The 66,333-nt window shown below is 41.0% G+C and overlaps 1 protein-coding gene across 1 annotated transcript; it reads left to right on the top strand.

The window, feature by feature from the left end:
- The first annotated feature begins 8,376 nt into the window (after positions 1–8,376).
- On the top strand, positions 8,377–63,850 carry EPHX1 (epoxide hydrolase 1). Its single transcript, XM_020982159.2, is given in 10 exon segments — positions 8,377–8,655; positions 47,579–47,754; positions 51,354–51,534; positions 52,503–52,658; positions 52,661–52,729; positions 54,192–54,321; positions 55,147–55,358; positions 56,312–56,420; positions 62,450–62,575; positions 62,959–63,850. Coding segments are annotated over 9 exon segments (1,359 nt in total). The 5' UTR covers positions 8,377–8,655; positions 47,579–47,580; the 3' UTR covers positions 63,161–63,850.
- The last annotated feature ends 2,483 nt before the right edge of the window (positions 63,851–66,333 follow it).

Below are 66,333 nucleotides of genomic sequence, written 5' to 3'. Positions count from 1 at the left end.
TCAACTTAAAACTATCCTGAAACTAATTGAAAGTAAATGAAATATAACAGAGAAAAACTAATTGCACAACAGCAGCAGTAGGAGGAGGGGCTACTACGCTTTCTCCATTCGTCAAAATGAAGGAAGAAAATAGAGTCCTTTGAAATTGTCTGGTGCTCTTCCTGAAGGTCCCCTAGCCATGACCGATATTTTAAACTGTTCTTACTTTAAAAAAAAATCAACTCCTCAAAGCCCACTAGTTTTTTATGAAGGGTAAGGAAGAAAGACACACAGGCCTCAGTCTTGTATTAAAATTACTGGTTGGTAAATGGGGGTCATTGGGAGTTCACATTTTGTGGAACAGAAGCCAAAGAACAGCATTTTGCCACGCAAGCTAATGCTTTGATAAAGCCAACATTGAAACCATTATTTGGTGATGTAATTTTTAGTAGAGATTTGTAGTTATCTTTGTCATTTCATGTAATTGATTTAATTGCGCACACAGCAGGTCAAGGGTACTAGGATAAACATGTTGGGCTTTAGGATAAACATGAAGATAAACTTTCTAAAAAATAGAAATTCAAAAAAACGTTAAGTTTGGATCAGCAAATCTGAATTTTGGAACAGCCAATATCATTAAATTAGCATAAACATCAGTTCAACAAACATTACAGGCAAAGCTATGGTGCTGTGGATACAAAAGCAAAAACAGTCTTACACAAAGGGGTTGGTGATGGGATACTGCTAGGGGCAGATATATCATGTACATAATCATAATTCAGGGTAATGTGAAGAGGGAAAGCACTCATTGGGGTGGGGGAGTGGGGATCAAGGAAGACTGTGCAAGGAGATGGTTCTTGATCTGAGCCTTGAGGAAAGGCATAGACCCTGAAAATACTAGGGAGTGCATTGCAGGCACAGAATAGTTTGTGCATAGATTGACAAGCGTTTGTTAAGTGTCTGCTGTGTATCAGGCAATGTACTAAGTGCTTGGAGATACAAAGAAGACAGTCCTTGCTCTCAAGAAGTTGCAAACAACTATGTACAAACAAGATTTGTAAGGATAAATTGGAGATAAACTCAGACTAATATTGAGGATTGGGAAAGGCTTCTTGCAAATGAGGGTTTAGCTGAGACTTGAAAGAAGGCAGGAGGTGGTGATGAGAAAGAAGAGCACTCTGGTATAGGAGAGAGCCAGGGAAAATTCATGGAGTTAGGAGATGGACAGTGAGAGAAACTTAAAGGAGACCATAAATATGTGGATAAGAGTAAGGTATAAGAAGACTGGAAGGTAGGAAGGGGCCAGGTTTTGAGGATAAGATCAATTTGCCAACTACATGGGAAAGACTTGAGGCAGAGCTATTGTAATAGGTCAGGTGGGAGCTGATAGGGTCCTGCACCAAAGTAGTAACAGTGTCATAGGAGTCATGAGAGAGGTGAAGGTAGGATTGACAAGACTTTGCAATGTTTGGACATAGGAAGTGACACCTAGGTCCACAGGAGAAATAGGGAAGTTAGGAAAAGATTAGGGTTTTGGGAGGAAGGAGAGTTTAGTTTTGTTCATGAATCTAAGATTTCTTTTGTGACATCCAGTTCAAAATGTCTAATAAGCAGTTGGAAATGTGAGACTGGAGGTTAGAGCTAGCTAAAATGGGTCTGAGAATCATCTGCATGGCGATGATAGTTGAATCCTAGAAGCTGATAAGAACAGGTGAAATAAGAGTTAAGAAAAGAGGACCAGGGCAGAGCCTTGGGGGATACCCAGAATTAGTCATCGTGGTCTAGATGAATAGCAAAGGAGACTGAGCAGTGATTGTACAAGTAGGAGGAAATCAGGAAAAAGCAATGCCATAAAAGCCTAGAGAGGAGAGTATTCACAAGTGTTTTTGCTGAGATTAAAAAAGAAGATTGAGTAAAGGACAGTAGATTTGGCAATTAAGAGATTGTTGGTAACTTTACTGAAGACATTTTCAATTAAATGATGAGGTTGGAAGCCAGACTTCGAGGAGTTAAGAATGTGAAGGGAAAGGAAGTGGTGGCACTGATTGTAGTAGGCATCCTTCTCAAGTAGATTAGCCATGAAAGGAAATACATTAGGATGATCACCAGTGGAAGTGGATTGACCAAGTGATTTTTTTTTTAGGATGGGGAAGAGTCAGACATATTTATAGCAGCAGGTAAGCATCCAGTAAATGGAAAGAGATGGAAGGTTAAAGGGGAATCTGGAGAAGACTGGATGGAATAGGATCAAGGGAACATAAAAAGGTTTGCTTTGGCAAGAAGAGCCACCCCTTCCTGTGAGACAAATGAAAAAGGAGACAGTAGAGGGAGTGGGAAGAGAAACCACATAGTGGTCAGAGATAGCTTGTTGGGGAATGCAGTAGTAGAAGTAACCTAGAGTTGAGTATTGGAGAGGTATGAATACAAAAAAGTGGAGGGCAACCTGTAGTTGAACTGGTCAACTATATGGTCAAGATTGCCAAGGGGACTATAAGCCTAAAGCAGGAGTGATGGACTAGGGGAACTAGGGAAGTATGGAAGGCCTGGAGATCACCATAAGAAAAATGGTGAAAAATTGTAAAGGCAGGAGGAGAGATGCAAGATTAGAATCAGAAAGGAATTTTAGAGTCTAAGATGATGAAAATGGAACGGTCTTGGATGAGTAAGTCTAAGGCAGGTTGTAGAACTTGAGTTGATGAACAACTGAGGCCACAGTGTTAAAGGACCACTCATTTAAATATGAAGTCCCCAGATTCTGGATTCAGTGGTTCAGGTGGGGAGGAAAACTACTTGACAAATGGAGGGAGACTAATCAGGGCCAGTAGATAATAACATATTTGCAGTTGAATCTGATTTTTCTTTTAACAAAAGAGGACAAATATAGATAGTCCTATACAGACCTTGCATATTCCCACCAACTCATAACTATTTTTTGATCAGTTCCTTATTTCCTACTGTTGATGAATAAGTATAGAGTATATTAATTATATATTAAGTATGTTAATATATACTTAATATATTAAGTATATTAATTAAAACTGTAAGTATACTGAAATGTAAGTATTTAATACTGAATTTTATCTCATTTTTATCTGAAGAACTATACTGTTCTTTGGAAACGTGTTACGGGAGGGCTTGCTTAATTTGGTCTTGTATAGTGCCTAACAATAATATACTCATAAGAACATTTAGAAATACTCTTTGAGATTATAGTTTTAAACCAGGATTCATCTTTAGTAATTTGGTTTTGGAGGGGCCTTAGTAATCCCTTCATGGAAACTAGGAACCAAGAAAATTTGAACACTTACCCTTTGTTCCTCATCTGTAAACTGAGGGGGTGGAACTAGAAGGCCTCTAAGGGCCCCATCAGCTCTGAATCTGTTATCCAATGATCCAAAACTTAACTAGAAAGCCATGGACTATATCACAGTTTCCTTGATTTTGATAGCATCTCTGTTGATGATTCTCAGCCCGTGCTTAGATTGAGAAGCTAGCCCAGTATTGAATAAATATATTCCCATTGCTAAATGAACTGTTCCTAGCTTTCACCCAGTAGGAGTTATTGCTAATAGATGTAGAAAACAATTCTCAAAGAAGGGTTCTGACTTTACTGTTTAGGAGATTTGGGGAAGTCTTACAAAGGATAGGGAATTTAGAGCTTGAATAGAAAGGGGAGTGGGGAGGATAAAATTCCTTCCTAGTCAATAACCACCAAGGCAATGTCTCCAGTAACCAATAGAGGTCTCTAAAGTTCTTTAATTGCACTGGAATCATGACTATAACTTTTGGGCTTGGTAGGGACCCTACAGATAGTTTAGTCCAACTTCTTTCTTTTATAGCTTAGGAAAATGAGGCCCAGAGAGTTGTCTTTACCTCAGATCAGATAGCTGCTAGGTTGTAAAATGGACCCAAACCCAGGCCTTTTAGTTCCAAATATGTTGTACTTCCCAGTATGCCACACACTCTCAGTTTTCCGTAGACACTGCATTTTAATTAGCTTGATTGAAGGTGATAAATAGCCTCTATCAGCTGTGTCAAGGCTGTCCAGCACTATTGAATGGCCAGATTAAAATGCAATTGGGAAATATTTACCATAATAGATGAAAATATGATAAAGATAAATAACATTTTAAAACTAAGTCAATAATACAGGAATCCTCATGTATGGATTAGTGATTTCCAATTCTGTTTGAGTTTGACATCACTACTCCACGTGACTATTCCCATTCTTTTGTAATTGCTCTGCAGAATCATAGTAGTGGCTTATAGAATTTAGATCTGGAAGGAACCTGAGATTATTAAGTAACTCTCATTATGAAAGTTTAGTGTTCCAGCAAAACCCTTAAGTTCTCACCAGACTAAATGCTGGTCATTAAATCCAATGAGAAACTACAGTGTCTTCCAGCTCAAAACTATCAAAAGAGTCAGCGAGAAGCCAATAAGAACTTCCCCCTAAGGCTCCATGCCTAGAGAGGCAGCAAGATCAGAGAGATCCCTTGAGAAAACCCCAGGATAGGGACCTTGTAGACCTTGGGAATTTTAAATGGGTAGCAACCAATGTAGTGCCATAGCACTAAGACTTAGATGACCTACTCTCAAGGACTCTGAGGTCCCTAATACTGTCCTGAGACAAGGGCCCTGAAGATCCCACACCCAGGACCTCATAGATCCAGGCAGGGGACCTAACCTCAGGAAGTGGAAATCAGTGAAGGAATCTAGGGCAAGACCAAACAGGGTTTGCCATCACACCTGAAAGTGTATCGGGGACTTCCTGGTTCTAGTACAAGGCCCCATTTCAATAACTAACACTGGAAAGATAAAGAAATCAAAGAAGACACCTACCAGAATAAAAAGTGGTTGCATCATCTAGATGATCCTCCAAAAGAAAGAGTAACATAACAACTCTCAGGAAAAAGTGGACTTTTTGTTTTTAGGCATTTGGGGTTAAGTGGCTTGCCCAGGGTCACACAGCTAGTAAGTGTCAAATGTTTGGTCTGAGGTTAGATTTGAACTTGGGTCCTCCTGACTTCAGGACCAGTGCTCTATCCACTGTAACACCTAGCTGCCCCCAAAAGTGGACTTCTTAAGGACAACATGAATACCTACAAGAGATTAAATGAGATTTTAAAAGATGAAATAAAAGCCCTGAAGGAAAGAATTGGAAGAACAAATAGTTTAGAAGAGAAAGTGGTAAACTTTACCCAAAAACTAAGACTCTCTGAAAATTATAATAGACCAAACAAATCAATGATTCCATGAGACCATAAGAAATAATAGAACAAAACCAAATGATTGAAAGAGAAGGGAATGTAAGATGTCTGATACCAAAAAGAGTTGGCCTGGAAAACTGGTCAGAGATTCTTTAAGAGCCAGTAGATATCCTGGAAACCATGATTTTTAAAAAAAATCCTGGACACTATCCTTCAAGAAGTCATAAATGAAAACTGCCCAGATCAATTAGAACCAGAAGGCAAAGTAAAGATAGAAAGAATCCACTGATAATCTGCTAACGTAATCCCCAGAAGGAAAAGTACTAGGAATGTTATTGCCAAAATCCAGAATTCTGAGGTCGGAGTACCAAAAGCATCAAGAAAGAAGCAATTCATCTGCCAAGGCCCTGCAGTCAGGATCACATAAGAAAAGGTCTTGGAATATAGTATTTCAAAAGGCAAAGGTGATAGGCTTACAGCCAAGAACAGTTTACCCCACCAAACTGAGTATAATTCTACACGGAAAAAAAGCAAAGAATGGAGGACTTTCAGGCATCTGATGAAAAGAGCTTGAGTAAGAGCATTAGTCCAGAGAAACCTAGAAAAATATATTGATTAGATCAATTGGAAGGAGCCATATGATGATGTAGTACTAATAGTCTGATGAGGAAGAAGAAACAAGTGATGCTTTAGAACCCTACTGTCTTCAAAGGATGTGGAGGGAGTTAAATAGGAAAAAGAGGTCCTGGGGTTAGTATGATTCTGTTCTGAGGAGAAAGAGAAGGGAGAGTAAGAGAAAGAATACTAGTATAGAAAGGAGGAAGAAAGGGTTAGATTTTGCTAATTCCCATAAATGGGATGGGTGAAGAGTTTGCAAACATAGAAGAAGGGTAGGGGGAAAATGGGCATCAGATGAACCTTATAAAGTAGGGTTGAACACAGAATTTGGTGTAAAACTGTATCAAGCTCAAGGAAATAAGTGCAGATGACAGACGGGGGGGGGGGATGGGATTAAGAGACGATAATACCAGGGAGGGAATTGTTGAAGCAAAACACATCTTCTGATCCATAATGGAATATTAAAAGTGGGAGGAGGGGTTGGGAGGAAAAAACAAACCGAATATAGGTTGGTGTCTTAGACAAGTGGGAATGAGTGAACAAATTGTTATATATGCATGTAATGAAATATTATTGCACCATAAGAAATGATGAAGAAATTTCAAAGCATCCTGGGCGGACTGAAGTGAACAGATATAGAACAAATTTTATAAGAACAGAAATATTGTAAAGAAAAATAATTGTGAAAGAGAACTGATCAATGCAATAACTAACCATATCCCTAGAGGACCTCTGATGAAGTGTTACCCACCTTCTGACAGAGATGGTGGATACAAAATGCTGAAAGAGACACACATTTTTTGACATGGCCATCGTATGTCTTTTTGTTTGTCTATTTATTACAAGGATTTTTCTCTCTCTTAATTTTCAAATGGGAAGGTTTGGACAGGGAAAGGAAGAGCTAGCAATGGTGATGCCCCCAAATCCACTACTATAACTTTTTTTTTTATAATACATAGAAAAGAATAGAAAGAAGTTTAGGAGGAAGTACACATTAGCTGGACAATTTTGAAAGTAGCATGTAAAATTTATATATCTATATATGTATATATTTTAAATTGAGTGTTATAGAATGCAGATTTAGTTTCATAGAGAATCCTTTTTATATTGTGCTATGTATATAGAAATGTTCCTTTTAAGTGTTTAAATTCAGATAAATTTTTTTTAAAGGTTTAACAACTTGTCCATGATTACAAATAATAAGAAACAAAATCAGGAATCAAATCCAGTGCACTGTCCACTCTACCACATTCCATGTTGTTAAAGGAAGCTAATTAAAGTGAAAAGGAGTGGGGAAGACCCTGAGTGTCAAGGTATTCAAACAATATTTTGAATAGGTTGAAAGTAACTTACTGGTCTTGTTTCTATGGACATTCAAAGAATTCTTGAAATTCTACTGCTGACCATATTCCCCAAGCAATTTGTCCTTTTTCAATATTGCTCTGTAATTCTGGTTTGGGACATCTTCCTCTTTCTTTCTTGTTCTGTCATGAAACTGATACTTTCTATTTACCACTTATAGTAATGATATGCAAAAATACAAATCCCACTGTAACTGTTGGCCTGTGATTTGTTAATATCATAGGCCACTTCAACCTGATTTGGTTCCTATGGATTCCCAGATTTTCAAACAACACATTTAACAAATTGGACATTGTTGCTATGAGTCTTTTTTTTTTCCTTCTCTCTAGGTAGCATAGGATAATTAATACAATGTGCTATAAGGAACAGAATGCTGGATTTGGGATAAGGAAGACCTGGGTTTAAATCCCACTGAGAAGTTACAGATGCTAGTGTTCTCACAGTGAAGAGATAATAGGATTATTAAAAATAGCCACGATAGATAATTATTCCTGGTCAATTTAATTCTTTAAGGTTAGGCAAGTCTTTATAGGAAGTGTTTAATGTGCATGGAGGTGCATCCTGGCTGGAGCAGAAGGTTCATATTGCAGATAAGTGGAAACAGGCAAAGTAATTTGGACTTTGTCTAGTGTGTCCTGGGAAGGCCTATTATTGGGAAAGAAAATGATGCAGTGTTGGCCAGACTTATCACCTGACCTGTCCATTCACAACTAACCATTTTGCCAACACTCCACAAAAATACCCATCCTGGCCATTTATGTTACAAACCTGTGGGACAAAGATTGGCCTTGTTTGAGGCTCTGCGTTCAGTTATCCCTCTTCTCAGACCTCTGCTGATGTTCATTTGTTAAGTGGTTGGAGTGGTGGAAGAAGACAGGGGCAGAGGGACATCGAGGGAGAGGGTGAAAATGAGAAGCAGAAACATCGTATTTTGAAGGGACTAGCTCTGCAGTAGGGTGGAGATGGAAATAATAGTCCTTGGTGTTAGCGGGCAGGAAGAGCTAGTTAGGGGCTGGGGAAGCTGCACTGTGGCTGCATTAGATGTTGTTTACATGATTTCCAGGCCCCTCTCCACCTCCTGACTTTACTTGAGGTGGCCCGGCAAGGGTCCCCAGCTCACGCCCCAGACCAGAAGGCTCAAGGCTATCGGGGGAGGGCTCAGCGTAGGGCGTGGCCAGGCTAGACTTCCCCGAAGCCCCGAGCCTTCTTGTGGAGGACCGCCGAGGCGCACGGTGCGTGCTGCGGCCAGATCTACGCGGAGGGGGAGGTGCTGGAGTGAGGCCGCTTGAGTTTGCTGGGCCCTCCAGTCCTCCAAGGATATTGGAATCTCCCGAGCCCCGACATCTGACCCCGAGCCGCTGTGTCTGGCGCTGCTGCGTCCTGCCTGGTAGCTTGCAGCCGCAGCCGCAGTTGCATCGCTGCCGTCACCCTCCCGGGTTCCAGCGGCCTCTGCCAACCTGCGGCCTAGCGCAGTACCTGGACAACCGTAAGCACTTAAGTCACGCATGATCTCATGCCCCCAGGGTTCAAGAGTCCACCCCCGCCCCCCCCCCCGGTCTCCTTCCTCCCTTCGGGGGAGAGACACCAGGGTCAAGGCAGGAATGTAACCCGAGGACGAGCGTCTGGGTCAGCAGGGCTAGAGATCCTAAGGGACCCTGGCGCGGATCTATCTCCTTCCAGACCTCGGTCAGCGGGCCCTCTTAGTGCCAGGTTGGGGGTGCAAATGTGGTGCTGCGTCCTGGCTTGAAACAAGCCCAGAGGTTGTGTGCCTTAAGGGCTGGAGGGCTGGGGATAGGGGCGCGGGGAGAGACGCTGCAGTGGGGTTTTGATGGCCCGTAGAGCTACCTAGGGTCACCTACAGTAATACTCCACTTTGAGGGGCCTTGTTTCACCCTAATAAAATGCAATTGTTACTAAATAATTATCAAAAAACCTTTTCTTAAGATTGCTACCCATCTCCTAACGGAGAGATGATGCACTCAATATGTGGAATGAGACACATTTTTGGACTTGGCCAGTGTAGAAATTTGTTTTGCTTTACTGTGCATATTTATTACAAGGGTTTTTTCCCAGTTGCAGGGATGGGAGGGAGAGAAGATAAATACTTATTAACTGAAAAAAATTATATGTATATAGGTAATATATGTATAATTTATTTTTAAAGGACTTACGTAATTTGGTTCTCCTCAGTGGGCAATATTCTAGCCCTTATTTCCCCATCCTAGACTTCCCCAAGTCTCCCACACTTGACTAGTCTCCAGGGCTATTCACATTATAGCTTGTTAGAGGAAAATCAACCCCTGATTTTGCAGAAGAAGAAGCTGAGGCCCAGAGAAGGTAGTGACTTGCCATAAGTCACACAGCAAGCTAGGAAAATATTTTCCTTAAGAGAAGCCCAGGAAATTTGCCTGAAGAACATGTAAAAGTAGCTTGAGTTAAAATTCTGGGTCCCAAGTAAAAAGTAATTCAGTGTCCAAACTATTGACTCTAGAAACCACCCCACTTCATGCAACCCTTGAAGAAGTATTCTAAACAGCATTTGGCATATGCCTCAATAAATCTTCCTTGAGAACGTTTTCCCAGATTTCAAAGATGTTTGGCAGCATCCCTAAAACTGGAGGGCACCTCACCTTATAGTTAGAGCCCCAGATATTCATGTTAGTTTCAGGCCATGGGGCAATTGTCTTTGAGCTTAGCATAATTTATCACAAACCTGTTTCTGTTAATTAGTAATATGCCTTCAGACTGATAATTTGATTCAGGTTTGATGTTGTGTTCTTAAGTGAAACTTTGATCCCTGGAGTGTTTGCATATTTTAGGCTTTGGAAATAGAATGGCCTTGACCCCACTCACTGGAAGCCAGAAAAGCTGTATAAACAGTTTTAAGCAGAATTTTCTTTTGTCAAACAAATTTATGCAACCGATACCAGGGGTGGAGAACCTTTGGCCTCCAAGCCACAAGTGGCCTCTAGGTCCTCAAGTGTGGCCCTTTGACTGAATCCAAACTTCCCGGAACAAATCCCCTTAATAAAAGGATTTGTTCTGTAAAACTCGGACTCAGTCAAAAGACCACACCCAAAGGCCACATATGGCCTCTAGGCCATAGGTTCCCCACCCTTGCAAAATAGACCATAACTGATGCTAATATTTGTCCCTTACTTTTCCTTGGAGAAGTTCTGGTAGCTTTTCAGCCTCTTCTCTCCAAAGGAAGTTAGCCTCTGGAATTTCATCTGCCCCCTGGCATGAGCCTCCTATAATACAAACTGGAGAAGTGAACCAGCCCAAGAACAGGTGAAAAGAGCCCTAGGTCTTAGGGGGCACTGATAGAAACTTCTGAAAGGAAATTCCCAGCAAACTCATCATTGTGATGGAGTAGAAGGACCACTGGACCAGGAGTCATAGGATCACCGAACTCAGAGCAGGGAAGGGCCTTAGAGACCATCTTGCCTTCTTATGAGAAAGTTATGGTTTAGAGAGTTATACACAGCTGGCAAGTAATAGCAGGCATTTCAGCATAGGCCCTCTGAATCGAAAGTCAATATTCTTTTCACTCCACTTTTCACTCCTCTTTGAAGGCATAATTTTTATGGGTTTATTTTGTATGCTACCACTTTACTGAAATCTTTTATTGCTGTCAATAATTTTTTTCTTAAACTCTCTTGGATTTTCTAGGTACAAGACATTCCCTAACTCTCCAGCCATGAAGATCCTGGGCCTGGGTTTTATTTTTCACTTTGCTAGTAACTGTACGTATCAGGCTTTTATTTCTCTCTAAGCTTTAATTTCCTTAAGGTACTGCTATTCCTGAGGCTTTTGGGGTCAGAATCCTTGGATGTCTCCACTGGGGTCCAGAAGGAGGTAGTAGTTGAGATTGGGGTTTGATTCACCTGGCAGAGGGCACCTTCTGTCTCTCCTTTAGGCTGTCTTACGTCCCCTATGTATACCAGCAGTAATAACAATGTGCATTCCTTTTGCTTCTTTGAAGGGAAAATGGGTTATCTTTTCCCTCCCAGACATATCACACAGTTCTTCTGCCCTTTTTATCCCCCCAAACTATTTTTTTAAATTTCTTTTTTTTATTATGAACTTAATCAACAATCCAAATATTTTAGTATGCCAAGAACAAAAGTAGGCTCTCATATGAACCATTGAACTTCTTTTATGTAGTTTATTTTTTAAAATTATATGCTAAATTCAACAAAGTAGTAACAAAATTGCCTTGTTTCTCTTCTCTTTTGAACTTTTTATTTTCTTTTGTATAATTTTAATATTTCCTTGGTGGATTGATTTTTTTCCATTTGCATCACTACCCCCCAACTCTTCCCCTAATACTATAAAAGCCTTTCCTTGTAATAAATAAGCGTAGTCAAACAAAACAAACCAATACGTCTGAACACATATGCCTCTTTTGGCACCTCTAGTACATCATCTGTTTGCCAAGACACATGAAGCCACTTTCATCATCAGTGTTCCCAAAGTTAGGACCCTTCAAGTTCTTACCTGTATTCCAGACTTGTACAGACGTGGGCACCCAAAGAAACAAGTAATCCTAAACATACAACCCATATGCCAACAGCCACACCTGCCCTCAGCCCCGGAGGAGGAGGAGGCAGAGACTGTTTTCCAGCCTGATCTTTTGTCTCTTTGAGTCTTACAGTTGGGTCAGGGAAGGTTCTTGGATGAGGAGGGGATCATAAGATCATAAGACTGAGGGCCAAAAGGAATCTTAGAGGTCAGAACTATGGGGCCTCTGAGGGTCCTTTCCAGCTCTACACCTGTGATTTTTTGATCTGTAATCTAGTCTGACCCCTTTCTTTTACTGATGTGAAAACTAAGGCCTAAAAATTTACTTAGAGCCAATCTTCAAATTCCAGTCATCTAAGTATACTTCCATGTAGTAGTCCATGGTACTTCTGAGTGACTACTAGGCATGCAGTAGGGCTCACCACATGCATAGGTAGACTACATACTTGCCTTAAGGAGTGGGAGTATAAGAAGAACCCTCTGCCTCCCCGAATAATTCTTTGCTCATTTTTAAAAATGATGCTTGAAGTGCCATCATTAGAGATTAATTTGTTTGGCTTTTGCTTTCCTTCCTACTTAACATGAATATATTCTTGGGGTAAATAATATAATAAGCCTCATCAATGATTTATGCTTTAATATGCATGGATTTATCTCATTGTTGCCTAAAATTGAATTTTGGTAATGAATCATAGAGTGCTAAGCCTCTAAACAGGATGGAAAGAGAGGAAAATGGTACAGGCAGGGGGAGGCTGGGAACATTGAAGACATATGAGGCAGCTGACAATTTGTTAGGGTCAGCTTTGGAATGCAGAATCTAGAAAAGGGCTAAAGTCCCCATGCTAAACTCATTTCCCCAATATCACTGTTGCTGTGTACAGTGTTCTCCTGGTTCTGCTTACTTCACTTTGCACTTGTAAGTCTTTCTAGGTTTTTCTGAAAGCATCTTGCTTGTCATTTCTTATAGCGCAACAGTACTCCATCACAATCATATACCATAACTTATTTAACCATTCTCCAAATGATAGGCATCCCCTTAATTTCCAATTCTTTGCCACCACAAAGAGAGCTGCTATAAATATTTTTGTACAAATAGGTCCTTTTTCTTTTTTTTCTTTTCCTCTTTCTTTGATCTTTTTGGAGTATATGCCCATATATGCCTAGTAGTGAAATCTCTGAGTCCAAAGGTACGCACAGTTTAGTAACTTTTGGGGCATTGTTCCAAATTGCTTTCCAGAATGGCTCTTCCAATTCACAGCTCCACCAACAACAGTGCATTAGTGTGCCTGTTTTTCTACAATCCCTCCAACATTTGTCATTTTCCCTTTTTATCATTGTTGCCAATCCAAAGGCTGTAAGGTGGAAACTCAGAATGGCTTTAATTTGCAATTTCTGTAATTACTAGTGATTTGGAGCATTTTTCTCGTGGTTATTGATAGATTGTATTTCTTCTTTTGAAAATTACCTTTTCATATTCTTTGACCACATAAGCTATTAGAAAATGGCTCTTATTATAAATTTTAATCAGATGGAAATGAGACCTGTACCAAAGAAACTTAGTGCAAAGGGTTTTTTTGCCTCTAATTACCACGTCCCTTTTAATTTTAACTGTATTACTTTTGTCTGTGCAAAAAACTTTAAAATTTTATGTAATCAAAGTGGTCCATTTTATCTTTATGATCTGCTCTATTTTGTTTGCTCATGAATTCTTCCTCTGTAGATTGGTGGACTTTAGTAAGTCTTACGTGGAGGTAGGGATTTTGTGAGGTATTAAAGGAAAGCATTCTTGGAATGTGCAAAGTCATGGAAACAGGAGACAAAAGGTCTTGTATAGGGCACATCAAATAGGCCAGTTTGTCTGGAACATAGAGTACATGTGGGAGAGTCGTGTGAAATCACTCTGAAAAGTTAAAGTACAAGCCATATCATGAAGGGTTTTAAATGCCAAACATTGGAGTTTGTGTTTTATTCTTGAATCGCTAAGGAACTGCTAAAGCTTCTCAACCAGGGAATGACAGGCTCAGCCCTTGGCTTTTATGAAGATCAGTTCGACAGCTTTGTGAAGGATAGATTAGAGAAAGTAGAGACTGGTGGGCAGGGGACTATTTGGGCTATTGAAGTAGTAGAGGTGAGAGGTGATAAGTCTCTAAACTAGGGGGTTAGTCCGTGTTAGTGGAAGGAGAATGGTAGGAGGGAGGAAGAGATATTAATTAAGAACCCCATATGTGCCAGGCACTGTGCTTTACAAATGTTATCTCGTTTGATTAGTGGAGAGAATAGGATAGAGGCGAGAGATGTGTTGAAAATAAAATTGACAAGAGAAGACCAGTACAGTATAGTGTGAAAAGACCAGAGTCAGATAAATTGTCTAAACTTAGGCTCTTAGGTCTGTCTATATTTTTGGGGCAGCTAGGTGATGCAGTGGTTAGAGTGCTGGGTCTAGAGTTAGGAAGACCTGAATTCAAATCCACTTTCAGATACTTACTAGTTGAGTGACCTTGGTTGGGCAGGTCACTTAACCTCTGTTTGCCTTAACCTCTGTAAAGTGGAAATAATAACTGCGTCTGCCTCTCAGGGTTGTTATGGGGATCAAATAAGATCTGTAATCTCATTTGTAATCTATCTCATCTGTAAAGAATGTAACACAGTACCTGGCCCATAGGAGGAATGTAATATACACTTTTTCCCTTCCTTTTGTAGTGTTTTATACTTGCTTTGTCCTTGATCCTGTTGCAAAGGTGTCCAACTTTTCTCTGTGACATATAATGTTTGCTTTTGATTGTAGATAAATACTATTTATTGTATTAAGGAAAAATCCATTTATTCTGATGCTTTCCAGCATCTTTAGCAGAGCCTGATGTTGGAGTTTGTCCAGTAGGCATTGGATCACCTTTGTCACTGTGCACAAGTCATTTCATCTTCCTGGGCCTCAGTTTCCTTATCTGTAAAATAAGGGGTTGGACTAGATGACCTGTGCAGTGAGATTCCTTCCAGTTCTGAGTCTCTGATCTTATGACCTAAATTTGAAGCCTGATCACTTATTGGGTGTCTCAGGCAAGACTTAACTCTTAACTCTTTGGGCCTCGTTTTCCTCATTTGTAGAAGTGGAGGTTGAATTAGTTGACCTTTAAGATCCCTGCAGCTCTAGATCTGTGGTTTTATGAAGATGCAGGCATGGCATGTGCTGATGCTTGTGTTTGCAGCACGTTCTAGGACAGAGAGGTGACCAGACCATTCTAGATGTGTGTTGTGTATGGAAAGGGAAAGGAAGGGATGAGAAGGAGATTGATATGTTAATGGGGGCAGGTCAGACTTTGGGTATTAAGAATAGTGTCTGCCATTTTGCTCGACTGAAACTCTGTTCTGAACTTGAGAAGACAGAAATTCTGGTGACCAGGAACATGAAACAACAAGGACAAAGGGATGGAAAGTATCATGGTCCAGTGGAAATGACATTGGCTGTGGAGTAGGAGGACCTCCATTCTAATCCTTTTTCTGCCACTTACTAGCTGGGTGACCTTGGGCAAATCACTTAACCTGCTTGAGTGCCAGTTTACTTACTATAAAATGAAGAGTCTGGGCTAGATGGTACTTGAACGCATTTTTTTAAAAAATTAATTTATTTTGATTTATTAACAATCACTTCCATACGCTTTTGAGTTTAAAATTTTTCTTCCCCTTCTTCCCCACCACCCTCCCCAAGATGGCACACAATCTGATATAGGCCATACATATACATTCCTATTAAACATATTTTCACATTAGTGATGTTGTAAGTAAGAATTAGAACCAACAGGAGGAGCCACCAGAAAGAGGAAACAAAACTCAACAGAAGAAAACAAATAGCAAATAGTATGCTTTGATCTGCATTCAAACTCCATAGTTCTTTCTTTGGATGTGGATAGTATTTTCCATTACAAGGCCTTTGGAGATGTCTTAGATTCTTGTATTGCTGGGAAGGGTTAAGTTTATCGATATTAGTCATTGTACAACATGGCTGTTAACTGTGTACGACATTCTCTTGGTTCTGCTCACTTCACTCAGCATCGGACCATACAAGTCTTTTCAGTTTTTTCTGAAGTCAGCCTGTTCATCATTTCTTATAGCACAATAGTATTCCATTACATTTATATATCACAACTTGTTCAGCTATTCCCCAATTGATGGGCATCTTCTCAATTTCCAATTCTTTGCCACCACAAAAAGAGCTGCTATAAATATTTTTGTGCATGTGGGTCCTTTTCCCATTTGTATGATGTCTTTGGGACAGAGCCCTAGAAGTGCTGTTGCTGGATCAAAGTATATGCACATTTTTATAACCCTTTGGGCGTAGTTCCAAATTGCTCTCCAGAATAGTTGGATCATTTCACAACTCCACCAACAATGCATTAGTGTTCCAATTTTCCCACATCTTCTCCAACATTGATCATTTTCCTGTTTTGTCATCTTGGCCAATCTGATAGGTGTGATGTGGTACCTCAGAGTTGTTTTGATTTGCATTTCTCTAATCAGTAGTGATGTAGAGCATATTTTCATATGACTATAGATAGCTTTAATTTCTTCATCTGAGAACTGCCTGTTCATATCCTTTGACCATTTATCAATTGGGGAATACTGAAGTCCTTTTTAACTCTGTGTCTGTGACCCTAAGGAGGACTGCAAAATGCTTATCTCAGATAGTGTAACCAAAGTGATGATTGTGGAATGTACATTGCATATTGAAGCCCGTGCACCCCAAACTTATGATTTGTTTACTCTTGTCTTTGGCAAAATCTAGGATCACAAATGGGCTCCAGCCTGTTTGTCAAATTTGTCAAAAATGGTAGTATATTATATCAGACTTCCTGACAGTATGTCTGACACTTAAAGCATTCCAGCAAGAATGAGCAGTCACTAGCAATTCTGACACCTAGGGCAGACAACATATTTCATGCCGTCAAGTCAGCTTTTAAAGACAAATTCGGGGGAGGGGAAGAGGAACTACATTTAAGTGGAAGGAGCAATTGAGACCCTGGAATACCTTGTGTCTTCTGATAGAGAGGTTGTCCTGATGGGGGTAGGGGAGAAGAGGAAAAGGATGGGGCTGAAAATCACCTGGTGCTTAAGGAACTGTGCAAATGACTGGCATCTGTTCTAGGTGGCCCATTTACAGTCCCATTTTGCCTTCCTTAGAGAAATTTTTATTTTTGCATAAAGGGGTAAAGAGCCCTTACTATCTGAATTCCTCCCAGCTATTTTCTTTGAAGCATAGGGACTTATTAGCCCAGTACTTTAAGTTGCGTAATGATAAAAAGTTCACCACAAGCAAAAACCTAAGCAAACAAAAAAACGGAGGAAAAAAAAATCTGGTCATATTATTGCCCCATTAGAAAATAAACATTCCCAGGGCCCTTTCTCAACACTATCCATTTCTCTTTTGGCCAAATAAGTCTTAAATTATGCCAGCAAATTCCATGGGAAATGGTGCTCTTGAGTTAGCAGTGCTGTTTGTCACAGTGTTAAAGGGCTTGTCAAAATGTGAAACCAGTGGTTCAGGTTGACAGGGATCTTAGGTGATTGGGGGGGGGAGGAATAAGAAAAGAAAAGAAAAGAAACAAGGGATTGTAAAGTAAGAGATAGAATGAGTTCATGGTGGGGTATTGGGTATGGGGAGAAAATTAAACCAACTGGATTATACAGCCTAAGTATATTATTTCCTGAAATCTAAGCCTTTCTTTGCTTGCTGGTAGACTTTATTCTTCACCAGGAATAGCTTGTCTTAAGTATTGAAATTCTATATTTAGGCTGAGGAAGGTACAGCTTTTTTCTTATTATGAACAAGACTATTTTCTCAGCAGTTATGAAAATTAAAAACAAGCAAAATTCAAATGTTCAGGAACTCAGAATCAACAGAAAATGAAGGTACACATTTCTTTGCAGCAAAGGAGAGAAGACAACCACAAGGGCCACAAATGAAATGTCGAGGAGTAGGAAAATCCCCTCATCTATTGATTGGCTTGTAGCCTTTCTCTCCCAAAAGACCACTTGTGTTTACCAGTGTGAAAATCTAAGGAGGGAGATGTTCCCAAAGGAATTTATGATAAATGCAGATACTGAAATTATTAAGTTCTGAGAAAGCTGTACAACCCTCCCAGATTGACATTCTAGCTAGGTAGTGACTTGGAGACATGAAGGAATAGGTAGTAGTATGCTTATCAGATTTACAGATGACACAAAGCAGGGAAGGAGAGCTAATATTCAGAATGCTAGAGTCTGGGCTCAAAAGATGTTGTTGGGTTTCAAGAATTGGTTTAATTTTTCAATAAGTAAATATAATTTATATGATTTATTTATATGAATAAAGAAAATTAACTAATAAATTACTTTATAGCTAGCATTTATATCGTCCCTGTCGTGTGCCAGGTACTTTGCTAAGTGCTTTCCAAATATTCTCATTTGAACCTCACAACGACTTTGAGAGATAGGTGCTATTATTATTCCCGTTAAGGGAGCAAGCAAAAGTTAAATGGCCTCCTAGCTAGTAAATGCCCATGACTAGATTCAGACTGAGGTCTTCCTGACTCCAGGACCAGTGCTGTATCCACTGCGGCACCTAGCTGCCTAGGACACTACTTTCATTGATAAATCAGCAGTTTATCTGTAATTTATAGTCATAGAAAGTGGATAAAAGGGATAAATGAAAAGTCCTTTACTCGGGTTCAAAAAAAATCAATTACACAGGTATAGGATTGGAGAGATGTGGATAGATGATATTTCCTGGGAAAAGATCTGGGGGTTTTAGTGGGCTATAAAGTAATCATGAATTAATAATATGCCATGGCATCCAAGAAAGCTAATATGATTTTAGGGTATATTGAAAGATATGTAATGTCCAGAACAATTCAGCAAAAGACCAGGTCTCTGTCTTGATCAGGTCACATCTCAGATTAGCAAAAATATTGACTTAGGAAACCATTAACGCTGTCTGTGTTGTGTTTTTATTTTGTTCAGTGTTTTGCAATTACATTTTAATCCCATTTTGGCTGTATTCAGGAATGTTGCAGGCTGTGTGTGGCCTGGGCCAGATACCTCTGATCCATAGACTTTTGTCTTTACCCACTCGGTGCCTCCACTGCTCTAGAATGCTTTCCCTCAGCCTTTCCATAGGGGACCTGACCAATCTCAGTGCCGCCCAAGAAGAGAGGTCCAACCTGTGCTTCTGTGACCTTTTTACTCCCTGTCATTTTCATCTAAAAATTACTCTGGTCGCCCCGATAGCCCTTTTGCTCCCGTGGAAGTCATTTATCTTCATTCCTTTGTTGGGACCCTAATTCTACCTCCTTCCTCAAAGATTGGCGTGATCCTTGACCTCAGCACGGTGTGGGAACGCCTGTGTCCAAGCTCAGAGCCCCCTTTCCCACCCTTACACCCCGCCCTCTGCCTCGACAACCTGCCATGCGTAGCTGGCCGTTCTGGAGGTCAGCTGAGAGGACAGCTGTTAGCTAGGCCATCCAAGCTGCGAATAATGCCAGAGGAAGTTTTTCTCAGGGAATTTGTTCTTCTTCCTGCTAGTGTGAGTGATCCCTTCTGTTGTGGTGGGTATGGATGTGACATTTGGGGGCGGGGCGCTGCCTGGAAGTCCCAGGAGACCACCACCGCCAGCTTCAGTTATTACTAACTGAAGAGTTGGCGGGCAGGAAATGTTCACAGTCTGTTTGCCTTGGCAGATCCATCCAAGAATGAAAGCAAAGACCATCTGTCTTCTCTTTCTCACTGGACGTTCAAAACCAGAGCAGTTGGAGAAGATGGATTTTGGGCCCCGGCTCCTCCCTTGGCCGACACTACTGCCCCACCCCCACCCCTGGACTTTTACCTTCCCTGGTTTCTCTCTTTGTCCATCTTAGCATCTGTGCAGAAAATCCTGTTTGTTTTCCCTCTTCACTCTACCCCTCACAGCCCATGTGCAGTGTTTCTTCCTTTAAGAGCATAAGGTTCTCATTCTAATTTGTGTCTGAATCATCATGAGGAAAAGATCAGATGAATATCATATCGCTTTCAGGGTGTTCTCATGTTCCCATTCAACCTGCACCTTCCTCTTACTGCATCTTGTCATTACTCCCTCATGCCATAGCCTGCAACCCCAGAGCAAGTGGAATAACCTGGGGTTGCTACCATTCTTCTGTTTTCATGGCTTTATTAGAGAAAAGTAACTTTTGTGTGTGTGTGTGTGTGAGGCAGTGAGGTGAAGTGACTTCCCCAGGGTCACACAGCTAGTAAGTGTCAAGTGTGTGAGACCAAATTTCAACTCAGGTCTTCCTGAATCCGGGGCTGGTGTCTATCCACTGCGCCACCTAGCTGCCCCCCAACAAGTAACTTTTAAAAAGCACCTTAAGAGGGAGTGATAGCATTAATTGGTGCAGAGTTTTGCTTCTGTCCCATGGTTGGAGAAACTGATATCCCATCAGTTGGATGGAGAAACAGAAATTGAATCCCAGATTTTTTTGGCTCTTTTAGTCGACAGATGTTTCAAATTTCTAGCTTTAACTTTGGATTATTGAAGACCTTTTGCATGCTCCTTGCTATGGAGGATAGAAAAGCAGGACTGTATGGTAGATAGATTGGAGAGGGGAGAGACTGGAGTCAGGGAGACCAGTTAAGAGTCTGTTACAAGAGCCCAAAGGAGAGGTAATGAGGGTTTGAGATAGGACAAGCTGTGTGAGTGGAGAGAAGAGTATGATTTTTGTGGAAGGAGTAACAAGATGGCACTTGAGGTACGTGTGGGACAGCCAGGTAGAGACATTCAGGGAGCACTTTGTGATAAAGTACTGAGGCTCAGGGGAAAGATGAGGGCCAGAGAGGTCAATTTTACAGAAATAATAGCTGAAGCTATTGGAGCTAATGAGATCCCTGAGAATGTAGAAAAAGAAGAGAGGAGGATCCGAGAGAACAGAGTTGGGTATAACCTAGGGATAGGGACTGGGGCATGGATGATGATCCGCTAAAGGGGCTGAGTGCTGAAAAGGAGCAGTCAGGTAGGTAGAAGGAGAATCAGAAGAGAGCAAGGTTGTGAAAATTCGGGGAGGAGAGTGTCTGTGAGGAAGAAATGTCAACAGGGCCAAAAGTCCTATAGAGATGAGTTAAGAATATAGCCTGGAGAAGAAAGTATTTTTTTGGAAGTATTTTAAAGAAAGTATTCATGATACATAGATATAAATATATATGCATATATACATCTAGAAAAGCATATATATATATATATATACACACACATATATGAGCATGTATATATATATATATGTATATATAATATATGTATATCCTTTCTTTTGTGTCTGATTCCTTAGCTGTTTCTTCCAACATATTGTTTCTAGTCAAATCCTATGCTTGCATTTATATTGGAGTCACTGAGTATTAAGACATAGGTAGATTTAATTTGGAAGTCTTCACTGAATTCTTCATAAATTCCTCTACCTCGTTGTGCTCTGCACAGTTGTTGGCAAATAAGTTGCAATTATTTTCATGGTTGTTCATTTTTTTGTTTTGTTTTTTACAAATACTTATCATGAGCATCACAATACCAGATGACTGAATGTCTCATACAATGATACATACTTCTTGTTCACTTTGGAGACATAACAAAACCAACTCCATTATTTGTGTTTTCGAAGAGAACTTGTGAGCCATCCTTTTGTATGGCTTCAGCTTCGTTGTATCTTCCATTTCATTTATGATGAGAATGTCGGTATTGATGTGATTCAGTTCCTCCAGAAGTGTGTCACTTCACAAGTCCATCACATTCAGTGGTCATTGGACACTTCGAGTCCTACAAAATTAATTTTTGTAGCTGGTCTGAAAACCATCCTCTGGCCCCTTTGCTACCTCATTACCGCCACATTGCCACGTGGGGACACGTAGCACTGAGCAACATTTTGTATTTTTCTGTGCTTCATGAGTTGCCATGGCCAAAAAATTCACACTCAGCAGCTAGTTTATTGGTGAGAAGCCTGTCTATAACCCCAGTACCTAGCAAAGTGTTTAGCCCACAGTAGGTACATAACATGTGCTTGTGGGTTGATTATTTGTTGTTGATAATACATATTGATAATATATTGTGATTGGTTTTTGTTATTATTTGTTAAATGTTTTATCTTATAGCCATATATACGTGTGTCATATCCTCCTACTTGACTGAAAGTTCTATTAAGCGGGAACCAAATCTGACTAAAGCCCAGCACAGTGATCTGTATACATTAATAAATATTTATTATATTGAGTTGAATTAGAGGGGGACAAAGTATATTATTTTTAAAAAATTCATTCTTTAAAAATGAAGTTCTACTTTCTTTCCCTCCCATTTCATTCTTCCCCTATTGAGAAAGCAAGAAAAATAAACCTTAGTTACAAAAGTGTATAGTCAAGCAAAATAAATCCCCTTGTTGGCCATGTCCAGGGAAAGTATACACTCAGTTTGCGCTCTTCAGTCCCATCACCTTTCTGTATAGAGGTGGATAGCGTGTTTCATCATGAGTTCTCTGGAATTGTTATTGGTTACTATTTCAGTAGTTCCTAAGTCTTTCAAAGGCATGAGTTGCCATGGCCAAAAAATTCATCTCCTAGTAGCCAGTATACTGGTGATAAGCCTTTTTGTAACCCCAGCACCAAGTTTTTATAACAACAGTTACTGTATATGCTGTTTCCCTGGTTTTGCTTACTTTTTTATCTTTTTTTAATTAATAATGCAAAGATGATTAATAGACTAATGGTATCTCCAGTCTGGCTGACCTGTTTCCTGTCTGCCCTGCAAATGGTATTTTCCATGGCAACATTATTGGGCTATTAACTCTGAAATTCCTTTAATTAGGTCAGGTTAAAATGTTCATCTTGAATCCTGTGGTGTTTTACATGGTTTTGCTTGTTTCACTCTGCAACAGTTCATACAAGAATTCCAAGGTTTCCCTGAAATCATCTCCTTTACCATTTCTTACACCACAATAGTATTCCATCACATTCAGAACTTATTTAGTCATTCACCAATTGATGGACACCTCTTCAATTTCCACTTCTTTACTACCACAAAAAGCTATTATAAATATTTTTGTGTGTATGGTCCTTTTCTTCTTTCTTTGACCTCATTGAGGTATAGACCTAATAGTGGTATTTCTGCCCAGTTTTGTAGCTTTTGGGATGTAGTTCCAAATTGCTTTTCATAATGGCTGTTCACAATTCCACCAACAGTACATTAATGTATCTGTTTTTCTATAGCTTCTTAAACATTTGTCATTTTCCTTTTTTTGGTCCACTTTGCCAATCAGATAGATGTGAAGTGGAATCTCAAAGTTGTTTTTAATCTACATTTCTTTAATTATTAATGATTTAGAACATTTTTTTTAGTCTCCCTCTGGTAGTTTGTATGTTTTCTTCTGAAAACTGCCCTATTCATATCCTTTGTCTATTTATTGGTGGGAAATGGTTATTAGTCATAAATTTGAGCCAGTTTCCTATGTATCTTAGAAATAAGACCTTTATCAGAGAAACTTGCTGTAAAGATTTTCCCCTAGTTTCCTGCTTCTCTCCTAATTTTAGCTGCATTTGTTTTGTTTGTACAAAAACTTGTTAAATTTCATGTAAATAAAACTTCTTATTTTACATTCTGGGATCCTTTCTATCTCTTATTTGGTCATGAACTCACGTATCCATACATCAGAAAGATAATTTCTTTCTCGCTCCTTTAATTTATTATGCTGACTCCCTTTGTGTCTAGGTCATATATCTATTTGGTGCCTATCTTGTTATATAGTAAGAAACGTAAGGTGTATTACGCTGAATGATTTAAGCCAGATTCTAGCATGAGTAACGTGAAACAATGATCCTTCTTTTTCAGATCCTTCAGTTAGATGAAAAATAGCTTAACATTCAACAGCTCTGTATTTCTGTTCTAAGTCAGCATATTTCAGTGGCAGATTTTAAAATATATATATATTTAAGCTTTAGGCCAGTCCTCATGAAAAAACAGCGCACTGATAACATGGCTGGTCAGCATGTGTCAGTAACAGGGATCCCAAGAATGGTATATAAAAATATGGTCCATAGGTAAAATTACGTTAGGTTACCACTGTACCATGTGTACTTCTCATATTCAAATTTCCTGGAGTGAGCTGTATTCTGGGTTGGCCTTCAAAACCAGAGAGGAATGAGAACTTAGAATTCTGAGGTGAACAAGGAAAATGATAAAAGAATTAGAGAATAAACCTGTGTGGAAAGGTTAAAAGAATTGAAATAATTCTGCCCAAAGAAGAAAGGATGGAGGGATGATCTAATAATTAGTCAGTTAAAACTCACTTATTAAATGTCCAGGCGGTGTGCTATGTATTAGGATACTGAGCTGTAAATACAATTGCTCTTGCCCTCAAGGAGTTTTTCTGTATGGGGATACAACTTGTATGCATCAGGTACAGACTCCCTTTTTAATTGGGTCAAGAAGGAAATAGTGTGATTGACTGACCAAACAAGCCAGCCATGCACTTGGGAACTTTAAATAGCAGGAGAAATTTTAGCAGTTATGTCAAGCTGTGGAAGAGTCCAGTGGTGGAAGCTTTCAATGTGGAGAATTCTAGCCAGGCCCTTTCCAAGGGTGTCACTATTGGGTGAGGGAGGAGACTTTCTTTTTCTCCCTCTTTCTCTCCTCTCCCTCCATGGCATGGACTGTTTTATCAATGATACTGGACCAATAACAGGCAGTGCATCTAGAACACACTGAGGACAGACAGATATACAGATAGCCTTCCAAGGGAGGAAGTAATTTCAAGGAGTGTGACCAGAGGTACTGGACCTCAGAGGCCTGGAGAGAGCTATACCTAAGGGGAATTTCATGAGGACTTTAAAAAAGGAGAAAAGGACTTCTAATATCTAGTAGTTGTGAGTTTATTTTTTTTTCACCCTCACCTGCTTTTTTTTTTAATAATTAATTTATTTTTAGTTTTCAACATTCATTTCCGTAAGATTTTGAGTTTTAAATTTTCTCCCCCTCCCTCTCCTCCTCCTTCCCCAAGATGGCATGCAATCTGATATAGGCTCTACTTATACATTCCTATTAAGCATATTTTCACATTAGTCACAATGCAAAGAAGAATTAGAACTAACGGGAGGAACCGTGAGAAAGAAGAAACAAAACAAAACAACAAAAGAAAAGGAGAGCAAATAGTATGCTTCCATTTGCATTCAGACTCCATAGTTCTTTCTTTGGATGTGGATAGCAATTTCTGTCATGAGTCTTTTGGAGTTGTCTTAGATCCCTGCATTGCTGAGAAGAGCTAAGTCTATCAAAGTCAGTCACTGCACAATGTGGCTGTTACCGTATACTACGTTCTCCTGGTTCTGCTCACTTCACTCAGCATCAGTCCATACAAGTCTTTCCAGGTTTTTCTGAAGTCAGCCTGTTCATCATTCCTTATAGCACGATTGTATTCCATTACATTCGTATACCACAGCTTGCTCAGCCCTTCCCCAATTGATGGGCATCCCCTCAATTTCCAGTTTATTCTTTAAATATGTGTTTTCTGTATATGTACCTTATCGCCACCAGGTATTTTTGTTGGAGAGTGCATCTTAGACTTGAGAAGGTGACGTTTTGTACCAGTTCTCACTATACCATCTTAGTGAATCCCTTTTCTACAAGCAAATAGAGTCAGCTGATTATTTATGAGGTGCCTACCAGTAGGGACTCAGTAGTAATGATATTAGAAACCCAGCCCTTTCAGGTTTAACCCTAGAATCCTAAGGGAGTAATAGGCAGTGGTCCAGCAGGGGCCTGGCCCGTCAGTGTGAATATGATTTGGGAAAATAACTCCACAAGGAGTGCTACACAAAGGAGAAGGGAAGGAGCATTTATTAAACACCTACTGTGTGCCAGACATTCTGCTAAGTGCATTACGGATAACTTGTATTGATCTCCATTTGGTTTGAGCACAAATAGGTGGAAGTGAGGAGAGAACATATTCATAGCATCACTTAAATAATCACCCTAGGAATCATAGAAGGCTTTAAAAGTCCTATTCTAAAAGGCTCCTCATTGCCTTATCACCATTAAAGTTCAGATAAGAGAATAACTTACAAAATTTTAATTGAAGGCATGAATTTAAACCATGTCAGTATTTAAATTTATTGTATTTGTAGCCTTTTAAGTATCCGCAGTTTAGAGCATAATTTGCATGATTTAGCCCAGTAGCAAATGAATTATTCCTAGGATATGGTTCACTCTGCTGGGTGGGTAGCCTTCCAGTGTCTCTCCTTTTTCCTCTCCCTCCCAGCAAGCTTGTAGCCTTTTCCTGAAATAAAATCTTGCTTTCAAGTACATGAGCTGTATATGAAATACCTAATAATAACTGATAATATGATAGGGCTTTAAATGATCTCCAGGGTAATGGTCAACTCTTCTGTATTCCATCTCAGGACAAAATTTCCTAAAAGATACTTGAAGCTTTCACATCACTGGAGAATAAGGGGTCATGTAAAAATACCTCTTTCTGGGGTATTTAAAATTAGGAGAGGTTCACCTCATGAGGGTGCATTTCCTGGAGATAGCTGGAACCAGTTCTAGGCTTTATAAGCAAAGAAAGACATAGAGAGTTTGGAGAAAATCCCCAGGGCAAGTATACATCAAAGAAATCAAAAGGAAAAAGACTCAGATTTACAAAAATATTGCAGTACCTATAGCAAAGAATTGAAAACTATGGAGATGTGCATCAATTAAGGAATGACTGAATAAATTACATTATATAAATGTAATGGAAGTGACAAAAGGGATGGCTTTAGAGAAACCTGAGAAGATTTGTATGCACTAATAGAGAGTCAAGTGAGCTGAACCAGGAGGAAAATGTAGACAAAAACGACATTGTTAAGAAAAACTTTGTAGCCTCAGACACTTGACAGTAGCTGTGTGACCCTAGGGAAGTCACTTAACCCCAGTTGCCTCACCCGAAAGAAAAACTTTGAAAGACAACAACTCTGATCAGTGCAGTGGACCCTATAGGACTAATGAGGAAGCCTGCTACCCACCTCCTGATAGAGAGGGGATTGACTCAAGGGGGAAAATGAGGCATACATTTTTGAACATAACCAATGTGGAATTTGTTTTGCTTAACTATGCATATCTGTTACAAGGGTTTTTTCTTTTTTTTTTCTTTTTCCCAATTTGCAGGTAGGGAGGTGGATGGGAGAGGGGGCTAACAATAGGGTTGCCCCTAAAAAAAGAAAAGAAAAAAAAAAGAATCCTTAGAAGTGTTTTTTTTAATGTGCAGAAGAGAACAGAACAAACATTGACAAGGACAACATTAAAAGTTACATGTTAAACTTATTGCGCTTGAGGAGAAGCAAAGCATGTGTAATAGAGATTCTCAGTTTCATGTTTGATCTTTTTTTATGTTCTATATTGTGTATGTCAATGCTCATTTTATTTGGTATTTATCAAGTTCAGAATAAAGGAAATGCATTTTTTTTAAAGTTCATAACACAAAGAATCATCCAAAGTGCAAGAACTCTCTTTGCTGGTATCTGGGTGAATGAAGTCCTCAGGTTAAACCTCAGGGGAGTCTGTTGGACTTTGTAATTCCCAGTGACTAATGAAGGAATGGGGGTGTAGCTGGCAGAAATGGAGTAGCTGGAGGGGGGAACCTGTGTAGGGGAAAGATAATGTGTCTGCTTTAGAATGCTCAGGGTCTGGTTAGACAGACCTCCAAGTAGATAGAAATCCCCCGTTGGGAGATGGAAAATGCAGGCCTGGAATGTGTGTCAGAGCCAGAACTACAGAAGGAAACAATTCAAACTGGGGGAGTAACTTGACACTAGCTGTGTGACCCTGGGCAAGTCACTTAACCCCAATTGCCTAAAAATTTAAAAAAGCTGGGGGAGTAAATGAGTTTGTTGGAGGAATATATGCGATAGAACAAAGGTCAAGGGCAAAGCTGTGATAAGTGTGCACAGTCACTGGATGGGGTGGGGGAGGGGAAGGAAAGGGAGGCAGTGAAAGAAGCAAGAACTAGAAGCCAGTCTCATTCTTTGTAGTTTTACAATCTTTGCTTTTTATTGTTTTATAGTTGTGTTTGTAGTCACTGTGTCTGTTATTTTCTTGGCGAAAGTGGAGCATTTTAAGGAGGGGATAGGTAGTTAAACTGGTGCTCTCAAATGCCACAAGAGAAAAGAGCCCCAGCAACAAACATTGGGCTTAACAAAGGGAAGTCATTGGTGATCAATGGAGCGATGAGGACGGCGCCTGATTGCAGAAGGTTGAAAAGGGATTCGGGTACATGGTGGGTAGAGATCACAGGCAGAGGAGTTTGCTAGATAGTGGAAGGAGAGAGACTGGTAAGTAACTAATGGGCAATAAGGTCATGTGAGGGCTTTTAATTAAAAAAATTTTTTAAGACAGCATATTTGTAGGCAGAAGGGAAGGAACTCATGGAGTATCACAATGCCATGACTACTGCTGGCCACCCCTTCCTTGGGACAAGGAACTGAGCTAAAAGATGATTATCAACGCTTCTGAAAACACATCATCGATACAGATTCCCTCTTGGATGTGTGTATCTGGAGGGGACAGGCCCTCTTCACCCCACTCCAACCTGCTGGGTGGTCTCCCTGCCTTGTCTCTCCCAACTCCAATGTAACATCTGCTTCTCTGTCAAATTGATCTTCCTAAAGTTCAGGTCTGGCCACACTACCCTCCACCCCAATCAGTCAACTCCAGTGCCTCCCTCTTGCCTCCAGGATCAAATATAAAAAGGACTTTTAAAGCTCTTTATAACCTGGACCCTTCCTACCTTTCCAATCTCCTTACGTCTTACTTCTGTCCCCCTGTAGGGGTCTGACAGGGATGAGGGCATCCCTTCATATCACCTTACTTCCTGGTCTTCTGATGCTACTGAGTGGCATACCCACCCCTAGGCTTCCCTCCCTCCTGTCATGGTACCCCTATCACAAGTAATTTTCTTCCCTTGCACCTGGGCTGAGGATCAGACTGCCCACTCTTCTCATATGACTTCACAGAAGGTCGTACTGATCTCTGTAGGAGGGTCATTTAATTCTCCCAGCCGTTGTTTTTGCTGATTGCAGCTTGAAGATTTCTTTTTTCCTTTGATTTTTATGTTGAATTCCTACTCATTGAGAATCCGATTATGTATTTGAAGTCATGCAAGACATGTTTCTGCTTTAGCCATGTTAGCTTGGAGCTTTCTTTAAAAACTTTTTCTTCTGTGACACAAGGTTGGGAACAGACCCTGAAGATAATCTGCAGGCCATGGCCCCAGCGTTGTTCCTTTGACCTTGCACCTGTTGCTAATAAAGTCCTTGGAGTTAGGAGTGAAGGGAGAGGCAGAACAATAAACTGCTAGTCTTTGGAGCAAAATATCTGATAAGGGAAATTAAATTGTTTATGATTAATACTAACAGTAATGATGCTTTGAACATTACAATTTAAAGTTTACAAAATGCTTTCCTTAAAACAACCTCTAATGGCAGTTTGAATGGGCATTATCATCCCCATTCTACAGATGAGGAAACTGAGCAGTGAGAGATGAAATAACTTGTTTGAGACTACAAAACAGTTGAGTATTAGAACCAGGATTCAAACCCACATCTCCAGGGTCCTAGAATTTGAAGTAGATATGTAATAGGAATTGAATCCAAGAAAGGAATGGATGTGCTTTAAAATTTTATGATAAAATTCTGTAACTTCAGGGCAAGTAAGTGGCACAGAAAATAGAGCACTGGTCTGGGAGTCAAGAGGACCTCAGTTCAAATGTAGCCTTAGATTTACTTATTAGCTGTGTGACCCTGGGCACGTCATCTAATGCTGATTGCCTCCAAAAGCAAAAGACCAAAAAAACCAAAAACCAACCCTCTATAACCAATGGAGCTAAATCACCAAATAAGTTTATAAAATGAAGAATAAAATGTTTTATAAATACCTCGGTATTTAACAAAATGGAACCAAACAAGCTGACAAAGGAGGCATTTGCCCTTTCCTTTTTTTCATGTTCTTTTGAAGTTCTGCTGCGTTTAACTTTGATATCTTTAATATCCACCAGCAGTCAACTAACATTTATGAAGCACCTACAGTGCACCAGGCATTGTCCTAAGCATTGGAGGTACGAAGAAAGGCAAAAAACAAATAAACAAACCCAACCCCAAAATAACTACCCCCATCAAAACAAAAAAATCTAGCTTGTCTCTCAAGGAGCTCACAGTCTAATAAGGGAGACAGCAAGCAAACAACTGTAGTCAAAGAAGATAGATACAGGATAGACTGGAGGCAGTCTCAGAGGGAAGGCCCTGAGGTTAAGGAGGACTAGGAAATGCTTCTTGCAGAAGGTGGGACTTTAGCTGAGGCTGAAAAGAAGCCAGGAGTTGGAGATGAGGAAGAACAGTCCAGGCAAGAGAGACTGCCAGTGAACATGCCCAGAGTCAGGAGATGGAGTGTCCTGTGCAAGGAATAAGGAGGCCAACGTCACCAAATTGCACAGTACACAGAGGGAAGTAAGGTGTAAGAAGACTGAAAAAGCAACAATGGACCAGGTTATAAAGGACTTTGAAAGTCAAATAGAGGATTTTATATTTGAACATTGAGGCAATAGGGAGACACTGGAGATTATTTTAAAAATTTTCTTATTGGAGGGGCAGCTAGGTGGTGCAGTGGATAGAGCGCTGGCCCTGGAATCAGGAGGACCTGAGTTCAAATGCGACCTCAGACACATGATGCTCATTGTCTGTGTGACCCTGGGCAAGTCACTGAACTCCATTGCCTAGCCAAAAAAACAAACAAACAAAATTTATTGGAGAATCAATGCAAATCTCAGATTTATTCTTTTTCTTTACATCAATTTTTAAATTTTAAATTCCAAGTTCTCTCTCTTCCTCCAGTCCCTCCTCCGTCCCTTGAGAAGGCAAGTAATATTAATATCCATTATACATGTGAAGTCATATAAAATATATTTCTGTATTAGCCATGTTGCAAAAAAGATAATAAATAATAAAATAAAGTAAAAGTGAAAAATAAAGAAATAAAGAATAATAAGGTGAAAAAATATGCTTCCATCTGCACTTAAGAGTTCATCAGTTCTTTCTGTGTAGATGGATAGCATTTTTCATCAGGAGTCCTTTGGAATTGTCATTGATCATTGTATTGATCAGAGTAGCTAAGTCTTTCACGGTTGATAATCTTTACGATATTGCTGTTACAGTGTACAGTGTTCTGGTTCTGCTCACTTCAGTCTACATCAGTTCATGTAACTCTTCCCAGATTTTTCTGAAACCATCCTGCTTGTCATTTCTTATAGCACAATAGTCATCATAATTATATACCATAACTTGTTCAGTCATTCCACAGTTGATGGATATCCTCTCAATTTTTCATTCTTTTCTACCACAGAAAGAGCTATTATGAATTTTGTACGAATAGGTCTTTTATCTTTTTCTTTGATCTCTTTAGGATGTAGACCTAGTAGTGGTATTGGTGGTCAAAGGGAATGCATGGTTTTTTAGGCCTTTGGGCTATTGTTATCCAGAATGGTTGGACCAGTTCACAACTCCACCAGCAGTGTATCATGTCCCTATTTTTCCACATCCCCTCAAGCATTTGTCATTTTACTTTTTTGTCATGTTAGCCAATCTGATCAGTGTGCAGTGGTACCTCAGAGTTGTTTTAATTTGCATTTCTCTAATTATTAGTGACTTAGAGCATTTTTCATATGACTGTTGATGGCTTTGATTTCTTCTTCTGAAAACTACCAGTTCGTATCCCTTGGCCATTTATCAATTGAGCAGTGGCTCTTATTTTTATAAATTTGGCTCAGTGCCCTACATATCTGAGAAATGAAACCTATATCAGAGAAACATGCTGTAGCACCACAGGGATGGGACGGGGTGGGAAGTGATGTATAAGTAAAAAGACCTGCATTTTAGGAAGATAATTTGACAGCTGAGCAGAGGATGGTCTAGAATGGGGAGAGATTCAAGGTGAGGAGACCAACCAGCAGGCTATTGCACTATCCGTGATTGAGGTAATGAGGGTCTGCACAAAGGTGATGGCAATGTCTGAGGTGAGAAAATGACAGGACTTGACCACCGATTGGATATGGGGAGGAGAGAGTAGCTAGAAGAAGGGTGTGGTCAACAGTATCAAATGCATCAGAGTCAAGAAGGATGAACACCAAGAAGAGTCTGCTAGAGAGAGCATTGGTGACCTTGGAGAGAGCATTTTCAATCAAGTGGTGGAAATGGAAGCTACACTGTAAGGGATTGGGAAGTGAGGGAGTATAAACATCTTTTTCTAGGAGTTTGAGAAAAAGAGTAGAAATACAGGACGCTAGCTTAAGGGGATGGTAGAGTCTGGGGAAGGTTATTTTTAAGAACTGCGGAGATCTGAGTATGTTCCTAAGGTAGCAGGAAAGAAGCCAGATTGGAAAGGTTGAAAATCAGGTAGGAGAGAGGCTGATTGACAGAGTAAACTCCTGGGAGAGATAGAAGGGGATGATTTCAGTGACGCATTTGGAATTCATAATTCTTAGTCTGGCATTCAGGACTTTCCACAATCTGATACATCTCTACCTTTCCACCTTGTCTCATCTTATATAACAGCATCTCTAATAATAGCTAGTATTTTCATAGTGCTTTAAAGTTTGCAGTGTACTTTATAAATAGTATCTCATTTGATCTTTACTATAACTTTAGGAGGTAGGTGCTATTATTATCCCCATTTTGTAAATGGAGAAACTGAGACAGGTTAAGTGACTTGTCCAGAGTCACGCAAGTGTCTAGGGCCGGATTTGAACTCACTTCTTCCTAACTCCAAGCTCAGTACTCTATCTACTTTGCCTCCTGAACGTCTGTACGTGTTTTGTATTCCAGACCAACCAGAGTACTATTACTCACTGTTCCCTTGAGCACGTGCAGTAGCATGCAGCACAATCTTTTTCATGGTGTGCCTTTGTCTCTGCTGTTCCTGTGAATGAAATGACCTTCTCTCTTTGCCTGTCAGATTCCCTCTTATCCTTTAAAGTCTAAATCAAGTGCTTTTTCCTTCTATAAAGCCTTCTTCATATAAAACCTGAAGGAGTGTGCGGGTTGTTGTTTTTTTAAATCTTTCTTGTGCACTTATCATGTATTGTTTTGATTATGGTTTTTCATTCTTCATGAGATATGACATGAAAGCTCCATTAGGCAGTAATCAGATCTCATCTTAACTGAATGTCTCCTGAGCCTAAAACAGTGATCTATATATACTCAATTGTTGAATTGAACTGGGGAAGAAAGTATATTATTCTTAATGCTTAAAGGCCTGATTCTAGCATGAGTAGCATGAAACACTATCCCTTCTCTTTCACCTTTTTCAGTTAGATAAGACATTCCTTATCATTCACTGATTTTGCATTTCTTTCCTAAGTCAACACAGTGGAGTAGTCCATGGCCAAACCCAATAGTTTTATGAGGTCAGAAGGGTTTGTGCTTAAAGTTCAAGTTGGTTCTCTCAAGATTAGACACGGCACAGATAACACGTTTAGTCGTCAGGCATGAAGAACTGGAATCCTAGGCACTGTGTATAGGAAGATGAATCTACACATAGGAAGTGATTTACACATTTTCAATTGTTGAATTGAACTGAGGGAAGAAAGTATATTATTCTTAATGCTTAAAGGCCTGATTCTAGCATGGTAGCATGAAACACTATCCCTTCTCTTTCACCTTTTTCAGTTAGGTAAGACAGTCCTTATCATTCACTGATTTTGCGTTTCTTTCCTAAGTCAACACAGTGGAGTAGTCCATGGCCAAATCCAATAGTTTTATGAGGTCAGAAGGCTTTGTGCTTAAAGTTCGAGTTAGTTCTCTGAAGATTAAACACAGAGCACAGATAACAGATAACAGGTTTAGTCAGCAGGCATCAACAGCTGGGATTCTAGGGATGGTGTATAGGAAGATGGATGACAAGTTGAAGTTAGTCATTCTACCATTATACTCAGTGCTTCTCACATTGTGGGATTCTGAGAGTGAACTGTATCCTGGGCTAGGCTTCAACACCAGAGAGAATGAGGAGACTTTAGAGAGAATCCTGAAGTAAACAAAGGAAATGAGGAAAGAATTAGAAAACAGAACCTATGTGGAAAGGTTAGAGGCATTGAAATAAATCTGCTAGGGAAGAGAAGCCAGAGGGAATAACCTAATAATCCATAAATCAGTCAACAAGCATTTATTAACTACTTACTATGTACCAGGTCCTAGGGATATAAAGACATAAAAGAGGACCTGCCCTCAAGAAGCTTACATTCTTTAGGGGGAGATATTTATAACTAATGATTCAGCTTATCTCAAATTGCATTCTTTCTTACTGGTCTTTCTATATTTTCCTATATCTACCATAGGATCAAAATGAAAAGCTGGAAAGGACCTTAGGAGCTATCTACTCCTGCTCCTTGTTTTATAGATAAGGAACTTGAAGGTCTGAGAAGTGACTTGTCCAGGGTCACACAGGCATTGGCAGATTGAAGATTCAAATCTGGGTTCACCAATGCCAAATCTGGCACTTTTTTTCTGCTGCACCATGTTATTTCTCATTTACATTATCTTATTTTTAATGTCACCATAATACTACAACATTATATTAAATTATACCATAATTCATTCAGTTATGTTATACAAACAGGTTGTTTTCGGGTTTTGTTTTTAATTTTGTTGCCATTTCAAATAAATATAGCAAGTAAGTGAAAGAGCACCAACTTTGGAGTCAGAAACTAGGTTCAGATCTCACCTTTGATACATTACCTGTGTGAATTTGTACAAATCACTTAACCTACTTGAGTGTCAGTTTCCTTTTCTGTAAAGTGAAGGAGGTAGACTACTTGGTCTTTTAACTTCCAGTTCTGCCTGTATTATCTGATGAATATTTTGTCCAGCTACATTTTTTGCACATATGATAATTTTTTTTCTTTTTAATGACATTTTTTGAGGGTAAAGTTCTATCAGTGAAATCACTAAATCAGGAGATGGGATCAGTTATGTACTCTCCAAGATGTTTGTACCAATCTAAAGTCCCATCAGCATTGGGTTAGAGAATTTATGGTTGTGAGGCCCCATTCCCTATTGGATTTGGTCATCCTTTGATGTTTTTGCTATTGTGGTGGACATAAAATGGTGCCTTGAGGTTGCCTTGATTTCATTTTCTCTGATTCATGGGGAGCTTGACTGACTTTGCACATTATCATTAACAGCTTGTATTTAGAAATTTTACTGACTAAATGTGTATTTAAACCAACTGGAAAAATAATACTAAAGGCTTGTGATCCTTGAAGAATGATTTTGGAAGAACAAATCAGGCCTGGCCTAAATATAATCGTAGAAGAACAAGAGGTCATAGAGAGGCCACTTTGTTTTTTTATCATGACCCAGCTGGGAAAGAATGAAAATTAGTCAAGATTGGGATTAGGGGAAAAATGGGTTGTGGTTTCCTACTCTAAACTGTAGAAAAGAGGAGTGAAATAAAATTTGAGACCTTTTTCCTTGAGAAAGATCTTTTGCATTTCATGTTGTATGCCAATTGCCATAACAATATGTAGGCTTTTTGCCAAGCTGCTCAAAGAGTTGGTTTGAAAGCCCGTGCATCCAAAGCTGAGGTATTTTGGAACAGAGCCGGAAGGAACCTTGAGTTCAGCTCTTTCACTTTACAGATGAGGAAGAAGACCCACAGAGATTAAGTAACTTGCCCACAATCAGATGTGTCATTAAGAGGAACATGGATTTAAACTGTTATCCCCCAGCTCCAAATCTAGCTATCTTGCCACTGTACCAAACTATCTCCTATTTCAGAGGCCTCGAAAAATTCTTTTGGAGAGTGGTTTAGAGATCTGTGTAAAGGGATTAGCGCTTGAGAAGGGCTGTTTATTTTTCCTGAACTCTTGGAAGAAGATGGGGAAACCCTTCAACTCTAAGGGGTCAGCAATACCACTCTGACTTACTGACTTACTTGAACCCTGAGGGAATCACAACCCTCTGGTAGGATTAGGGGTCCCTTATTTTGATACGGAAGTGATAAACTTCTGACTCAAGAAAGAGCTGGTCTCTGTCTTGTACACTGAGTTTTCCAGTAGTGTTTCAGCAGCCTTGTTAAGGAAGCATCTCTAGGATGGTGGGGAGAGGTCTAATTGGAGATAAAACAAAATCAAGTGCTTCAAACTTTGAAGAAGCTCCTTCTGGAAGCCACCTGCTAAAGTTTTAGTAAATTATATGTTAAGCCCCAGTGTAAGACAAGAACATTCTTTCACTGAGAGAACCCCAAGTTCACTATCTCTACTTTATAAATGAGGAAATTGACACTCAAGTAGATTAAGTGATTTGTCCAAGCTCACACAGGTAATCAAAGGTAAGATCTGAACCAGTTTCCAACTCCAAAGTTGGTGCTCTTTCACTTATTTGCTATATTTATTTGTAATGGCAACAAAATTAAAAACAAAACCGGAAAACAACCTGTTTGTCTAACATAGCTGAATGAACTGGTATAATTAATATAATGTTGGAATTATGGTGATATTAAAAATAGGATAAATATAAATGAGAAGTAGCACGGTGTAGTGATGAAAAAAAAATGCCATGTTTGGCATTGGTGAACCCAGATTTGAATCTTCACTCTGTCGATGCCTGTGTGACCTTGGACAAGTCACTTCTCAGACCTTCAAGTTCCTTACCTATAAAATAAGGAGCAGGAGTAGATAGCTCCTAAGGTCCTTTCCAGCTTTTACTTTTTGATCCCATAGTAAATACAGGGAAATGTAGAAAGATCAGTAAGAAGGAATGAGCCAAATTTGAGATGAGCCAAATTGTTAGTTATAAATGTCTCCCCCTAAAGAATGTAAGCTTCTTGAGGACAGGGCCTCTTTTATGTCTTTATATCCCTAGGACCTGATACATGGTAAGTGGTCAGTAAATGCTTGTTGACTGATTTATTGATTAATTATTAGGTTATTCCCTCTGGCTTCTCTTCCTTAGCAGATTTATTTCAATGCTTCTAACCTTTCCACATAGGTTCTGTTTTCTATTCTTTCCTCATTTCCTTTGTTAACTTCAGGATTCTCTCTAAAGTCTCCTCATTGATCAAGAAAAGGAAAAGGACCCACATGTACAAAAATATTTATAGCAGCTCTTTTTGTGGTGGTAAAGAATTGGAAATTGAGAGGATGCCCATCAGTTGGGGAATGGCTGAACAAGTTGTGGTATATGAATGTAATAGAATACTGTTGTGCTATAAGAAATGATAAGCAGGCCGACTTCAGAAAAAGCTAGTAGGATTTGCATGAATTGATGCGGAGTGAAGTGAGCAGAACCAGGAGAACATTGTACACAGTAACAGCAACATTGTTCAGTGACCAACTTTGATAGACTTAACTCTTCTCAGTAGTACAGTGATCTAAGACATTTTCAAAAGACTTGTGATGGAATATGCTATCCACATCCAGAGAAAGAACTATGGAGTCTGAATACAAATCAAAGCATACTATTTTCTCTTTTTTTGTTTGTTTTCTCTTTCTCGGGGTTTTTCTTTCACAACAACATGACTAATGTGGAAATATGTTTAATATGATTATACATGTATAGCTTAGATTGCATGCTATCTTGGGGAGGGGATGGGGAGACAGGGGGAAAATTTAGAACTCAAAATCTTACAAAAGTGAATGTTGAAAACTAAAAATAAATTTTTAAAAAGTCTCCTTATTCCTTTCTGGTGTTGAAGCCCAGCCCAGGATACAGTTCACTCTCAGAAGCCCACAGTAGCACTGAGTATAATGGTAGAATGACTACCTTCAACCTGTTGTAATCTTCCTATACACTATCTCTAGGATCCCAGCTGTTGATTCATGGTGACTAAGCATATTATCTGTGCCCTTTATTTAGTCCTGAGAGGACTAACTTGAACTTTAAACACAAACTCTTTTGACTTCATAGAGCAAGCTATCAGTTTCCCAGAAGAGAAAGGGAGCCAGGGTTTCAGCAGTGCAGTGAGTATTCTAGTTTATCTATTTCTCCTATAATTTTTAATATCTCCTTTTGTGCTTATTATAGATTTATTTGTTGGATTTCCGATTTTTGTATGTATGTTTAGTTTATTAATCTTCTCCTTTTCTGTTGTGTTAATATATGCTTTTAGGTATATAATTCACCTCTTCCCCCAGGACTTCTTTATATGTATCTCAGAAATTTTGTTGTTATTTCATTATAATCATTGTGTTTGACATAATTTTTGCTTCTATGGTTTGTTCTTTGATCCATCATTATTTAGGATTTCGTTGTTAGTCTTCTTTTGCTTCATATCTTTTGTTTATGCTCCCTGAACTGAGTGCTATTTGTATCGCATTACTCTCTGTAAATAATGTTTGCTGTTTCTTCCTTTTTACATTTATTTGCCATAACTCTGCTCTAATGGCTGGTCAATTTTTGCAGAAAGTTCAGTGTGATGCTGAGAAATTCATACACACACACACACATTTAGCAGTACTGTTTAGAAAATTCCTTAAGTCTCTTACCTCTAGTTTCTCAAGCAGTTTGTTTGATTTCATATTTTCATTTTTGTGTATCTTTCTTTAAGATTTGTCCAAAACCGAGAGAGGGTCGTTAAAGTTTCTTGCTATTATTGTATTACTGTCTATGTCATGTAATTAAGTTAATTTTTCCTTAACTAAAGAAAGGAAATTCTAAGTAAGACATTTAGAGCATACAAGTTTGATATTGTTTTGTTGTCCATGGTTCCTTTCAGCATAATGTAGTTTCCTCATTTATCTCTGTTGAATTTTTATTTCTGCCTTTTCCGATAGAATGATTGTGACTCCTGCTTTTTTGGATTCATCTGATGGATGAAACTTTGTTTCAGCCCCTCATTTAGATTTGTTCCAGCCTGCACATTTAGGTGTGTTTCTTGTAAGCAACAGTTTGTGGGTTTTGCTTTCACATCCAGTTTGTCACTTTTAATTTTTTTTGAGTTGTTCAATCCGCTCACATTCAAAGTTGTGAGAGTTTATTTTCCTTCAGTTGTCTTTCATACCAGTTTTGTTTTCTGAATTAAGATTTTTGGGTTCCTTTTCTTTGCTAAAAACAGTACTTTGTTTCTTCATTTATTTTTGCTTCATCTGTTATAAGTTCTATTCCCACAGGCTCTCTATCCCTCAACCTCAAACCAAACATATGCCTTCCCCTGCCTTTCACTCTTGTCTGTCATCCCTTTCCCTGATTTTGGAGTTTTGCTTAACTTACTAGTTCTGAGTTGTTTTTTTTCTTCCTTTTCCTACTTATCTAATTCCTCTCCTCTTTTTTCCCCTTTCAATTGAGTAGTCAAGTAAAATCCCCCTTCCTTTCCTCCTTTAACTCCATAAGTGTTTATCTTTTAATGTTCTTTTTCCTCCGAGCTAATTTATTTCATTGCTTGTATCTTCCTTGGTTACTGTAGTTTACTTTTCTTGCGTATCTGTTGTCTAGGGTGTTTGCAAGCAAATAATCTATTCATAGTGGTTTTCTTAATGGAAGGCTTCAAATGCTTCATTTTTATTGGATGTCCATCTTTTTTCATTGCTAATTAGGCTTAGGCTGCAGGGTATATCATCTTGGGTGTAGAGCTCTTTTGCTCTTTGGGACACATAGTTCCACTCTTCTGCAGTAGAGAATAGTTTTCTGTTAGTTGAATTTCCTTTCCTTTATAACTGAAGATCTTTTCCAAGTTACTTGCAAAATTTGTTGTTTGTCATTGGAATTGTTAAATTCAGCCACTATATGTCTTAAAGGTTATAGCACAGGTTTTTTATTTATTCTGAAGGCAATTTGTAGATTCTTTTAATTGGCATTGTGTTTTCTCTGTTCAGAAGTTCTGGGCAGTTTCATATAATTTTTTTTTTTTTGCGTTATACTGTTAAGGTTTTTAATCTGTCATGTTCCTTCTGGAAGACCTATAAGTTGTCTCTATCCATCCTCTCTTTAAGATCAATGCCTTTTGCATGTACAGTTATCCCTTCCACATCTTTACTTTCCCCATCACAGTTTTTTAAAATAATTAATTTATTTTTAGTTTTCAACATTCACTTCCATAAGCTTTTGAGTTTTAAATTTAAATTTTGTTCACCTCCTCCCTCCCCAAGACAGTGTGCAATCTAATATAGGCTCTATGTATACATTCCCATTAAACATATTTTCACATTAGTCAAGTTGTAAATAAGAATTAGAATCAATAGGAGGAACCACAAGAAAGAAGAAACAAAACAAAACAGAAGAAAAAAAAAGAGCAAATAGTATGCTTCTATCTGCCTTCATTCAGACTCTATAGTTCTTTCTCTGGATGTGAATAGCATTTTCCATCATGAGTCTTTTGGAGATATCTTATTTCCTTGCATTGCTGAGAAGGATTAAGTCTATCAGTATTAATCATTGCACAATGTGGCTGTTAACTGTGTACAACGTTCTTCTGGTTCTGCTCACTTCACTCAGCATCAGTCCATACAAGTCTTTCCAGGTTTTTCTGAAGTCAGCCTGCTCATCATTTCTTATAGCACGATTGTATTCCATTACATTCATGTATCACGACTTGTTCAGCCATTCCCCAGTTGATGGGCATCCCCTCAATTTCCAATTCTTTGCCACAGCAAGAGCTGCTGTAAATATTTTTGCATATGTGCCCTTCAGCCCTGGTGGAGCCCCACACGAGCTGGTTGCAGTTCCCTTGCTTCATTAGTCCTCTGGCTGGCTGAGTACTGCTATAGCACAGTACAATTCTGTGCTGCCAACCCAAGTAGAGCAAATTTTCTTCTTTCTTGTACCTCTCCCTCCACAGCACAGGGTTGAGCAACTGAGGTGGGGGGGGGAAGTAGCATTCAATTCTGTTCTTTATTGCCTTGAAATGGTAGAATGAGGACAGGTGGGGGAGGTAGTTAGCTAGCATAGACTACAATAACATCAAGGGAATTGCTGACTGGGTCCCAGAGTGCAAGCTGACAGACTGGATTGTGCCCCGCTACCGGAGCATATATGTGTGCTTCTGGGAGATGGGGTGCTGAGTAAGTAGATTAGAAATTAGCCTTTTCTGCTGTTAGTACATCTAGTTGTTGCCTTGTTGGGGTTCTTGGTATCTTAGGCTGTGGAGATAGCTGCAGTTACATTATCTTTTGGACATAATTCTTTATTTTGGAAAGGTATGAGAGCTCATGAAGATTGGAGAAAATGTTTTATCCATCATCTTGTTGGTCACATAACTTGGAATACACCCTTCAATGTGTAATCCAGTCCAGGGATGAAGGAACCAGACTGAATTGAGCCTTAACTAGTAATTTGGGTACCAAGCATGTGCAGAATGAAGAGTTTCAGGGCAAGTATCCTCAAATTGACTTTGTAATTTGTGATCAACTTTGTGAAGATTTTTGTTTTTGGAACTGACCTGTGATTCTATCTGTGTAGAGAGTTCCTGATGAGGGACTTCCTCTATCAAAGCAGGTTCTCTTCTTTGAAACTTATTGTCTTAAAGAAATACGTAGAGCATTGAGAGATTAAATGACTTACCCAGGGTCACACAGGATGACTCAGAGGCATGACTTGAACCCAGATCTTTCTGACTCCGGGATTGCCTATTAACCATACCACAGTGGCTCCCATGAAAATAATACAAGAAGGGACAAGCCGTGGAATTTCAGGGGTTTAGGGAACTCAGGAGTATATAACTCCTTCTACTAGTGCAGGTCAGTACCTTCTCTGCAATTTATAGAGTTTAAGTGACTGGCCCAGAGTCTTCAAGTCAGTAGCCTTTCTGGCTCAGAGGCTAGCTTTCTACTCCACACTGCCTCTCCAAGAGGCTTGCGTGCAAAAAGTAATTGTCACAAATTTAGTTGAATTGGAGGGAAGACTCTGATACTAGCCCTATAGGTGAAAGATCCTGGGATATCTCAAGGCCACTTCTAGGGAGCAATTAGGGATGGAGAGCAGGGTGGGGCTGTATCCAGAAGGAGCTTATCTGAAGCACAGCTTTCCAATGTTGATTAATTATTTTTTACCAACTAGACGTAACTCTACACTACTGAAATGCGCTGCTTATACTGGGGCAGCTGGATGGTGCAGTGGATAAAGCACTAGCCCTGGAGTCAGGAGGACCTGAATTCAAATGTGGCCTCAGACACGTGACACAGTCACTTAACCGCATTGCCTAGCCAAAAAAAAATATATATGTGTTTGTGTGTGTGCATGTGTGTGTGTGTATAAGTAGCACAAATTTAAAATTTGTACAGTCTTCAAAAAATCATTATTTAATTATTGTGCCTTCTAAATTTCATTGCCTTGAAAAAAGCCATAGTCACCACACCCTAGTTAGAGCTCCATGAGGGAATCCTAATGGAAAGAACAAATGAGCCTCTTTATAGCACTTGGCTTTTGGAGGCCATTGGAAGACTATATTAACAAGTGAATTACAAACATTTGTCTTTTACTCCCTGGAATTGTGTTATTTTGAACCTAATCAGTGTAATAGTAAACATTCCCATGTGGGATTTTACTACAGTTTCATAAGTGCATTCAGGTTTATTCCCAAGAAATAAATGTGAAATCTTGGTTTTACTTGCTCTAAAGTGACCAGACTAAAGACTGTTCAATATGAAAATGAAAATCACCCCCTTCTCGTCATGGGAGGTGGGGGGAGGGGTGCAGTTAGGTGGTCCAATGGATAGAGGGCTGAGTCTAGAGTCAGGCAGATCTGCGTTCGAATCTGGTTTCAGATGCTTACTAGCTGTGTGACCCTGGACAAGTCACTTAACCCTATTTGCCTCAGTTTCCTCATCTATAAATATAAAATGAGTTGGAGAAGTAAATGGCAAACCACCCCAGTATCTTTGCTAAGAAAACCCCAAATGGCGTCACAGAAAGTTGGACACCACTGGAACGAGTGAACAGCAAACTACTTCAGGGACACTGAGTGACTTGATGTGCAGATGTGTTTAATACGAAGGGATTTGGATGTTTTCCGGTAACTGCTGTTGGTGTGATTTCTCCCAGGCTAACAAGGGGTGAGTCAAATGAGGCCAGTCAGTTCCCAGGCCTTGTGGCAGAAGAGAAATTGTTGGTAATGGCTTTTTTTCCCTTCTTTAACAAACAAAACTTGGAGGGTCCATCCCTGGTTGTCACTGTCAAAGCCTCAGAAAGATGAAGAAAGAAAGTCCCTTCTGCCAGGCCCAACCCCAAATAGCTGGCTCTGGCACTGAGCCCCATGGACGAGACCTCCCAAGAAAGGCCCAGTTTAGAATTCCTTCTCTTTGTTTCTTAGGGGGAAATCTAAAGCACTTGCCCTGATTGAAAAGGATTAAAGTCCTTTCTTGTTAGAGAAGCTGCCGCGTCTACTCTGGGTATTTACTTTCAAAAAGACAACTCTCATTCCTTATATTTTTGCTTGTTTTTGTCAGTCCCACAGTTCCTCGGAGCTCTGGGGGACCTTGAAGAAAGGAACAGTATTACCTAGCGCCAGCTGAGGGCTGACTACCAGCTTCTGAGAGAGGGGAAGGAGTTAAGTGAAAATGGTCTGTGAAGTCGCAGCTTTTGAGAAACGTTCAGTGGGATGGGCTGTTTTCTGAACCCTTCTGGGGCATTGCTCTGCTCTGATGCTGCCTTCCTTGCTGGCCTTCAGGCCCAGAACTAGTTTTGCATGGGCTATAGTGCTGGAATGGAGAAAAGAAGTAAGTAGGATAGTTTGTGAATGATTTCAGTTGGAGAAGTGAAGTAGGATGGTGATCCTGATTACCCTTTAAAGCGACAGCATCTTGTTAGAGTGTTAGACTTGGAGTCAGGAAGAACAGGCTTCACATCCTATCCCCCCCACCTCCCAGCTTACTTACAAGCTGTGTTACCTTAAGTAAGTCACTTAACTTCTTCGAGATCCAGTTTACTCATTTGTAAAATGGTACAGTAATAGCCTTTTACCTTACAGGGTAGGTATAAAAACCCAAAGAAATAATCTATGTGAAATTAGATACTGTATGTATAGGGATTTGCAAATCCTTAGGGCAGCTGGGTGGTGCAGTGGATAGAGTGCTGTGCCTGGGGTCAGGAATACTCATCTTTCTGAGTTCACATCTGGCCTCAGACACTTACTAGCTGTGTAACTCTGGCAAGTCACTTCACCTCTTTGCCTTGTTTTCCTCATCTGTAAAATGAGCTGGAGAAGAAAATGGCAAACCACTCCTGTAAGAAAATCCCAAATGGAGTTACGAAGAGTCAGACAGGACTGAACAACATATGCTAATAAAGTGATATATAAATGCTATTATTATCACCATCATCATCATCATCATTGTTATTATTTGTGTCAGTTATTGTTATTTACTCTTATAGAATCCAACAACCATTTACTATCTGTGTGGCCTTGGCCAAGTCATTCAACCTCTGGGCTGTGTTTTCCTCAAATGAAAAATGATGGGTTTAGACTGGATGACCTGTAAGGTCCCCTTCTGCTCCAGTTCATTGATCTTATGAAGTTAGGTATTTACAAGTATTATCCTTTCCATTGTACTGATGAGGGAAAAAAAGTGACTTCCCCCAAGTCTCACAGTAACTGAGGCAGGACCCAGTTCTCTTCTAAATCCTAATTTAATGTACTCATCCTTCAATGACGTGCTTGAAGGGCACCCCGTAAACAGCAGAGCTGGGGATTTAGGTCTTTTGACTCCAAATTCAGTGTTTTCCCCGCTCTACCACAATACCTCTTCTTTCAGTACCAAGATGGCAGGGTGGTTTTAGACTGTGGAGAAAAGCAGGATGTTGTAGTCATTTGTCTTTGCGATGAATAGTGGGCTAATCTGCTATCCATTAGGCACCCTCTTTTAGGAGCCAAGAGAGCCAATACCAGCTGTCTGTGGTTTCTCCCTGTTTTTTGACCTTCCTGAAATCACAGAATTTCAGAGTTGGAAAGGAACCTCAGAGGCCACTAACCCATCCTCATATAAGCCATTCCCCTCCCCCCTGCCCCAAGTAGGATGAACAAGTGGTTGTCTGACTTCCCCTTAAAAACCTTTTGTGAGGTGAAATCCAAGTACTGAATTGAGCGTCACAGGCCCTGAGTTCAGATTCAGGTTCTGCCAGGAGAACGTTGTACATAGTAACAGCAACATTGTGCGATGACCAACTTGATAGACTTAGCTCAGCAATGCAGTGATCTAAGACAATTCCAAAAGACTCATAATGGAAAATGCTATCCATATCCAGAAATGAACTATGAAATCTGAATGCAGATGGAAGCATACTATTTTCTCTCTTTTTTCTCTTTCTTGTGATTTTCCCCTTTTGTTCTGGTTCTCCTTTCACAACATGACTAATGTGGAAATATGTTTAATATGATTGTACATATATAGCCTATATCAGATTATGTGCCATCTTGGAGAATAGGGAAGGAAGAGAAAGGGAAAAAGTTTAGAACTCAAAATCTTATAAAAGTAGATGTTGAAAACTAAAAATTAATTAATTAATTGTTTTTGGTTTTTTTTTTTTACATTCTGGTTGTGCCACTTACTCGTGCTATGATCTCAGGCAAGTCACATCACTTCTCATGGGTCTCAGCTTTCTCACCTGTAAAATTTGGAGCCTGGATTAAATAACTGCTAAGGTTCCTTCTAGCTCTCTCTTTATGATAGTAAACATAGAGCATCCGCTCCGTATGGAGATCACTTTGTAAGTTTTTCCTTGAGTCAAGCCTAAATCCGATTCTCTGAAACTTCCCCCCACTGCTCCTACCTCCTGCTTTTTGGGGCTGAGCAGAGTAAATGTAATCCTTCTTCCTTGGGCCAGGCCTTAAAATACTTAAAGACACCTATGGAGTTCTTCTGCATCTTCTTTCCCCTAGAGTCAACATCCCCAGTTCCACCCTTTTATGGCATCTACTATGCTAGTCCCAACTAAAATCCCCACCATCTACAGGAAGTCTTTGTCAACTCTTGTTACTTCTAGTGGCTTTGTAACTGTTTCTTATTTATCTTGTATGTAACTTGTTTGTATATATTTGTTTGCTTGTGGGCTTGCCTATTCAATTGTAAACTCCTTGAGGGCAGGGATTGTCTTTTGCCTTTTTGCATCCCCAGCATTTAGCACAGTGCTTGACACATAGTAGGTGCTTAATAAATGTTGATTGATTGATTGATTGGTCAACCATCTCTTCATACTCTTCAGCTTACTGGACATCTCCTTCTTACAATTTAGCATCAGGAACTGAACCCCATCTGGGGTGTGACCAGAACCTGTTCCTCAGGGTTATTGTAATCTTGTAATGGGCACTGATGCTTTAATTAATCAACTTAAGATGTCATTAGCTCAAAATCTAAACATTTTTGTGTTAAAAGAAGGAGTGGTAGTGGTATGTGATTCAAAAAGGTCACCCAAAGTTTGACAATATTAAACTTTGATTACAATGAACTGAAAAACAATTTTTAAAAACTATTCTTTGAAAGGTTTGTTTGTTTAAGTCCTTGTATATTGTCAGTTCCTGTTTTAGTTTGTAAATGTTTAACATTTATAGTTTGAATGAAACAAAGCAGATGTTTTGAATGTTGTTTTGGAAAAATTAAAACAAATTTAATATATGAAAAAAAAAGATTTCATTAGCTCATTCAGCTGCCATGCCATATTATGAACTCATTCTATCTATTAAAAGTCCTTAGCTCTTTTTTTCAGACAAGCTCTTGCCAGCTCACACCTTTCCCATCTCGTACTTGTGAAGCTGATTTTTTAAAAAATCCAAGTGTAGGACTTTGCTGCTATCCATCCCTATTAAATTTCATCTTCTCAGATTCCGGCCATTGTTTTTAAACTGCCGACATCTTTTTAGAGCCTGATTCTTTCTCCCAGCTGGAAGCTCTCCTTTCCAGCTTTGTGTCATCTGTAAATATGATTAGGGAAGGGGAAAGGAAAGAGAGGGAATAAACATTTGTTTGCTATGGCTAGGCGAACTTTTTCTTGACTGTTGAATGAATGACCTTCGAGTGCCTTATTTCATTCCAACATTGAACCTGAACTAAGAGGGTTAATCCTGCAATGTTCCCTTTCCCTGCCATATCCATCCAAGTGCAGCATGCTCAATTAGTGGTTTAATGTGCAATAACTATCTTATCACATGAAAGAAACAGCCTTTGAAGTATATAATATAGCAGCATCATAGAATATAAATGCACTAGAACTGAAGTCAAGGGACCTGGGATTTACTATCTGTTCTTTTTCTTACTAGCTGGGAGACCTTGGGCAAGTCACCTTTTAGTGACTTGGGCCTCAGTTTCCTTATCTATAAAATTAAAGGATTGATCCTGAAAGTTTCTTCTAGCTTTGACATTATATGATCTGTGAAATTAATCTACTCTAGGCCAGTAACAGGTTCACTGATGATTCAGGTTTATATAGCAATATAGATAAGTTCATCTCCTGAATTCACTCTCATTTCCAGTAGCTTAATGCTGAGCTTTGCATATGCTATCTTGTGTGAGTCTCACCACATCCTGTGAAGTAGGTGCTACTATCCCCATTTACAGATGAGGAAAATGAAGCTGAAGTATACTAAGTGCCCAGGGTCACACAGTTAGTGCACATCAGAGGCTGTATTTGAATCCCAGGTCTAGATTGAATCTTATGTTCAGGGTTCTCTTCAGTGCACTATGCTGACTCATCCACGTCACCATCAGAGGTGTTTGCAAACTGCTTGGTCTGAAACTTGGCCCTTCAGGGTGGAAGAGCTAATGTTCCCCGTTTTTGGAGGGGGCATGGGTTGGCTTGGCCCTAGGAAGAAGGATGCGACATTCTACTCGAAGCTTTAAGCCCTAGTGACTGGTCTTTAGCTATGGGGCTGACTGTCCCTGACTAAGTTTGCTTGTGTGTGTCTTCTCTTACAGATATGTGGTGGCTTGTCGCCCTTTTTCTGGCCGGTTTAATCTACTGGGTCATTAACAGGAAGAATAATGAAAAACTGGAAATGAAAGATGCATGGTGGGGCCCAGGAAGTAAGCCCACAACACCTGAGATGAGTGTCCGCCCCTTCAAGGTGGAAACCTCAGAAGAGGAGATCAAGGTAAGTAAGGCATTTTTGTGGAGAGAACCAAACAGAGGAGATAGACTGAGCTAGGAGACAGGGGGTACAGTGACTAGAGTGCTGGGCCTGGAGTCAGGAAGATCTGAGTAAGGATTTCCTCTACCAGTGTAGATGAACACTTCCTCTGCAACTTGTAATATTGGTGGATTGGTTGGAAAAAGCAGTGTGGTGCAGTGGGTAGAGAGCTGTCTGTCCTACCTCTGATACCACAGTAGCCATGTCTTGTGTTGATAGGGAAGGATAGGATGGGGGAAGAGTAGGGTAATGCTTTTAGAGGTGGGGGAGAATGGAGCTGTTTCTATAACCTACTCAGAGTATCAGAGACTTCTCATCCTTTTCTGGATTCTTCTACACCCATTCTCCCCTCTGTCCCTTCCTCCCCAATCCTTTTCCTGGTCACACATGGGGAAGTAAAAAGGTAAGGGGTGAAGAACAGGGCTAGGAGTTTCCCTGTGGCCAGATGGCAGAGCTATAACCGGGAAAGCTGAAACTTTGGATAACTCGGCTGAATTTGGGGTTGCAGGGGGTGGGATGGTGTTGTGTGACTATTCCTGTGTGTGGTCAAGTACACTAGAGAAAGAGTACATGGGTAGTGAGAATCTCAAGAAGCCAGAAGGCGAGTAAAGACAGGATTCGGAGAGGTAAAAAGACTGTGAACGTGGTAATAACTTATTGAGGAGGAGGGCACCCTACCCCACTGTGCAGGGGATCCTAAGGGAGGAGGCTGTGATGGCTGTAAGTCCCCCAGAGGCCAGGCCAGAAATGTACCCCTGGCACCTGGACAAACCTTGCTAGTTTTGGTCCTGGCCTTGAATTTCCCAGCTCATGTGGGGCTTTGTCCCCCTTCATTATAGTGGAGGAGGGTACAGATGGGATTGGAATTAATCCATCACCAAATAGTAATTGTACTCCTACAGTGTGCTGTGTACTGATTGAGGCACTGAAGTGGATGTATGTATAGTTGGGGGGCAGGTTGGTATCCAGAAATCAAATGAGTATAAGACGTTTGGTTTTTTTAAGTGGTTAGTTTTTTAAAAATACATTCAAGTGTTCATGCTTAATGCATCCAAATAAGGTGTTGAGCATCTAAAGCAACATGGTATAGTGGAAAGATTACCAACTCAGGTGATCTGGGTTCAAATCCTATCTCTGGTGCTTACTACCCCTGAGGCCTTGGGTAAGATATTACTTTCCCAGACCTCATTTTCCTTGTCTTTAAAATGAGGAGAATGAACTAGATGGTCTTTGAGGCCTCATTTCAGCTCTCAGTCTATAATTGTATGCAACTGTCTCTGCCTTCAAAGAACTTACAACCAAAAATAACTTATCTAGTCAGTCAGCAAATGTTTATTTATTAAGCACCTACTGTGTGGCGATTACTGTGCTAAGAGCAGGGGATACAAAGAAAGACAAAAGTCAGTCCCTGCTTTCAAAGAGTTCAAAACTGAGTATAATCCTAACAAGAAGAAAAATGGATCTTTATTGAAATATAGGACTTTTAAGCATTCGTAATGAAAGGCTCAAAGTTGCTCAAAGAAAGTTTGAAATACAGACGTAGAAGTCAAGAGAAACATAAAACATTTACATTCTAATATGAGGAGATGACACATGTAACCCCTCAGAATCTTATCATCAGGAGTCATAGAGGGAGTCTAATAAGACAGAGGGCCAAGAGTTGTTTATATTTATGTTTTGATGATCTAAAAAGAAGAAAAGAAAGGGAAAAGAAAGGAAAGGAATACATTGAGGGAAAAGGATTTAGCAAGAGTAGGGGAAATTATCTCACATAATTGAGATTAATAAGTAGAAGATTGTACAAAGGGGAAGAGATAGAGAAAATAGGTCACACTTGAACCTACCTCACTTTCATCTGAATTAGTCAAAGGAGGGAAGAATACACAGTTGAATTTAGGGAAATGGGGAAGAAGGGAAAGGTGGGTATAAGAGGGAGAATACATTAAGGGAGAATTTAGTCTTAAGTGAAGCAAAGTAATCATGGAGGGTAGATTGTTAAGAGGGGTTTAAAAGGAAAGAATGAAAGGGATAAGAACTTGTGACTGGGCTCTAGTTGACGGCAAGAGAAGAGGGGTAGGGGAGCAGAAGCAGACTGTGTCAAGCCTAGAGCACTGGTGCTGAGCACACTCCTCTCTCCTCACCTCCTTCTATATAAAGAGGGTTCAGGGAAACTCTGATCAGCACAATGACTGACCACTATTCCAAGGGAGTCATGATGGAACATGCTTCCTACCTCCTAACAAAGAGATGATGGACCTTTTTGAAGATTGAAATTTGTTTTTTTGGACACGGACCACACGGAAATTTGTTTTATTTGATTATGCATATTTGTTACAAAGATTTTATTTTTCTTTCTTTTTCAATTGCTGGGGGAAGTTGGAAGGAGAGAAGTTGAATTTTCATTCATCAAAATAAATAAGTTTTTAAAAAAGATGTCTATAGGACATAGGACATCCAGTTTGAGATGTCGAGTAGGCAGTTGAAGATGCAAAACTGGATGTTAAGAAAGAGATACGGTTGGATAAATAGATCTGAAAGTCATCTTCATAGAGATAGTAACGTCATTCCAAACGAGGGGCCCATTATAAGAGTGAAAGCATAGTATTTTGCTTGACTATACTTCTTTGTTACAAGGGAGGTCTTCTATTGAGTATGGGAATGGAAAGGGTAAGAAAGTTAGTGATTAGCTGACAAAAAAAGGAAGAAAAGGGCATAAATAAAATATTTTTTAAGATACTGCTTTCCTAATTCAGTAGCATATTGTGCTTGCTTTAACTTTGTTCTGCTACTACCAAACTATAGCATGCACACACAGAAACTTAGATCTGGAAGGGACCTCTGAGTCACCTAGTCAAAACCCTCTTATTTTATTTATCTTTTTTTTTCTGGTATGAAGGGAGGGCCAAAAATTTTAATGCGGATTTTCCAGATCTCGAGGGTACTGTGCCCCTAACCTCTATGATGTTGAAGCAGTAACTGTACTCACTATGGTACTTTTTTAAAAAATTAATTTATTTTGATTTATCAACAATCACTTCCATATGCTTTTGAGTTTAAAATTTTTCTCCCCCTTCCTCCCCACCACCCTCCCCAAGATGGCGCACAATCTGATATAGGCTATACATATACATTCCTATTAAACATATTTTCACATTAGTGATGTTGTAAGTAAGAATTAGAACCAATAGGAGAAACCACCAGAAAGAGAAAACAAATCTCAACAGAAGAAAAAGAATAGCAAATAATATGCTTCGATCTGCATTCAAACTCCATAGTTCTTTCTTTGAATGTGGATAGCGTTTTCCATCATGAGGCCTTTGGAGATGTCTTAGATCCTTGTATTTCTGGGAAGGGGTAAGTCTATCAATATTAGTCATAGCACAACATGGCTGTTATTGTGCACAACGTTCTCTTATAAAACCCTTTTATTTTTAAAGAGAAGAACAACTACCTGATTTGCTGTTTAAACGTTTGTGGATGTCTTCAGGGAATAGGGTTTTTCAGCTGTTTCCTATCCCTCAGTCACTCTTTGTTCCTGCTTCTTCCCCCCCCCCCCACCCCAGGACTTACACCAGAGGATTGATTTGACTCGATTCACACCGTCCCTGGAGGACAGCCGCTTCCATTATGGGTTCAACTCTAATTACCTAAAGAAGGTAGTTTCCTATTGGAGGAACCAGTTTGATTGGAAGAAGCAGGTGGAGATTCTCAACCAATATCCTCATTTCAAAACCAAGATTGAAGGTATTTTCCCGAAATATACTGCTCCACCTTAGCCTTCCCATAGTTCTGTGATGGAGTCAGGATGTGTTCATAGCTTGGACATTAGACTCATGTTCCCTAGCCATGTTTCCAGTAATGGTTATTTTAAAGCGATGGATCTCCTGGACCTGGAGACTGATGAAATCTTCAAGATGACATGAAGAGGTCATCTCATCTGTCCTGCTCCCTTTAACAAGTCTAGCCAAGTTCAAACTATCTCAGAGCGAGAGATTTATGGCCTCCTCCTTTCGTTATTCCAAATGACAATCCTTTTGTTGGGAAAAAAAATCTTATGCCCTAACCCTAGAAATCTTTAAAAAAATCTTTTAAAAAAAGGCTGGGGTTTCCTAGAAATAATCCCTTACAGGGCTCCCTTGGAGGCCCAGATTACAAGCTGTTCCATAGCACCTGGGGGCCCATTTGTTCCTGCATACATAGGACCTAATTCCTGGGTAACCTGACTTCTCTACCACCCACAGCAGATTCCCTGTCCTCAGGTGATTTTTGAAGGTGGAGAAAGATGTTGGTCCTCCCAGTTTGTTTTTGTGGGTGAAGGGAACTACCTCCCCATCTCCAGTAATCTACCCACTGGCCTTCCCTACTGCCAGGAACTGCCTCATCTCACACCCCATATCCATGTGTTCCTGGTCTCCTTCCCTAGTGCTAACATTCATTATTCAATAAATGTTTATAGAGTCATATGCCCAGCACTATGGTAGATGCTAGGAGGATACAGAAATAGAATTAAGTCCCTGTCTTGAAGAGAGTTTAAAAGCCCACTAGGGAGATGAGATGAGAGCACATGAAACTATGAGAGAAAATATAGGGCACTAAGTGATAAGCAGTGTGGCCAAGATCCTTAGTTTCCTGAGAGCGTGGTGTGGGTTGTGGTGGGCTACCCAAGTAGATCTGTTTGACCTTAGACCTGACCTTGCTATGTTTCCTTCCAGGACTTGACATCCACTTCATCCATGTGAAGCCCACAAAACCGCCAGCAGGCCACAAAGTAAAACCATTGTTGATGATTCATGGTTGGCCTGGCTCCTTCTATGAATTTTATAAGATCATACCCCTCCTGACTGACCCCGAGAGCCATGGTCTGAATTATAACAGATCTTTGAAGTCATCTGCCCTTCCATTCCTGGCTATGGCTTCTCTGAAGCACCTCGCAAGCAAGGTATGAATGCTGGTCTGTAGGCATTGGTACATGCACAGTACCCACATTCTTTATCCAGTCCTGACTAAATTCTCCCATCAGGATAGTCCTCCTCCCAGGGGATCTAGGATAGGGATTACTGTCTTTAGAACCAGAAGATGCTGCTGCGAAAGGAGGGAGCCACAAAGAGAGAGTGGGAGGAGGTATAGGAACACTATAATCAAGGAGTAAAGTGGAAGATAGGAAGGATAAGTGATACTGTGTGAAGATTGAGAAGCATTGGCTATGGGGAGGGAAGACTCCAAAGAACAGGTTAGACTCTCAAAGCTCACAATCACATTCTCATACTTCTGGTGAGCAGCAGGAGAGGGCAGAACATTGAATCAGAATATTCTCTTTTTGGGGCGGGGAGGGAAGATGGCAGTTGGGGTTAAGTGACTTGCCCAGGGTCACACAGCTATTAAGTTTCTGAAGCCAGATTTGAAGTCAGGTCTTCCTGACTTCTAGACCAGTGCTGTAGCCACCTGTGCCACCTAGCTGCGTCTAGACTATTTTATCTTAGTAAATTTAAAACCATTTGTGAACAAGTATTCTCCTGTAGACTTGAGTGCCCAAGGGCTTTTCATGGGTACATGCCCAATCAGAGTCCTATACCTGTATTCCTGCCATTATATGTACAATACACACATATCTTTATACACACGTGGATCCACTCACATTTAATTCAATTTATTGAATTTAATTCAATTATTATTATTAAAATTAAATAATTGAAGTGCATGCTATATTTAAGGCACTATTCTAGATGCTGGAAACATATATTCATGTTTCCCCTCCGGCTTCCTTCATTTCTCTTTCTCTGGCTAGCCTCCTCTTTTGGGGGGGTCTCCATCTTTGTCAGCATGTTAGAAGGCCCTGAGGACTGGGCAGCCACTGTGCTTCCTAATATCAGTTTCTTACCTGCCTATAATGGCTCTGCTGCCACCATGTTCCTGCATAACCCCAGAACCTCCCCAGCCTACCTTCTTACCACTACACTAGCACCAGCACCAGCATCATAGAGGTGCAGAAAGGCTGTGTGGCCAGGAGAGGAGGTGGTAGTAATAGGTGTAGTTGGCTGGTGATGGCAACAGAGGGCGAAGTGAGGGAGAGTGATCAGTTCTGTCCCACTACTAATATTCTCAAGTGGTGCTTGGCTTCTGGAGAGGAGACGGAGACGTAGGCTAAAAGCACTAGGCTGCCAGACTTTCTTTATCCCAAGTGTAGACCGAAGGGGTGAGGGAGTTAGAATCCTGAGGTCCCTTGGATGGTGGGGGTAGATGAGAGTTCTCTCCAGTGGTACAGAGTGCCACTCTGGGCCCTGTGGTCCTGCTAATCAGGGGATAACAAAGGTCCTGATAACTAGCCCATGGGACTGAGGAACCAAAAAAGTCTAGGCTCAAAGCATGATTTTTCAGATTCTGCCCACCCCACCCTTTTCCAGGCTTCAACAGTGTGGCTGCTGCTCAGATCTACTGTAAGCTGATGAGGCGCCTGGGCTTCCAAGAATTCTTCGTCCAGGGTGGTGACTGGGGGTCTCTGATCTGTACCAACATAGCCCAGATGGCGCCCTCGTGAGTGCTGTGCTCTGTGTTGTGTGAATATACAGGTGGTTATGGTGATGAGGCTGGTCTTATCTGCAGGGATAGGGGCATTCATAGCAACAGAAGCATCCTTCTCCCCCAAAGGGTTCTAGTGTGGCAGCCCAGTTTCCACCCCATCTCAGATACCTTAGTCCTGGCTGGTACCAGATACAGATTTTGGCTCTTGCTCCAGATCTCCCCATGCCACAGTACGTGAACTTCCTGGTGCCCAGTAGTGTTTTGGGATGAGGGTGATGGTATCCATAAATGCTCGCTGCCATTTAATACCAAGGACCTTTTGGCACAAAGACTGAGTTTTTGAGGTGGGATTTAGACCCAGGTCTTCCTAACTCCTTTCCTGTCCTCCATATACAACCACTGTTACTCACCAGAGACACAGGTTGTCCCCATTCTAAAAAGGGGTGAACTGAGGTCCAAACCAATGATGTACCCTGAGCCAGGTCCCATGACAGGGTTGCCTGGGGCTAGGCTCTTGGGTGGAGTGCTCAGGCTACTGAAATTTGGGAGAGACCCTGGGTAGAATGACCTGTTATCCCAGAATCCTTCTAACTCAATGGCCTTCTAAAGGGATTGGAATGAAGCCCAGTACACATTGATCCTAGAATGGCCAGAATTTGAATGTAGCTGTACCTCTTCTTTCTCCCTGTGCTCCTTGACACCTCACCTTTTTCTTTTGTCCTGGACTTTGTCCTTTACCCTTCCCTTTCCCCATTCTCTTTGCCTTCCTTTCTAGCCCCCACCTCCTCCTTCAAGGCCCACTGGCCTGACCTAAATTCCCTTTCTCTGGATTCCTAGACAAGTGAAAGGTATCCATGTGAATATGTGCTTCAGTGATTCTGGAATTTTCTCCAACTTTGCGTCTGTCCTGCTGGGACGGTGGTTCCCATGGCTTTTTGGCTTCCAGGAGAGGGATTTGCAGCTGTTGTACCCTGCCAAGAAGATCCTCCATAGCATATTTAGAGAATCTGGCTACTTGCACATCCAGGCCACCAAGCCCGATACTGTAGGTAAGAAGTCACCCCACTGCCCTGTTCATGGAGGGGATTTTCCAGAGGCCCAGGATTAGCAGATAGCAAAACAAAACAAAAAAAAAAAACCAACCAACCCAGCCCTTAAAGCAACATGGTGGTCCTTAGGCTGGTCTCAGCATTCCAACTCAGTTCTGAGACTTCATCCAATTCAATCCAATGCTTAGTTCACTAAGCATTTACTAAGCACCAGATCCTGTCCTAGACACTAAGGATACAAAAAATAGAAAAGAAAGTAGGCTCTGCCCTCAGGGAGCTTATATTCTTCTGGGAGAAAACAACTTGTACATAGACAAGTGCATACAAAATTATTGCAAAATAAATAAAACAATTTTTGTTGGGGAGAGGGAAAGGATTTGCTAATGCAAGAGAATCAGGATGGGTGTCATGTAGGAGATAGTACTTGGATGAGCCTTGAATGCAGGTAAGGGTTACTGAGAGGCAAAGGTGAAGAGGGAGAGTGTTCTAGGCATGTTCAAAGGTGCAGGAAAAGGAGGCCATTGTAAAATGAAAGGGTTGGAGTGGATTACCTCTCGGGACATTTCTACCTCTCAGTCTTGTAACCCTGTGTAAAAGGATGTCATGTGGAAGAAGGATTAAATTTCTAAAATCCGTGGCCCCAGAAGGGAAAACTCAGATCAGTGAGTGGAAGTTACCGGGGAGACAAATTTCTGCCAAGTGTAAAAAAGATATCCTTAAGCTGCCTTATGAAGTTGCAAGCTCCCCACCACTGCAGGGATGCAAGCAAAGAGGTTGGCTTACTGTTTTGCTTGAATTGGGTGGGGAGCTGGACTAGATGACTTTCAAGTTTTATTCCAGCTTCATCAGGCAGATAAGGCAGGAATTATTATTTCTCAGTTAAGGAAACTGAGGCCCAGATGAGTGAATTGACTTGCAAAAGGGAACCTGACTTTTTTTTTTTCCTATGCTAGGCTGTGCACTGAATAACTGCCCTGTGGGATTGGCTGCCTATATCCTGGAGAAGTTCTCCACATGGACCAATCCAGAATATCGATACCTGGAGGATGGAGGCCTGGAGAAGTGGGTACCACTTTTTCTTTCTGGAGCATGGGTCCCCAGCCATACCAGACTTGGAGAAACCTAGATAAACAGAAATCTTGCCTCTACTTCTTCACACATTATCCCTATCTTTATCTCTGGCTGCTTAACTCTGAAGGGCTGGAAACAAGTCCTCTGTTTTAGCCAGCTCACAAATCCTAACCCTGTGAGGTAGGAAAGGGCCGTTAGAAATTATCCCCGTTTTTATGTATGTGGAAGCTGAGGTGCAGAGGGTTAATTTTTTTTTACCCAAAATACATAGTAATGGATCCAGAAATAGGATAATCACAATGTGTCCAGGACCTTGCTGGGGAAGGAGGGCTGTACATTTAGAGTATAGGGAAAGGCGCAGCGAGGCATAATTGACCTATTGCCTGACTTGGAGACAGGAAGACTTAGGTTCAAATCCCACTTCAGATAGCTGTGAGCCTTGGTAACCCTGGGCAAGTCATTTAAGTGCCTCAGTTTCCCCATCTGAAAGGTGACAGAGATGGAATTGATGATCTCTGAAGTCCCTTCTAGCACTGAGTCTAAGAGCATATGGTTCTTTCATTCAACGAAAAGATGGAGTGGGAATTTGACTGATCCCTCTTGTGGGTAGGATCTCAATATGGGTGTATGAGGAGGCAAGAATACATGGAAGTCATTGTCCATTTCTATTTCCAGGAAGGCAAGTCTCCAAATAGCAGGGACTCCAAGACTTGACATGCTCAGTCATGCTCCATTAAGTCCAACTCTGGACCTTATTCTCCAATTAGTTTGTTAAATGTTTAATATTGACATGAGTCTTAGGTATGCATCTTATGTAAACTTTGTCTTTCTCAGTGCCTAGAACTTCTGTGTATACTGCAGGCACTTAAAATGAGTATGTTGAATTGAATTGAAGATACATTCATTACTCAGACAGCTGGATCCTGGACCCTCATACTCAGGCAGCAAGCCAGCTCATGGCCAAGTGTTTGCTGGAGGTGGTAACTGGAGAGAGAGAAGGTTCTCATCATAGGCTGAGCATGTGTGCCTACCCTGGTATTTATTCTTCACTGGGGACCATTTTTTGCTTGTATGTACATTATTGATAGCTGACATGAATTTCAGCTCTCCCCTCAGGTTTCAAGCATGCAGGCTGTCAGGGTTAGTGAATAATACATGGTTGTTGTCCCTTCTGATTTTCCCCAAGGCTAAGAGGAAGGGTGGATTGGAAAGGTATCCCTGAGGCTATTCAGGAGGTAGCACTCCTCCCATATCTCTGCCTTTCCAGCTCTGGTGCATTCTTACCCATTACCCCCGACTCACTGGTTGGAGTAGGGGAGTTTGAATACTCCTTGCTCTCTGTCACTACTTCCATGTTCTCCCTCTACTACCATTACTCAGTCACCTCTTCTTTGAGGTTCACTCAATCCATATCTACTACCTAATCAAAATTCTGGGAGATACTGTCCACCAACCTCCAGGACACTCTCCTTCTTTCTTTAATGAGTTCAGTGAGTTTCTGCCCTTCCCAACTCTTGCCTTCATACTAGGGGACTTCAACATACATGTTTCTATTCTCTCAAACACCTTCAACTCACAGTTCTTTACCTCGATCATATCACATGATCTACTTCTGTATTCCACTTCAGCCACAAAGTTGGTTATACCCTTAATCTTACCATCTCCCACAAACATATCGCTTCCAAGTTCATGAACTCTGAATTTCCCTTACTTGATTACACTATTGTCATTCTACTTCTCCTTCTGCCTTGCACCCCCAGACCAGTTCTTTTTTTATATATAAATTTATTTATTTTTAGTTTTCAACATTTACTTCCACAAGATCTTGAGTTCCAAATTTTCACCCCATCTTACCCCTCACCCCACCCCAAGATGGCATGCATTCTGAATATCCCTTCCACTAGTCTGCCCTCTCTTCTATCTCTCCCCCACTTCTCTTATCCCCTTCCCCTTTTATTTTCCTGAAGGGCAGGATAGACTTCTGTACGCCATTTCCTGTATTTCTTATTTTCCAGTAGCACATGAAAACAATTTTTAACATGTGTTTTTAAAACTTTGGGTTCCAAATTTTCTCCCTTCCTCCCTCCCCACCCAACCTCATTGAAAAGGCAAGCAACTCAATATAGGTTGTACATGTGCAGTTATGCAAAACACTTCCTTAGCAGACGTGTTGTGAAAAACGAACTCTATTTCCCTTAATCCTATCCTGCCCTCCCATTTATTCAATTCTCTCTTTTGACCCTGTCCCTTCTCAGAAGTATTTGCTTCTGATTACCCTCTTTCCCAATCTGCCCTCCTCTCTATCATTCCCATGCTCCCTTGTCTCCCCCCCCCCATTTTTCTGTAGGGTAAGACAGATTTCCATACCCCATTGAGTGTGTATGTTATTCTTTTGTTAAACCAAATCCTATGAGAAAATGACTCACTCATTCCCTCTCACCTTCCTCCATTTCCCCTCTACTATAAGAGCCTTTTCTTTTCTGTTGTTTTTTGTCAGATAATTTACTCCTTTCTACCTCTCCCTTTCTCCTTATCCTAGTATCATCCTCTCTCATCCCTTAATTTTATTCTCCAGATATGACCTCTTCATCTTCAACTCACCCTGTGCCCTCTATCTATATACATACATATAATTTTTTCCCTTCAACTACCCTGATACTGACAAAGGTCTCATGAGTTATAAATATCATCTTTCCATGCAGGAATGTAAACAGTTCAACCTTAACAAGTCTCTTATGATTTCTCTTTCCTGTTTACCTCTTCATGTTCCACTTGAATCTTGTATTTGAAAGTCAGATTTCCTATTCAGCTCTGGTCTTTTCCTCAGGAATGCTTGAAAGTCCCCTAGTTCACTGAATGCCCATTTCCCCCCCTGCAGGATTCTACTCAGTTTTGCTGGGCAGGTGATTCTTGGCTGTAACCCTACCTCCTTTGCCCTCCGAATATCATGCTCCATGCCCTGCAGCCAGACCAGTTCTTCATCCTTGCTGTGACCTCCAGTCCTCCACTTCCTCAGTTCTTTCCCAGGTGGTCGCCCTTGCACTAACTGCACTCTCCTTCCCCATCTTGAAACTTTGATGAAGCAATTAAACTTTACCTTGTCCTTTTCTTTTCAGTCTCTTGCCCTCATATTGATAGTCTCATCCTGCCAAGCCTTGGACTTGAATCATTCTCACCACATAAAAAAATCTCCAAACAACGACGATTGGATTCACTACAGATGTGTGTTATGTACCTCATCTAGACCGTTACTGTTACAAGGCAGTCCTTTCACACTGCCTAATCAACTCACCGTCCCACTCTGCTACAACACCTGTTGCCAAATCTTTTCATCCCTCCTCAAACCTTCCCGTGGTTCTTTCCCATCCCCCACTACTGTCTAGCTTTTGCCTTGCCTCATTTTTCACTGAAAAAAATTGAGGCCATTCTCCAAAGAATTCCCTAGGTGGCACAGTAAATAGAGCATGGGGCCTAGAGTTAGGATATCAAATCTGGCCTTAGATACTTACTAATTTTGTGAGCAAATCACTTAACATCTGCCTGCCTCAGTTTCCTCTACTCTAAAAGGAAGATAGTAATATCACCTACTTTCCAAGTTGTGAAGATGAATGAGATAATAATTGTGAAGTGCCTAGCACAGTGCCTGGCATATAGTAGGCGTTTAATGTTTCTTTCCTTCCCATTCCCTCTTCTCCCTTCCCCCATCATTTCATATCACCCATTGACTTCTGCTACTATCTCCTCCTTCATCCTTGTGCCACATGAAGAGGTAGCTTTACTCCTTACCAAGGCAAATGCCTCTTCTTACACAAGTGATCCCAATCCATCTCCTCCATCATCTTTACTCTCTCATTTGTGTTTAATTCCTCCTTGCTTACTAGCAGCTTCCTACTACCTCCAATCGTATTCATGTCTCCCCTACCCTCAAAAAGGTCTCACTTGATAAATCCATCCTCTATTATCCATTATCTCTTTAGCTATTATTATTATATAATTACATATTATTATATATCATATGACATACATTATAAATATATAATTATATTATTACATAATAATTATATATTATTAGCTATTATCCATTGTCTCATCTTCCCATAATCAATGCCTCTACCTCCTTTCCTCTTGTTTTCTGCCTAGCTCTATGTAGTCTGGCTTCTGACCTCATCGTTCAACCAAAACTGCTCTCCCCAGAATCATCAGGGATCTCTTCATTGCCAAATCGAATGGCCTTTTCTCAGTCTTCATTCTTCCTGACCAAGTCTTTGCAGCCTTTTTTACCATCCTTTTCTCCTTGATACCTCTTCTCTCTGGGTTTCCATGATACTACTCTATCCTGATTCTCCTCCTACCTGTCTGACTGCTCCTTCTCAAGCCTCCTGTGATGGCTCTTCTTTCAGGTCAAGCTTACTAAAGGTAGGGAGCCCCCAGGGCTCTCTTCTAGACTCTCTTTCATTCTCTGTGCTATTTCACTTGATGATTTCATCAGCTTCCATGGTTTCCATTATTTTCTCTGTGCTAATAATTCTCAGAGCTACTTACCTTGTCCTAACCGTTCTCCCATTCTCTAGACTCTAATCTCTAACTGCCCATCAGACATCTCAAAATGGAGGTCCCATAGACTTTTTAAACTCAACATGTCCAAAATGGAACTCATTACCTTTACCCCAAAACCTTACCCCCTACTGAACTTTGCTATTACTGCTGATGGAACCACCATTCTTTGCCGCAGACTCCTGCGTCCATGGCAGTGTTTGTTTTCCGATCGAGTATGAGAGAGAGTAAATTATCACCCTTACCTTGTTTCCAGGGCTGCTTGCTGGGGGAAACCACTGTTTCAGGCTCCCAGGCCCCACATTGGGTGATAACTTGCTCTCTCTCATACTTTACCAGAAAATAAACACTGCCGTGGACGCAGGCATCTGCGACAATTCTTAGTCACCCAGACTCACAACCTAGGTGTCATCCTGGACTCCTCATGTCCTCACTTCCCATATCCAATCTGTTGCTAAGTCCTTCTGTTTTGTCCTGTCTTTGAAACATCTCTCATCTACGTCCCCTTCTCTCCTCTAACATTGTCACTACCCTGGTGAAAGTTCTTACCAACTTATGCCTGGACTATTACAATAGCCTGCTGTTAGGTCTCCCTGCTTCAAGCTTCTCTGTTTTCCAGTGAATCCTTTTCTCAGCCATCAAGTCAGTCTTTCAAAAGTACTTCCAAAAGACACGGACCGTGTCACTCCCCTACTCAGTAAACTCCAGCGGCTCCCTGACCCCTTTAGCATTGTGTATAAAATCCTCCATTTAGCATCAAAAGGCCTTCACAACCTCTTACCTTTCTAGACTTCATATACCTTACACACTCAGTGACACAGGCTTCTTTGCTCTTCTTCACACAAGACATTCCATCTCCAGACTCCAGGCATTTTCATGGGCTTTTCTCCATTCCTGGAATGCTATCTCTCCTCATTTCCATCTCCTGGCTTCCTTCAAGTCCCAACTAAAATCCTACTTTCTACAGGAAGCCTTTCCTCATTCTCTTCAACGCTGACGTCATCCTTCCGTTGATTATCTCCAGTTTATCCTGTTATATTTTATTTGCACATAGTTGTTTACATATTGTCTACCCCATTAGACTGTGAGCTTCTTGAGGGCAGGGACTGTCTTTTGCCATTCTTTCTGTCCCCAGTGCTTGGCACTGTGCCTGCCACATAGTAGGTGCTTAATAAATGCTTATTGACTGACTGCCTTGTAGAGTCCCTGGATTCCTTTGGGGTTCATCTCAGGGGCCTCCTCCTACACCAGGACTGTCCAGACCTCCCCAGTTGCTGGTGCCCTGCCCCCCACATAACTTTGTATTTGTGAATATTTTGTAATTGCTTAGATTTACTTTGTATTTACTTATGTTTACTTATACTCTCTGCCCTGTACATGATACTCCAGTCCCTGAAAGAGACTCTGAATCCTGATGCCTCCGTAATGCCTGATCCTATCTGGGACTTTGTCTTTGATTTGTACAGGAAATTTACGTTGGATGATCTGCTGACCAATATCATGATTTACTGGGTGACGGGCTGCATCACCTCCTCACAGCGATTCTACAAAGAGAATCTGGGCCAAGGCATAGGTGTACACAAGCATTCAAAGTGAGTCTTAGGGCATATGGAGAATTCTGTTGGATAGGCGGGGATGCTTTTTCCTTCTTGAAGGATTTGAGACTGAATCTCTCTATCATCCTAATCCTAATCCTAATCCTCATCCTCGCCATTCTCTCTTTGCCTGCCCAGCCCTGTCCTTCTTGTATCATACTTACAAATGGACTGGAGAGAACACTTACATGGTTGGTGCAAGGGAAAGGTGGCTAAAATCCTTCCATTTGAAATCTTGTATCCCTTGACTGACCCCAGTGAGCCCCAGGAGTTAATGAGATGTTTCCCTATGAAAAATGATTGAGACCCTCCTTGGGGGACAGGAATGGGGGTAAAGTTATGTGACCTACCCCTGTCAACTGAGATCTCCTGTTTTGTAGGATGAAGGTATTTGTGCCTGCTGGTCTGTCTGCCTTTCCCTATGAGCTGCTGCACTGCCCAGAATCTTGGGCTCGGAAAAAATACCCCTATCTCTGCTCCTACACTCATATGTCCCGAGGGGGCCACTTTGCTGCCTTTGAGGAACCTCTGCTGCTTGCAGAAGACATCCAGAAGTTCATAGGCTCAATAAAGGGGGAGTGAGTTTCAGAGTGAAATACTTCCTTCCCCTCCCCAACTGGTTCCAGTCTACCCACCTGTGTCCCCACCCCTCATCATCTCCCAGATGCCCCAGGCTCCCCTTCAATATCCCCTGCCCCAAACCATGGCTCTGATGTAAATCTACAACCAGCTTATTAGAGATGATGGTGGGAGGGGAGTATGCCGGCTCTTCCTGCCATGAATCCCAAGGTTGTGCTCTAGGCTGGGGAAATTGAATCTTGTCCTTGTGGCATATGCCAGATCCTGTTAAACTTTCCTGTGTGTTCCAGCTACCAGAATTGGTTTCTAGGGTGGTTGGCTCTTTCTTCATTTGGAGGTGTGGTACTGGTTCCCTTACCACTTGTTATTGGAGCTTTTATCAGTTGCTTGTTTTCTTATATAGCTTGTCATGGGACAGGGCTGCCAAATGAGTGATTTTGCTTGCCTTCCCTCAGTAGGCTGCAGATGGTGCAGCTCTACATTGGTAGAGGGAGTTTGCTCATCCTGGACATCCCACCATGAATAAATCAGAGTCTCTACCCTCTCTCTGTGTGCTGGGTGGAGCCCGATACACAAATTCCACGCTCCCTACAAGTCTCAAAGCTTTTCTTGGGTCCTGAGGTGGTAGATTTGGGCTGGGTGGGCCTGTGGAAAGGAAAACGGCTTTTGATAATAAATTTTTTTGCTTCATAAGAGCTGTTGAGTCTTGGACATAGGGAGAATTGGGGGTGGGGAGAGGAGGATGGGGTGTGTATGACAGGGGCTGACCATCCTGGAGAACTCATTCCAGTCCTGAAGCAGGATGTGGCTTCCCTAGGACCCTACCAAACACTCTGATTCACAGGATCTAGTTCTAGATCTCATCTAGTCACCTCCTCTCCATAGGAGGAGACACCACCAGGAGAGACAGGGCTCAGAGGCTCCAGTGCTCAGCTCTGGGTCTCTTCTTGCTTGCCTTCATTTCAAACTGAGAAGCCGAATCCCAACCTCTTGCCCTCAATGGTCCCATAAAATGCTACCCCATTCCCACCTTCCCCAGTCACCCAGTTAGTTGACTCATTCCCCAAAACCACTGGTCTGAGTGAGCCCCATAGTCCTCAGCTGGTGGGGGGAGCTGAGAGGACGGCAGGTTCTGTTATTACCTGTGTTATTACCAGTCATTTAACCTGGGCCTCTGTTTTCTCACTAGGATCATAAAAGTGGGAGGGATCTTGGGGACTCTCAGATCAGCTAGATTATGTTCTTTGCCTGCCTCCAACAGACTGGAGGTGAGCAACCTGAGTGGATGTACCCAACCTCTGGGGGCTAATGTTGGCCCCGCAGGAGGGCTTGATTTACAGAGCTGTTGATAGCAGCTGTGGGGCCTGCTGCTGAAGGGTGGGGCCAGGTTACTGCCCTCAGGTTCACCCCATTCTCCCTCATCAGGAAGGAAAGGAAGGGGAGCCAAAGGGTGGAGGGGAGAAGGCGTCTGGCCATAGACTCCCATCTGCCACAGCCTCTGGGCTGCCAAGAGGGAGGAAAGGAGAGAAGGGGAGAGGGGCGGAGGAAAACGGTGTGAATGAGGCATGAGGGCAGACCGAATTTTCTGCCCCAGAGTCTTGCGGGTCTTCCTTTTGCTTATCCCCGAGGTGCTCACCCTGGCTGAGGCAAAGAGAAAGAAAGGTAGCATGACCCTGGGCGAGTCACTTAACCCCATTGCCTAGCAAAGGGAAAAAAAAAGGTTCATAGTTCAAAGATGATTTTGATCTCTGGGAGCCAAAAGAAATCTGCCTTTCTGCTGCCAGGCTAGCAGAGGCTCTCGACCCTGGTCACCAGGAGTCAGCTCCTTGTCCCCTAATGTAGGGAGGCAGGCCTGCTGGGATGCTGACTTGGCTGGCTGTGTGCGTGTGTTCTGCATGTGTGTGTAATAGAGAAAGCCCGAGTTTGAATACCAGCCTCACCCCTTCTGAGCTGGATGTCAGTCCCTCAGGGCACGTATAATTAACTCTCATATCCAGGTACCCCTAGCAGCAGCTGCATCAATGCCACTGGAAAAATTCACAGTAGGCCCACCCCTGGCCCTCCCAGATGAACTAGTGCCTATGGCAGGCACCCCCTTGAAGGGCAGATTCTCCCCTCTAGGGCAGGAAACTATAAAGACTGCCTTCCTTTTTGCTTTTAGGGAAAACAGAGGAACTTGGGTTATGATCCATATCATAAAGCTCATTACGTGATTTTTCTCCCCAGATCCACCATCTTCCAAACCTCCCTATCACTGTTGAGGGCACCATTATCCTTCTGCCCCCCAAGTCTTTGTAGGTACTCATTCTCCCTCCCCTCTCCTATCTAGTGAGTTGCTAAATCGAGTCATTTCTGCCTCCACCAAATCTCTCACTTCTATTCTTTTTTCCCCCTCATACTGCTACCACTACAGTCCTGGCCTTCTTCACCTCTTGCCTGGACTTTGGCAAGAGTCTCGCCACTTTCAAATCCGTCCCCACACACCTGCCAATATGACTTTCCTAAAACGAGCTTTGACTGTGGCACTTACTCCAGTGACTCCCCATTGCCTCTTGGACCAAATATTATTTCCATCTTTGTCACCTCTTTTTAATTTATGTTTTTGTGTAAATTTCACAATATACATAATTATTAGTGCTTGTTTGTGATGTATAAATAACTATAAATAATGTGGGCACATGCTCAAAAATCTTTTACTAATAGGGGTGCGTGGTCCCAGTCCAGTTTGGAGACCGCGTCCTTTCCAACTCTACATATTCCACCGACACCACCTGCAGGGCAGTGAGAAGAATGCTTCCTTGCCCGAGTGGCAACTCCTCTCTCCTGGAGGAACCTGTTAGAGCAAGTTCAGCCTTGACAGGATCATAAGTCATAGATTTAGAGCTATAAGAGTTGTTGGAGGCCATTGAGTCTAACCTTTCCTTTTATAGGTGAGGGGACTGCGGCCCAGAACTAAGCCAAGTGACTTGCCTAAGGTCACACATCTAGGGAAAGTCAGAGCCAGAATTCAAAACCAGGTCTCCTGCCTACTCCCATGCTCTTTGCATAATCACCATCCCGCCTTCCCTGCTCCTGGTGGGTCTAGATGATGCTGTATCTGACAGCTCAACACATCTTCTTTCCCTTCTTTGGCCAACCCTTCACACAGGGGAGGAGACCATCACAGGATATTGGTG

This window comes from Phascolarctos cinereus, unplaced genomic scaffold, assembly GCF_003287225.1.
Source record: "Phascolarctos cinereus isolate Bilbo 61053 unplaced genomic scaffold, phaCin_HiC Scaffold_5;HRSCAF=322, whole genome shotgun sequence".
Lineage (NCBI taxonomy): Eukaryota > Metazoa > Chordata > Mammalia > Diprotodontia > Phascolarctidae > Phascolarctos > Phascolarctos cinereus.
Note: the sequence above shows the minus strand (reverse complement) of the source record. Positions and strands in the feature narration are given on the sequence as shown.